The 51,943-nt window shown below is 41.3% G+C and overlaps 3 protein-coding genes across 4 annotated transcripts; 1 reads left to right on the top strand and 2 right to left on the bottom strand.

The window, feature by feature from the left end:
- Positions 1 to 496: 496 nt before the first annotated feature.
- On the bottom strand, positions 497 to 42,659 carry GLB1 (galactosidase beta 1). The gene is made up of 16 exons (XM_059847877.1): positions 42,524 to 42,659; positions 32,622 to 32,791; positions 26,874 to 27,024; positions 26,516 to 26,576; positions 25,616 to 25,710; positions 24,204 to 24,384; positions 22,573 to 22,631; positions 21,568 to 21,689; positions 21,446 to 21,486; positions 20,871 to 20,983; positions 17,939 to 18,013; positions 11,631 to 11,720; positions 10,406 to 10,519; positions 9,262 to 9,393; positions 5,727 to 5,966; positions 497 to 1,950 (listed from the first exon to the last, which is right to left on the bottom strand). The coding sequence occupies exons 1-16, from the start codon at positions 42,575 to 42,577 to the stop codon at positions 1,690 to 1,692; spliced, it is 1,959 nt and encodes a 652-aa protein (XP_059703860.1). The 5' UTR covers positions 42,578 to 42,659; the 3' UTR covers positions 497 to 1,689.
- TMPPE (transmembrane protein with metallophosphoesterase domain) lies at positions 35,227 to 42,662 on the bottom strand. 2 transcript variants are annotated; one of them, XM_059847885.1, is made up of 3 exons: positions 42,524 to 42,549; positions 40,276 to 40,414; positions 35,227 to 39,802 (listed from the first exon to the last, which is right to left on the bottom strand). In XM_059847885.1, exon 3 carries the CDS (start codon positions 39,711 to 39,713, stop codon positions 38,397 to 38,399), a length of 1,317 nt encoding a protein of 438 aa, XP_059703868.1. In that variant the 5' UTR covers positions 39,714 to 39,802; positions 40,276 to 40,414; positions 42,524 to 42,549; the 3' UTR covers positions 35,227 to 38,396. The 2 variants fall into 2 exon arrangements, with proteins under 2 accessions (XP_059703868.1, XP_059703872.1); XM_059847889.1 differs by lacking the exon at positions 40,276 to 40,414 and having other exon boundaries at positions 42,524 to 42,662.
- A 5,755-nt stretch (positions 42,663 to 48,417) lies between these two features.
- On the top strand, positions 48,418 to 51,652 carry CCR9 (C-C motif chemokine receptor 9). Its single transcript, XM_059847868.1, has 2 exons — positions 48,418 to 48,557; positions 49,039 to 51,652. Exons 1-2 carry the CDS (start codon positions 48,540 to 48,542, stop codon positions 50,197 to 50,199), a joined length of 1,179 nt encoding a protein of 392 aa, XP_059703851.1. The 5' UTR covers positions 48,418 to 48,539; the 3' UTR covers positions 50,200 to 51,652.
- The last annotated feature ends 291 nt before the right edge of the window (positions 51,653 to 51,943 follow it).

The raw sequence follows: 51,943 nt of genomic DNA, 5'->3' as shown, positions 1-51,943 counted from the left end.
GATGGTGCCAAGAAAGAAAAAAATCTGTGGTCAGAGCAGACCATTCCATGAATCAATCATGTCTGGGTATGGAACGCACAACCCTCAGACCCTGGAACTGACATGTGAGGTCCAAATTTAAGAGAACTGCTCCATCCTGGATGAGCCACATTCGTCTCCTTTGAAAGCCCATCAAACATGCCAAACACGTAGCAGACATGAAGTGGGTGGTGCTCTTTTACTCCCTCTTCTTCAGTGATAGCATTGGTCCTCACCAGAAGAAATAGCCAGGATCTCGCACTGGCCATCTCAGAAAAGGGTGGCACCTCCAGTATATGGTCAGCTCATCATAGCTGCTTCATTTTTCTTTGTACAGATCTTCATAACAGAGAAAATAAACAAGACATTAATAACAATAACTCCTCATCCACAGAGACTACAATCTCATTTCTCTCATAATATAAATGCTCATAATTCTCTCATCCTTTTTTTACTTCTCAAACACACAGAGCAAAAATTTAATCTTTAAAGAATCATTTTAATAATGCCAGACAAAATTCCAAGAAATCACAGATTATGAAAATACCTGATTTGATCACCTTCTGTTGTTTAAATATCACCATGGAATTTGCATGACTGACACCAAAATCACAAGAATCAAAAAGAAGATTCTGTCTGCAGAAAGTCAAATGTACTGTGCATCTTTGCAAATATCAGTCACTTACAAAGACCATCAGTTTACTGGAACAAAAGAATTGATGTGAATTAATGACTAAAAGAGAAATAAAATTCTTTAACTTAAAGCATTCCACTTCCAAGGTGTTGGCCTATGAAAAGCAGGTACACCAAGACCAATAGGGAAAAAAAAGAAATGAAACAAAGAAACAAACCAGAAAAAACCCAACTCAAACCAAAAAGAATAAAGAAAAAATTAATCATTTTAAAATCACATTCTGCAGGCAGGCTTAGTCAGAGGTTGTGGTTCCATCAAAGCAGCCTAAATTTCACATGTCTTTGTACTTATCAATTTACTTTAAGTCTTCAGAGACAGCAATAGGGAAGCAGTAAATTGGCTTTCCAAGAGGAGACAGATGCAGACTCCATGTTACTGCTGTTTGGACCAGATAGCATTTGAATGCTCTCTTCCACAGTTTTTCTCACTGGTCCTATAAGAAATCAACTGAAATTTTCTGAAAGTCACTTGCATTAAAAAATGAGATCCACTCAATGCTCACAGTAAGCTAAATGAAACTAAAATAAAGTGATTAGGGAAGCTGAAAGTGTCTTGTCTATTGGCAGCTCTGACTTACCGGTCCACTTAAGTGAAACCAGCAAGGTTGTGGGGGCTGCACACCTTTTGTAGGCTCCTCTCTCCAGTTGCAAAATGTGGTGAAAAATAAAAACATAGGAAGGTTACTGCAGTATAAGTGGAGTACAAGGACTACATTTTTACTAGGCTGATGAAAACATTATCTTCCAGTTGAGTTCAATTTCACAGTACAAGGCAAATTTCAAAGCTCCAGCTTTTATTTTTAAAAAGAAATTCAATATTTAACTGAGAGATTTTAAAAAATATACCTCCTTGAAGGATTTAAGAAGTTGCCTCACCTAAACAACTTCCCTTTTTCGAAGACCCTGTGTTACACAGTATGGTTTTAGGGCAAGAGAAGCAAAGGGCTGAGGGTGGAAGATAAAGAAATACTCGAATCATTATAGATGCCTCGTCCACATCTCTCTAACAAAGAGTGGGGGTTTTTCAGTTTCATGCAGTAGGGTTGCATTGATATTAGGTTCATCTACAAATTCTATTTCGCACGCCTGGGCGCTGCAAGGAGAGCGCTCCAGCTCCAACACCGTTATGTTGTTTGGCGCCGAGGCAACAAGCACATTCCTTGGAACATAAAGGGTCAGCTGAGGACCACGGGCTGGCCAGTAGCGACCAAGATTAAAGCCATTGATCCAAATTTGCCCCTGTTAAGAGAGAAAGAAAAAAAACCAACATTTTAATAATCTGTCAGAGGTGAAATGACAAAATAGACTTAAGCATAACATTCTTGATATAGTAACTGAACTCCCTTCACCTTTCACTTTGATCGAACACAAGGATAGAAAATCTGTACAAAAAAATGCTAATGACAGTCAAAAGAACTTAAATTCCCTGAGCAGTTAAAGCCATTGCTAATATTTAAAAAGAAAGTGGTAAAATACTGCAGTAATTCCAAATATGACAATAACTAGAAAAACAACTGCAAGCTCCTTGCACTGATTTTTGCCACAAGCTTAAGACCAAGACAAATCCAAAAACTGTATTTGCTTGAAGCTAATTGTTAAAAGGAGAATGAACTCATAGAAGAAAAAAGCAGATCATAAGGCTTTTATGGTTCTCTGTACAAGTATAAGACTACACCACCTTGGTAGTCCCTCCTCTGTGATTTCAAGGGCAAGATACAGCTTGTCTAGACACATGAAATTCAGATCTCTCTTTTACTTGTAATAGGTGGGTCGACAAAAGTACTTGTGAAATCACACTGCAATAAAGTACTGTTGTAGTCACACACAACCATTAAAAGCCTTGGGATCTCCTAGTATTATTTTAAGTACAATGAAACTGTAGCATACCAATTTTCAAAATTGCTTTTTATAGTTGAGGTGGTCAGAATCCCTAGTTCAAAACACTGTACTATCATCATAAATACCTTAAATTCATAAGGTTAAAATAAATGAGCAAGGAAAAAAAGTATAAAAGTCAAAACATTAATTTATCTATAGACACACTGAACTGACATAAATGCAGATTTTTCCAAAAGTCCATAAATTGGCAGGCTGCAGAATGTTTAGTAGAACTGTAAACTGACTCCTACTGAATTGAGCTGAGTCTTGGTTCTTAAGCAAGACAGAGGGAGGATATACTGCTGATTTGCATAAATAATTTGCTTTTACTCCTCCAAAGTCTCCTTTCACAGTTTATAAAGCAAGAGTTTAGTGTCAAGAAAAGGGATGGAAACAGATAACTGCACCCATGTTTCTCCCTCTTGCTTTGACCTTTGGTAATCAAAACACAGAGGAAAACCAGACTCATGGCATAATAAAATTGTCTGAATCAGTGGAAAGTAGGTCTTTTACTGCATTCAGTGATTTCTGAAGTTGTCTGGGATAGCTGAAATCAGAATATTTTAACACAATTTACAAAAGAAAAAATGTAATATAACAAGTATTGCCGTTCAAGCTGCTTTGGTGGTATTTTTCTGGTGTTTCTTTTTTCAGGTATTTATGAAAATAAATTTTATGAAACTCACAAGAGAAACTTTTTAAGGAGTCAGTAACATACAAATGCAGCTGAGTTATTTCACCTCTGTATCCACTTCCGTGGTATAAGATCCTATCTTGCAATGTTCTGCCAAGGTGTTAATAAACCTTGACCTCAAACGCTTTTTTAAAAAAATCAAGTCTATCTTTATTCAAACTCAGTACTTTCTGTAGCAGGTTTAGAAGAAAACATGGCATGAATGCAAGCTCCCCACACACAAGATGGATGAGTGAGTGTACCCACTAGACAGTGGCCCTCCTCTCACAGAGAATGACAGTAACCTGTGAGAAGTAGGTGTTTAGTGTGGGAATCAACTGCACTAGAGTTCTGATGCAGGAGATATGATCAGACAGTTCTCTGTTTCTGATCTGAATCAGTCACTGGCTGTAGCTCCTTTTTCCAGTAAAGCTAAGAACTTAAATTTCTCAACTACAAACTGTCTTTATTAACACTGCAGTTTCTAAAGACTCCACACTCAGGAATACGTATGCACCAAACAAGCAAATTATGACATTATATCTACTAATAAATATGGCCTAGACAAAATAAAAGAGGGAAGAACTTAATCTTCACAAGCAAGATTTCCTTTAGCAGGGACAGCAAATATAGCCCATAATTCCACAGAAAACAAGAACAGTTCTGACCCCAAATCCTCCTTTCTTTTGAAGAAAAAAAAGGTCCAATAAATCTAAATATTCACTCAGTGGTATGTATGATTTAAGGGTATCATGGTTCCTCATGTGAGAGTGGAGTAAGTTTTATTACTACTGAAGGGTTTAAAAAGCACTGAAGGCAAGCAAGCTACAACATAGGTCATGACTGTTAATACTGCACCTTTCCTTCCAGGCTGTCCCTCATGCTATATTCCTTGCTTTTGCAAAGACAGAGCCACCATTAGGACATTAAGTTTTCTTGATAAGTGCTGCTTCTGTGGTTTTTCAACTACTCAGGTGAATTTTAATCCCTTTTAAGAGTCCCACTCCACAACTGAGCAATTTACACAGTGCCATGCAAGGAACTAAGGCCCACATACAGTGACTGGAATTTATACCCATCTACCTAAAAGGCATTTGCTCATTTGTAAAGTAATCTGAAAGTCTCAGCTTCCAGGTATTTTACTTAAAACTCTCGTCCAATCCATATAAAGCTTGAAGGATAAATTCAACAGCCAAACTTAAGTTCATCTGAAATCTTTACCCAGGACTGTTTTAGAGGGTATACAAACTACATAAAACAGAGGTTTCTATAGATCAGAGGAAAAGATTTCCACCAGTACCTAAGAATTCTTGGACTAGCCTGCCATTTTAAATACGTCAGTTTGCCAACTGGCAGGTATGGCCACCTCGCTTCCTGAAGATTTATGACTGATAGGGTCACAGAATTTACTAAAAAGGTCTAAGATTCCAGTTGCCATGAAAAAAAAGCTATTTTTTCAATTTTATTCAGCAATTTTGTGACATGCACATATAAAGGAACAGGGACCAAGTCAGACTTCCTCACCTAAGCTCAGTGTCAGCAATACCAAGAGCATGCAATGAATCACAGCCTTCTGCATATTGTGAAGTGCTTTAACCACTACAATACTGGCAGTGGAGACAGACCAAAAGCAGCTCTTTCTCCTACTTTATTTTAATAGCAGTAAATTAATTGTTTCAGAAAAGAACAATTTTGCTACCTAACACTGCCACAGACATTTCCCTAAAGCCTGGACTTAAACACTTAGGCTTCCAAGAGAGTAGCACTTCAGTGCACACACTGCTCCCTGTGCCTGCCACCAGGAGCAGCTCAGCTGCTCCTCACCCATCCTGCATGCTGGTGGTTTCAGACATGGCGCTGTGAAAACACACTCCTTCCTGCTCTAGCTACACTCCAACCCTGTGAGAAATTCCTATTGGCAAAGATTTGCCCACAAGCTTCTCACAGCAGTGCTCCCTGATCAAGCCCATTCAGTCCAGGTACAGGTAACCTTCTCCATGCATTAGATCCATATCTGTGGCACACCACCAGCCACAGAGTCCAACACTCTTTATGCTTTGCAACAGGATCCATAGTTCCTAACACAGCACCTCAAATATGATCCAAAAACCCCTTCACAATCAAATGCAACACTTCTAAACAGCCTGACAGTTAATCTTTCTCACTGTTGAAAAACTTGCGTGGATTGGTTCAGTTGTTTTGGTTTTGGGGTTTTTTTTTTTGTGATGCTCCACTTTCTAGATCAACACCATGTATCTTTTGAATATGTTTCCCTTTTCTTAATGCTTTATCCCCAGATTTACTTAAAGCAAAGAATCTATTTCTTAGTAATTTAAATAAATTTGAGACACCCATCTCTATGACCAACTTCTACCCATCTAAGAGAGGGGGACTTTGATCGTCCATAGAAGTTTCAGTAGCTTTCTAAGTGGACTTTGAGGTTTTTACAGCAAAAAACTTGTACCTTTGTCCAACCAGGAAAATTGACATAGGTGTCTTGTGGCAAGTCTGGAATCCCTCCAGGAATTGAAAGAGTACCCGTGTAAAATGTAGGTACTTCGTAACTCAGTGTTTTGACAGCAGATGTCTTCTGGTGATGAAGGGGATAAATAATGTTGTAGTTCACTGCTCCATCTATGTCTAGAGGATAGATTTCCCATCCAACAAGTATATCTTGAGCAAGAGTTAAATTTGAAACTAGACCCTAGGAGGAAGAAGAAAGAACACAAAAATATAATTAGCTGATGTTAATGAAGTAATTTGGGTGTAACTATAAATCAGTCACAAATAAAAACTGAATCAAAGTAACAGCTGGCTGCCAATCTGTGTACGAAAAAACTAAGCATCTGGTCTTCACCAAGTTATAAGCTTTGCTTAAAAATAAAGGGCTTCATTTATTGTCTGTGAAAGATCTGTTCCTCTTCAGAGTTTCAGTCTTTCATTGATACACAAGGTTTTTTTTCAAATTCTTTTCCTGTAACTGGAAAAACTTCTGTTTTGCTTTTACATGGAGATGATTCCAAAACCTGAGGCTTAATAAAAAGGAGAAGCAACATTAAATGTCATTAAGCCTGAGATACCATCACTGAGTCACTAACCCAAGACATTAACTTGCGCAATAGCAGAGAAAGTGGTACTTACTTCCCACAAATCTTCTCCAGACATAATACAGTATCATAAAATCAGTGCACATGCCCAATTCAGTGAAATACTTTCAGCTTACAGCCAGCTTCAAGCCCATGGAATCCCACCTCATTTCTATGGGACCATGTACACAGTGGTTCACAGCACACCAGGGTGCTTGCACACTGAATGCCAAAGCAAGGTAAGGTCATAATTTAAGAAGAATGAAAAGAACATGAAGTTACCCCTGCACACACCCTAACTTTGTTACAGTAATGGTTCCTAAAGCAGTGTTTCAGTGCAGTGCAAGGGGCTGGTTTTAACTGCTTGAAAAGACCCTGCACAGAAGCTGGTTTTCACAGCTGGTGCAACACAAGTTATGTTGCAAACATCACACGTCAAACAGGAACAAGCAAACCACAGTTTCCATGCCTTTGGAGAGATGATACTAAGTTGTGTGTCTGCTGTGATATCTCCTAAGCATTGCACTGTCTCCAAAAGGCTCACCATCTGTAGGAGCACTAAGTGGTTTTCTCTTCCTTTACCTAATGTCCACTTTAAAGAACAGGAGCTTATTTTGCTTATGTCAAAATAAAATGTCTTCAAGTGTTAAAAGTGACAAAACTTTTCTATACAACCTAGACTCTACTCTGTCTAGCAACCAATTGAAATAATGCAACATAACTTTAGCCTGAACTTTCTAACCTGCCTCCCTAAGTTCATCCATAGGCACTATGAACAGAGTGATTTTTCAAATTATATTAAGTACCTACTAAACATTCTTACTTAGGTCTGCGTAAGAATACACATTCAGTGATGCTTATCTGGAGAAGATTTGTAGGAAGTAAATACCACTTTCTCTGCTTTTGTGCAAATTAATGTCTTGGTGTACCAAGATGTGGATATAAATTTTCTGAGTAAAACTGAGATATAGGTGGCAGTGTGCATGTGAAAAGACACATAATATAACAGAAACCACACTCTTCCTTCCTTTGTGTCTTTTAACAACATGACTTAGATCAACAGGATGTTTTAAAACCAAAATCCTTTCAAGATTCCTTCCCAAAAGCTAGATGCCTAGTTCCATTTCAAGCTCAAAAGAGAGATAAAACTCAAGCCAAACAAAACCTGAAAACCTATCCTCTTTGCTAAAAAATGCAAGGCTTCACAAGACAGGAACCTCTTCCCCTAACTGGATTTCCAAAAGCACATGGATTTTTAAAACTCAAGGTATAATTACACCCAGTTTTCAAATCAACACGAAGGAGAGCACGAGGGATGGAGTCTACAAAAAGAAGCAATGCACATAGTCCAAAGCAATCCAAGGAAGGCTGCCTTTCCTACACAGAAGGATCCTGCTTTTATAGGATTATTTTCACCATGGACGCCTCTTAAACCTGCTTTCACTCTTATATGGTTTAAAGGTATAAGTGTGAATTTCAACTCAACCACAGCAACTGAGCACCTCCTTAATCCAACCTCTAAACCTCCATTCTCTTACCTTAATTTAAAACTAAGCATATAGGTTTCCTTATCATCTGGCCGGTAAATAAATAAATAAATAAATAAACAAAAGCAGTATCTCTGCTGCCTCAACATGAAGGCAAAACACTGGGGTACCAGCTTCCTTCCCCTGCCACTCAGATAAAGGCAAAGTACCTTGAAGAGACAGTATGAGCACAGTCAGCACTACTACTACCTACTGCATCCTAATAATATCAAAAATCAAAAAAAAAGGCATGCTGTGAACTATACAGCACAAACATAATACAAAACTCACCTCTAAAGCAGTCCTGTCTTTTATTGACTGTTATGTAGCACTGGGAATCCCATTAAGTCTAAAACCAGAAGAGTTTATTTTTTACCCCTGTCCTTCCTAGAGCTACATTAGTGGTACCTCCATGGCATGGGGTTCACATGGCAAGGGTTTGTTAGCAAGGGGAGCTGCAGTGGGGACTTTTCTGAGGAGATGCCAAAAGCTGCCTCATGTAAGACAAAGACAGTTCCAGCTGACTCTGGAACAGACCCACTGCTGAGCCCATCAGTGATTCTGGGAGCATCTCTTTGATGACATATTTAAGAATAAATTGAGTTGCCCAAGTCGAGTTTGTTCTGACCATGACAGTAATTTCTGAGTGATCTCCTTGTCCTTATCTTGAACCACAAACCCTTCATTGTATTTTCTCCCTGTCTCCAGTTGATGGAGGAGGAGTGACAGAATGAGCACAGCCAAGGTCAGCCCACCACAGCCACTCATGCATGGAGGTGACAGTTCTGAAGTGTAGCACACACCCAGAAGCACAGGCAAGCTCTGTGATAATAGTAACACCTGGTCAGTTTGGGTGAACTGGCACTTTTGCATGCTGAAGTGCTCATGGACAGCCTTTCCCAGCCACACTCAGAGTACTGCAAGGGTACACTGCTGACAAATGAAATGGGACAAGAAGAAAGATACAACCGGGTATTTATGTACACATATATACATCCCCCCAGCCTCCAAAAGCAATCCCAGGATTCACAAGCCTCAAAGTGCAATCAAGTTCTGGACAAATTTCCAACCCATTTTTGAGTTTATAGAAACAATTTTAATATTGTTATTTATAAACTCATCTGAACTGGAAAATCTTGTGGGTGTCACTTTGGCTGACAATGTAAGTGAACAAACAAAGTTTAAAAGATGTCTAGCACCTTTTAATTTCACATTGATTTTGGTGTCTGGAAAACTCAAATGGAAACTACTGACTAGTTATATTTTAGGTAAAGTTACAGCTGTCTAATCCTGACCGTTTCGCTCTTCCTAATTCACTACTTTCTTTTTAACCTGTGGAAAAGACGAAAAGCCATCACAATCCAATAACTCAATAGATTTTACTTACCTTAAAGTCATTATTGTATCTACCAAAGTTGACTCGGCCCATATTCTCTACCAAGATGTCCAGATTTGCTCCAGCCTGCCCAGTTATATTTATCTTAAGTGATTTGTCCCTTTCAAGGACACCCTGAGGTACCTATATGAATTGCAACAACAAGAAGAAAACAATAACCACTGAAAGCCAAGAATGCCCTGTTACTTATTTTTTCAACTTACGTGAAAAGATTAGAAGTGACAAAGGATAAAAAGGAGTAAAGAAAATCCCTTTCCTCTCCACCTCCTGCATGTGAGCACACGCATACACAAAGGGCTTCTAAATAAACATTCACATTTCAGTACATCAACTGGATGTGATAGTGGGTTTTGATGCATCTGATTCACAAAAGCAAGTTCCCAAATTTAGTCCAGTAACTGAAAATATTTTTGGCAATGTCAGTGATTTAATCATTGGCTTCATCTTCCAATTATGTGTGCAACAATATTTAGTTTTATTTATTCCTATTCCCACAACACAAGGAGAGATGAGCTTGATCTGGACACAAAGGTGATGAGAGTCAATATGTGTCAAATATTAATTGACTGTAAAATACATGAATTTATATTAATTCTCATTAAGCAAGGCCAAAACCCTGCTTCTGGAAAGAAAGACTAAGTTTACATTCTGTACAATAAACTTTCTTTTTGTTTTTTTTTGAAACTGTAGTTAGAAGCCAGTTTTATAAGGTAAGACATAGGCTCAGGCTTCCTCCTTCTTCCACCCTCAAAGGAAGAAATAAGAGAAAACTTCTAAAAAAATCTTTGCAAATATTGCAGAAAGCCACCAAATATATCTACCAGTAACATATTCCATAAACCTGCAAGTAAATCCATTCTCTAGGTCGTTTATTCACCTCAGTCATGAATATGTATCAACATTCAAATATGTCAAAACTGGCAAGACAATAGATTGTCATGTTTTCTACAATACTAATTTGAACATCGGGTATGCATCAACTATATACTTCCTTATTTTTCTCTTGAAATTAAATATGATCAGGGTTGCTTTGGTGATCTGGAGAAAGGAGGAAAAAAAAAAACCCAGTCTGCATCCCTGACTTTCATGAAGGGCACTGATGGCAAAAATTAATACCAGTAAACAATGATTTTACCCCATTCACAGAGACATAGGCACGATCATGGACTCCATTTAAAGTTGAAGACAGTGGTGTTGGCTCCATGCAGTTCTTTGGAAGTGTAGTTCTATACAATACATATCCAAAATACTAGGAAAAGAAAAGGAAAAACCACCAACAGATTAATGAACCAAGTAATTCTCTTGTTTCAATTCAGGTGAATTTAAAATATCTCACATTTCTGCCTACATGCCTGCACTGAAATGCTAACTTTCATTCACTTCAGACAGCAACTATCACACACACCATTTCAGATTAGAGTTTACTTTGACCTTTAGGTAATGGGTGACCTTTAGGTAAACTGGTGAAAATCCCTTTATAACTGAGTTTACATAAAAAACTTGGAAGTTCACTTCTCACCCAGTGCCTATAAATTGATACACTCATCAAGTCAACATGATCTAGTTAGCCTTAAATACTACATGGTTTACATCAGGAACATTTTGGAATAATTTTCACTAAGTTCCCCATCAGGAATGGAAAGAATATAAGTCATAGCCATTCCTGAGACCTTAGCAGGCTGAAGAGTTGGATGGAGAAGTAAATAGCAAGCTTCAGAAAAAGGCAAGTGCAGGGCCCTACACCTGGGGAATAATAACCCCATGCACCAGCACAGGCTGGGGGCTGATCTGCTGGGAAGCAGCTCTGAAAAGAAGGACTTGGGGGTCCTAGTGGACAACAATCTGTTCCTGAGCCAGCAGTGCCCTGGGGGCCAAAGAGGTTGATGGTATCCTGAGGACATTAGAAAAAGCATGGACAACAGGTCAAGGGAGATGATCCCACCCCTCTCCTCAGCCCTTTTGAGGCCACATCTGGAGTGTTGTGTTCAGTTCTGGGCTCCTCAGGAAGAGAGGACACAGAACTACCGAAGCAGACCCAGCAGAGAGCTATGAAGATGACTAAAAAAAAAAAGCCATTTAAGATCTGAAAATTAATACTTCAAGAGGAGAGAAATCAAGGTGAAAGCCTAGACAGCACAGACACCTACATCCACAGGAAGAAGAAAACCTCAGGTGCAAAAACAGGAGCAGTGTAGAATATGAAAAGGTCTCCAATGCAAAAATCCAGGATACCTTTATAATACTATTACTTGTGTGATAGACAAAGTGTAAGACATGACATAAGAAGAGTAATACCACAGAGGGTTGTTCAAATAAACTCCACAAAATTACTGCAAAGGTACTACTGAAGGAATCCTCACCTGCTTTAGCTCAACAAAGGTCAATGGGTAAGTGCTTCTCACTGGTCCAGAATGTGACAGTCCATCAAGAACCTCCAACACAGTGCCTGCCTGCAGCACAGAAAAGGCAGACATATGAAGGTCAGTAAGTTTCAGTCCAAATATAAGGCCTGCACATCCAGCCATCAAGTCAGCTAGCTCCATGTGTCCAGAAGGTGAACAAATCTTTACACCATCCTTGCAGACATTTAAAATACAATATAGCGGAGACGACTGATGAACTCTGAAAGAAACATGCCAGATGGAGAGCAGTGTTTTAATAAAAACAGGTACTCTAATTTTGCTACGCATTCATAAAAGTAAAAGTAACCCTTTATTATTTAACTAGAACTACCCCAGGAGTTTCTCATAGAAGTTGTATAAACAACCACAACTGCTCCAGATGATTAATACAAAGCAATATATTACCTGCATTTTGCTGATTTATACTTAGAATCAAGCTAGGGGAAATGACACTGTTTCCCATTGACTTACTCCAGAATCATTCTGAGCTAAATAGAGATAGAGTTTAATTCCATCAAGAGCCATCCAAGATGAATTTACCCTATGTAGTCTTAAATTATTTTAGAAACTCTAAGGCTGTAATTAAGTTGTCATATGGAAGTAGCTGGATTGGTTTTAATGAGACTGGGGGCAAGGTTTAGGCTAGTCACACACATAAATACCTCACTGAATAAGGACTTAGTTATGTACAATTTAATTGCTTTTAATTGCCATTATGGAGTACTCTACCCATCTACGATTCTCTCTCAAACACCATCATCAGTTTTAGGTTAGTTAAAATGCACACAATATGCCTAATGTCTTACAAGCTCAAAAAATCAATTGCATATGATTTTTCATGAAAGATGTCAGTCTGTTGCCCCAGAATTATTGTCACTGTTCAGCAGTAACTGAACACTGTGTCACTGTTCAGTGGTAACACATTAGACATTCAAATATCTCTCATATACCAGATTTACATTCAGATGGTTAATAAAAAAGAAGAAAAAAAAGGTGTTCCAAAGCCAGTAAAACTATACTGTAAGAGTACTCACAGCAGTAAAAATTTCTGAAGGTACTTCAATAACAGAAGTACTGAATTTCTGCAGAACTTACATGAAAGTTGTTCTGAAATACTGTACAGTATTTTGCAGTGATGCAACTGAAGCCAGCAAGAATTGTCTATGTACACATAATGTAGTCTGCAGTTTTGGCTGGGATACAGCTAATTTTCTTCACAGTAGTTAGCATGGGGCTGTGTTTTGGATACTTGCTAAGACTGCCGATAACACAGAGATATTTTGGTCATTGCTGAGCAGGGCTTACACAGATTCAAGAACTTTTTTGCTTCTCTCACCAGAGAGCAGGCTGGGGATGCTCAAGAAGCTGGGAGGGAACACAGCCAGGACAGCTGACCCCCACTGATCAAAGGTATATTATTCTGTACCATTGGGGTCATGCTCAGCAACAAAAGCTGGAGGAAAAAGGAGGAAGGAGAGATGTTTGGCGTGACAGTGTTTATCTTGCCAAGTAACCAACAGACATGAATTGTTTGAAAGGTGTGTGATGTGGCACTCTGGAACATGGTTTAGTGAAGAACACACTAGTGGCTGGGCTAATGCTTGGACTCAGTAACCTTAGAGGTTTTTTTCAACATTAATGATTCTGTGATGGAGCCCTGCTTTCCTGGGGAAGGCTGAGCGTGTCCCTCTGCAAAGGTAGTAGCAAATGAGCTCCTTATTTTGCTTTACTTATGTGTGCAGTTTTTGCTTACCTATTGAACTGTCTTTATCTCAACCCACAAGTTTTCACACCTCTACCTTTCTGACACTCTCCCCCACCCTACTGGGAGAGAATGAGTGGCTGCATGGTGCTCAGCTGCCTACCAGGATTAAACCACAACAACCATGTAGACACAGATCTAAGCAGACTTCTGAAATGAACCTGTCATTACTCTAGCTAGGAACAAGCAAGTCGTAAGTAAATAAAAGCTAACACCAACACTGTCTGGTGGTTGGGTCACCCTTACTAGCCCACAGCTAAGCATGTTCACTTGGGCAAGAAGACTGCTGGTCAAACACGGCTCGCAAAATTTTGATGAAAGTAGCTTGCTCTTATGTTTTCATTTTAAAAACTTGTATCTAAAATAGCAATCATCTTTCACACAGTAAAATTTCCCAAACATTCCAGACTGCACACATGGTCCACTACTTATCTTGTGTCCCTCCAAGGGAGCCAGTAATGTTACAGCAATATGCAGGACTTGCCAGGCCACAGGGGAGATTTAGTTACCATGTCTTCAACAAGAGCTGTGAAGCAAAAGGTCCACAAACACTGACAAAGGTAATTTATAGAATTGAACAATTCCATGGGCATTAATAGTCTTAGCCCTAGGTGAACAGCAAAACCAGAAATGAATAGAAGCAGCATTAAGACATGGTCATCACTTGAATTAATTGCTAAGTGGCAATGAATGCTGTTTTGTGCCTTGCTGACCTGAGTATTAGCTGCTTGTACACGTGCCTGTTGGACTTTTTATTTTAAGTCCTTGCTATCAAAGGGGCTTCTATTCTGAATATGGGTCAACCATGATTCACTTAGGGATCGATAAAAGGTTGTTTCTTTAAAACTTCAGTAGTTTAGTTTTGTTCAGCTTTTCAGTCTTCAGCAGCACATACAAAAAACCCCTTCAAGACAAAATTTGGTCTTGCTGCACATTCCTGTTGACTGCTACTCAGTGGGCAATCAGCACCACAAGAGAAATTTACTAGTAAACTTTAAAATTACAAATATTGTCAGGAATTTTAAAAAAAAACCTGTAAAACAACAGATGACTGCTAAAAAAAAAAGCAATATTTTTTTAATCCTCCAAAGTAAAGTCTTCAAAACCCAAGTATAAAGTCAGGTGTTCCAGATTGCAAGGCAAGATGTATTCTATTACCATCTGTATGGCAGTTGTCTGGTGTCAAGTGGGCAATTCCCCTTATCTCTCCCCCTGAGTGATCATAATCACCCCTCCCTCTGGGGAGACATCTGCTGATAACAAGCTATTGAATGTCACCACATGACTGATAAGAACTATAACATCCCAATGTGAGATGTTCCACCCAGAGGGAGGAGCCAAGCATTGCTGCCCAGATATAATCTGGACATTCTGACACACCAGCACGGCTTCCCACTGGATTCCCCAGAGGAACAGCAGCTGCTTCTACTTCCACGGATCTGCAGAGGAAGAATACACCCTTTCTCTACAGGACCCCCCTGCTCCAACAGAACCACACCTGACACTTCAGGAGGACTGCAGCCACCTTTTCCAACTGGACTGCTACCAACACCCTGACCAACAGGGTGTCAGGTTGAGTTCTGACTCTGGCAGTATTGTTCTAGTCTATTCCATTGTTTTATTTTATCCTTTTATTTTTTTTTCCTTCTCTATAAAGAACTGTTATTTCCTACTCCCATATTTTTTGCCTGACAGGCCCTTAATTTAAAATTGATAGCAATTCAGAGGGGTGGGGAGGGTTTGCTTTCTCTGTTTCAGGGGAGGCTCCTGCCTTCTTTAGCAGGCACCTGTCTTTCCAAACCAAGACATCAAGCATGAAAGAAAAAAGGAAGGAAATAGCTCCAACAGGAATATCAACTACAGGCAGCATCCTGTTTGCTTAACCCCTTTTTAGCCCCAACACACAGCAGCACTGCCTGCTACTTGCTATTGCTTGAGCTCTCCACATCCTAAGAACTGAATACTTTTCCAGAACTTGTAACTCTGCAGGCAGCTGTGCTAGGGCAAGCACTTCCTTGTGACCAAGCACTTCTCAGGCCCCCCAAGTGGTAACCAGAAACTACCACCTGCTCACAAACCTGCACAGCCTACACATTGCAGGAACTAAGATTCATTTACTCCCCTCTGGAAAGAGTGCTTCCCAAATTCCGGGGCTTAAATCCTTAAAACCTATCATCTTGTTCACACTTCTGGAGCCCATCTACTGTGGTTCTGCCTTTGCTTGCCCTCATTCCTCATCTTCAGCACTTCTCTTCTGCATCTGTGCAACAAGAGTTTTTCCATATCACCTCATTTCCTGCCGTTGCTCTTACATAGCAATGTCAGTGTTTCCAGAATGTTTTAATAAACTGTATTTTTCCCACCCAGGAGGATTCTTTAAAATAAATCAGTAGCTCAAAATGAACAATTGTCTCATCAGGGGAGTTGGTACTTAAGGACTGAACAGCCATAGAATATCTTGAGGAACAAAAAGATAGAGAACATCTGCTCTGGTTACATGTACCTCTGTAAAGTACACCATATGACCCCTGAAAATACTCCAGAGTCTCCTTTCTCTCATCCTTTCTGCAAAACGGGTGTTGGTTCACTGGAGTAGATTCAATGCTCTCCATGGCAGACTAACTGCTGGACCTCAGCTGCAGAGTGAAGATCCACACAGTACCTGTGTTAGCACTGACTGTCACTGCCAATGACATAGCTAGGAAGTTTACTGTTACCAAAGCTAAGTGCTATTATTTAGAATATTCCTTCTCTGATATTCACCAAAATACATTAAAGGGCTTCTTCACACAGCAAGGTGCATTGAAACTGGTTCCAGCTGGAGCTAGAAAGGAGTTGAGAAGGCAGCTTTGGCTGGGACAGTACAAACCCCTGTGATTGGAGACTTGACCTGTGTTGCAGGGTAACCCAAGAGAGGAAACTGCTGCTGTAGCTAAGCAGTGGGTCACAGAGCAAAAGGCCACCTTCTTCACAGAAAACAGTTCCAGAGGCTCTCAGTGCAGATGGCAGTATATGTACAAGCATGACAGGAACCTTACTTCTGGCAGTTTAGACATGCCATCTGCATTCCTAAAACTGATGTCTGGAGAGTGAAATGCTTCCTCTCAAAAAATCATAAGGTGTAGAAGGGGCAGGTCAGGTGAAAGATGCAATATTTGAGCAAGTTTGGTCATCGACTCTTGTGAGAGTCCAGCAGCACTCATTTCTTGAAGGCATGAAAGAGAAAGTTCTTCATTCAACTGAAACTGGACAGCCTTATGTGAGAGCCATGACCCATGACAAGATGGGAGAGTCAATATCTGATAACTGGGCTGCCAGGAGCTGGCAACCAAAGACAGCACCCATGGTGGTGGGTGTAGCGATAAGAGCCTATAATTAGTCACTGCTGCCAGTTCAGTGAAACCTCATATGGGAAGAAGACACTCAAAGGTTGTTGAAAGTGATACAGATCTCTTTCAACTTCACAGATGAACCACTTTTATGCAAAAAGTTCTTCTGCCCACCACTTGAGCGGAATGACTTGAAAATGCCTGCAAAGCCTTATCACTACTAGATTTTGCAATGCTTCAGCTGCAGAGATGAGATACATGACTAACTGGAAAAATAACTGCCAAATTGAAATTACAGAGTATGAAATCAAAGCATTAGGATTTACAGTATCCAGCATATCAACTGCAGTAATCCTCCATCTCAAAACTTGTCTGTGCTCAGCAGAAAGAATATAGCCAAGTTCATACCTGCAGTCTCCCCTGCTGCCCATTAAACCACCCACTTCACTCACTGCAGGAACCTAGTTCTCAAACATAACTCACAGAAAATTGTCCTTGGTCCCAAAATGGTGGTGCTATGGTCAAACCTCAGATAACTGTGAGCTGACCAGCCATACCACTACTGTCACACAGGCTGGGTTCTGAGTGCTTAGTTCTGTGTGCTTTTCCCTCAGCAGGAAACCAATTTAATTTCTCTCATCAGCTACAGATCTTGTCAGAAACTTTATCAATAAGACTTTCAAATTTATCAAAAATGTTCCACATTCAAAATTTAAATGTCTGGAAGTATTAAAAATATGTATATCCTACTTTTCCTTGCACTTTAGAGGCATCACCAGCTACAAAAACACTTTTTGTTGTAAGTCTCATGGTAACATTCCCCCAGCTACACTACTGATGAGTTATCTTAAACAACTCTGATGAGTTATCTTAAACAACTATGAATCTGTAGTGTTAATAATATATTCATTTCAGTTCAGCAAAGCTTCAGGCACATACTGCATATTGTAAACACTATCTTTGTACAGCCAGGTGAGATGCATTTGATTATTTTCTAATATGGGCATGATTCCTAAACTCTGCTCCCTCCTTCCTCAAAGTTTGCTTTCAAGGTTTTCCTCTTTATTTTGTAGGATATCTAGAGCCTGTTGTGACACCCTCATAAATATTTTTAATAAAAAGCAAACGGAGAGCACTGTGAAAAGACACACAGTGTATTACAGATGTTAATTTACCTTCTGCAAGCGAACCTTCCCGTATGCAAATTTGGGTGTGGTTGGAGGGATAAGACCTTCTGGTAACTCCTTATACTAGAAAGAGAAGGAGAAAAAAACACACATTCACACACACAAGTTAAATACAAACACATTTTAAAGGCATTCTCACTTTACATTTCACAACTTACAGAATTATAACTTTGGCTAAAAGTAAATAACCACCCTAAAGGTTACTAAAGCACCTAGTCTTCAGATGTAGTTTGGTTTTTTTTTTTTTTTTCCAAAAGAAAAAAATTGACTTGATCACATTTGGTGAGCAATTTTTAATAACCATTCAACATTAGGTAAAGGTAAAAAGCATAATGAACAAAGTGAACTACCAAAATTCCCAATGCCCTTGGAGCCCTCCTGTGGCTACAGCCTGAGTTAGTCTCTTCCACCGCTTTTTCTGCAATCCTCTCCCAGGTCATGGGAGCTTGAGTGAACCTTTACATATCTGTAAGACAGTATTTCCATCTCACCCTTTGTAAGCAACACTTCCTTATAGGAATTACTATCCTCTTGTGCATTTCCTTTCAGTGTTACAATATTCCACCTGCTACTCCATTACTGCCTGGGCTGGGGTCTTTGAGAAACAGGCCTGGAGACCACAGATCCATGAACCCCTGAGGTCCCATCTTTAGTTTCCCTTTGTTCCTGCTCTAGACAACTGTTCAGTCAGTCACAGGGAAACATGACAAAGAAATGCTCTGACCACCCATCTACTTCTGGTTGCTTCTTGTCCTATACTTTTCAGAATAATCACCAGAAATCAGCAGAGAGAAGGGATGAAGGGCCTCCACTCACTCACTCCTTTCCCGGACACCTTTGAGATGTGGCAGACCAGACAGTGGCCTTCTGCCCAGTACCTTGGCCTTCTTCTTTCTGTGCCTAGAACCTTCTTTTCTTCTTGCCATCATCCCCTTCTCCCCTTCCTGCTATTATTTAATAGCCACTCTTCCCATCTGTTCTTTCATTAACAAGACATAGCCTGTCTGCATATTAGAGAAAAAACTTCTGCAGATGAGATACCCATGTGAACAAGCAATCCAAGCCTACATTTTAATAAACATGTACGAAAGACCAACCTTGTGAAGAGTGTCTCCATCTGCAAATTTAGTAACTTTGGAGTGCTTACCTTGTCAGTTACTTTTTTAAATAAATTTGATTAGGGGCTGAAAGGGTTTTTGATTTAGCTGGAGGCTTTGTGTTTTTTTTTAACAGACCACAGCAATAAATTCCCAATCCTACCCTGTCAAGTGTCAGTTATGGATGCATGAAAGTCTGATTTACATTTCCAGTAAGAAGTTAACTTTTTCTCCTTTGTATTGGAACACGATCAAGATTCCCAGATTTAAAGAAAAGTTGTATTCACCCAAGTGGAGAAATCAAAAGCAGGAAATTTCAGACCCAATAGTAAAAACCAAAAGAATGCTACCAGCAATTGAAAGAAACTGTAGACTGAAATTCTTCAGTCTTTACATTCTTCTTTACATTTTTTAACTAATGGAAACTATAAAGGAAGACTTTAATGTCATCCTTGTAGCACAGCTAACATGTTGAACACAGTCATTTGTTACAAGTAACTTTATTTTCTTTCATCAGCTTCACCTTAAACTGCAGCGGAGTAGAGAACTTGTTACAGGTTTAGAATCCACAATAGTGACAGGAAAACATCACTGAAAATCTATGGACATGCAAATTAATAAACAAATCAACCACAGCAAAAAATGACCCGATACACCTGAGGTTATAGTGAACATTTCACATCTTATCAAGGCTCTCTCACTGCACTAGATTACTACTTACATCTCAGAGAGGGGTCTTGCACCTTGAAGAAAACAACTCAAAATCAGGAAGTTTGTGGATTTCTCTGGTGAGAAAAGCTGTATCAAGACAGGAAACTCCCCTTGGAAAGGCCATCAAAATTATCCCATCAGTTTATCCCATCAGGCTTAGGGATAATGGTGAAATTGAAGAAAAAAAAATCCACAGCAGGCCTTCCACAGTTAAAGAGATAAAGGCATTCTCAACCCTAGAAAAAGTGTAGTACACTTTTGGGAGACCTACTCAGAATAAAAATGTCTTCTAGTGCATAGGAATGTTGCTGGGATGCAACAGGATAGTGACTACAAGCCCGAACCTTGGGATTCACACGGAACCTGTTTTTAAGCCTCATCTGAACAGCCTCCAATGCAAGGCTATTCAAAACCCAGACAGAGGTTCCATGTTCTACTTCAATCTCCAGTTTGTAGAGACACTGCATTTTTAGAGCAAGACAAAGCTGGTCCCACCCACTAGGTGCAGTTTGTGAAAACACAAAACCAAGATGTGCTCTTTTGAGTAAGCCTGGTTGTTCTCAGTGGCCCAAAACCTCAACATGAAGTTTGGGACAGACAGCCAAAGCACTATACTGCAGCACAGATTGGGCTGACATCAGGTCATCAGCCTAAGCTGACTGAATGGCTGACTGATGCTGCAAGGAAAAATCTCTGTACACTCCTCCTCCACCTCTACTCCCAGCCAAACCCTTCCCACATCCCTCTGCTCCCCTTGTGGCACCATTGGCTCTCATCCTACTGAGGGAGCTGATTCACCTTACTGACCTTGAGAGAAAACAAATACAGCAAAAAAGGAGAGCTGATCCACGTCAGAGTCAGACCTACACCAGTATCCTCTCATCCAAAAGGAAGGAGGAAGCCATTGGGACAGAAAGAATAGCTAGAGAGGTGCAAGATCTTTTGCTTTTTGTAATGAGAAGCAGTTAAGTTGGCCTAATTGTCAGATTCCATTTCACTTCCCCCAACTGCAGAAAACAGTATATTGAGGAGCGACTTACACCAACACAAGAACAAGAGAGTTTGGAGTATGTTTCAAAGAACCATTCTAAAAATGTCCTGGGGACACTCACCATACCAATGACTTTTCTCAAGGCAAAATACTTTTCTGTCAGATCTCCTGCCTCGCTCAGGGGAGCATCATAGTCATAACTAGTGGGCTGAGGCATATAAGGCATATTAGCACCTAGGGGAGGAGGAAAAAAGAAAAAGCAATAAAAGTAATGGAAGAGATGTTTTTTTCCCCAAAGGTATCAACTGTCAGAATTCTTTCCAATTACAGACAGATTCTGCTACATTTTTAGATTCAGTGTAGGCCTTGATGTTTGGGATTTGGCATAAAAAACTGTTCCTGAAGGAGGACAATGTCCTTGTGAACTTACACCACTCTGTGAAATATTCTGAGGAGAAATACATTTATCTGTGTTCCAACTGTTTCACAGCACCAAGTGAAGCAGAAGGAGCCTTGGAAAAGACAAATACCATGCAGGTTTGGTACAACATGTTGGCAATAAACAAAGAACAGCTATTGCAGTCTTGTCTTTTGCCATGGGCAAGTAGGCACAGCTTATTCTTTTACAAAATATATCACTACCTAATTCATAAACAGCTACCCTCCACCATTAGCATAATTTAAATAATTTCTTACCATTCCAATAGGCAAAGTTAGTCCCACCTATAAACATGTACCTAAAAAGAAAAAAAATCAGGTTTTGCTGAACTAGGAAAAGAAATCCCCCCAAAATTAAGCTCTACTGAACACACACTTACAGGTTAACGTTAGCACCACGTGTCAGGATTTCATTAAGTGTTTTAGCTATAGTTTGTGCAGGCACAACAGAATGACGGTGCCCCCAGTGATCCAACCATCCAGTATAAAACTCAGAATTAACCTAAAAGGAGGAAGGGCAAAAGAGGAAGGGAAAACATGAAGAGGGAACAAGAACAGAATGCAATGTGAATTAAGGTTCCTAACTGTAAGAGGGAAGGAAAAAAAGGCACCTTGACTAATGTGAGCCATTTTTAAACTACAATAAATACAGGAAAGTACATACTAGATCAGTCCTTTTCAGCAGAGTACAGGTCAAAGGAATTAAAGGATCATTTCAATAATTTTATAGGGACATTTTGAAAACAATTGCTTAAGCATCAAAGAGTACAGATTTCCTGGGAACCTGGCAACAAGGACGTGTTTCAGATGCTTGGCATTCAAATAAATGATGGAATCAACATATTCTCTGCAGAATAGCATAGACAAACTGGATGTAATGAAAAATATTTCAAATTGCTTTCTAAACAACTCCTTAGCACAGAGATAATTTTGTACCCTCAGTGGGCCTTCTCCCTTTCTCAAAATGGCTTCCAGTGTTCTCACATCCCACTATAGCTTGTATAAAACCTCTAGGGTAGCTGAAAACAGGAAACAACTTCTAATCTGCCCTTTTAATTCTGCTTTTAACTTCTACCTACACACATATCTCACTAACTTGTCTAACCATCCTCAGTGTTTCCGCTGCTTTGTAAACATTTGTCTTAGCAAGGAAAACTACTGAAGCAAAATCATTACTCTTTGAGACTAAAATAGCATTTGCAGAGCAGCAGTTAATGTGGATTTGACAAACACACAGAGAAGTTCCTCTATTCCCTTTTCCAACTTGGAAATTATGTCTTCGTCAACACGTCCCTAAAATTGTTCAATGCACTGCTGTCAACCCCTCTCTCATTAACAACTTCAACATTAGACATGATACAAAAAGTTTAAGTAAAAACACATACCAAAGGGCCCTTGGGTTCACTGCTCCTTTGAGCTAAGAATGCTGCTGTGACATTGCCACCTATAAACAGAAAGAAATAAAACTGAGTTGCTATGTCCATGATCTTCTGGGTCTGTCATTTTATTGAAACTAGTGTCTTATCTGCCTTCAGGTCTAGCAAAAATCATGACAAGAAAGCTGCTCCAGCAAACACAGGAATCAATACTTTTGATTCGGATGTTTAACTTGCAAAACTTATTTTAAATAAATACATGCAAATATGCATGCCTGTGTATCTGTCTCTGCTTTTGAGACACATCTTTTGAAAATCCAGCTTTTCTCAGAAATGACATCCTGGCACAAAGAAGTCTGAGATGTGTCAGAATTGTTATTGATCATTGGAAAGTCTAAGTCTGGGGTTACGTTACCAAGGCTACGGGGAAGAGTAGAAACCAGGCAATCTCTAAAGAGATGTTTCACTCTTGATCACTCCTAGTGGCTCAAGGCACAGTGGTTGGAAACAACTTCTCTGGTGAGTGGCTCACCATTGTATAAAGGATATCGGTGTAATTTTGCCTGATTGGTGGGAGGAATGACGAGGAGGACTCCATGATATCAGAAGGCTATTTAATTACTTTATTATACTCGTATTCTATACTACATTACACTATATTACACTACATCTAAACTGAAACTGCACAAGCACTCAACTCAACTGAACAAATCTCATGACTGCCTGCTGACCAACAGTCTGGGCACGTGCTTGGTCCTGACAGGCCAAAGAAACAAAACACCATCACTTTGGGTAAAAAATCTCCATATTGCATTCTACTTTGGCACAACACAGGAGCAGCAAATTAGATAAGAATTGTTTTGATCATTCTCTTCTCTGCTTCTCTTGCTGCTTCTCTCAGGTTCAGAGAATGTGAATCCCACAAAAGGATACACACAAAGACATTCACAATTTCATTGCAAGAAAACAGATCCTTGCTAAGCACATGTGTTTGGCTGTAGAGAGAATAAGGTACAGAAGAGGCTGAGCAATAAAAAAACTGAAAAGATGTCTTGGAGTTTGTTTCTTGTGCCTTAAGCCTATTTTGTCAAGTCCATGCAGTATACAAACATTTTAATCCTGAACTCTCCTAACAAAAGGGTACTCTCTGATCACACTACTAATGCTTAGCCATTCTTCAGACCTATAATACAGCAAATTGTAGCAGTGTGCACATTTCTAATGATGATCTTCAACAATATTTTTTTCTAATAACCTCCAGCATAAAAAGAAATGTATTTGGATGGCTGGATTCCAGGACAGACAGAGGACATTAAAAAACCCCAACACCAAAAAGGAATATTAAAAAAATACAAGGAATCAATGCCAACTATTATTCCTAATTGTTAGGACCCATGTGCTATGAGCAGCGTAAATTGGCTCTTCATGATTTCAAGATGCAAGGAAGTGATTACGACTTTCTAACTGGGTGGTCGTGGGTGATTCTTGTATGTTCATTCTTTAAGAGTATGCCAAATACACATAAATGCCTGTTACTTCATTTAAACAAAGTAGGCAAGTTTGGCAAGCAGTCAAGTCAGTTTGTCCTGCCACAAACACACAGAGTTCAGAATTTTTGGACTCAAACAGCAGTCTCCAACCTGGAGCAAAGTCCACCGTTGCATAGAGACCCTGGAGAGCCCCACATTTCAAGTGAAACTGGCTTGCACCATCAGTTGTGAAGAGCACCACCTCATCCCCAAGATGCAGGCGAAAGAGCTTCAGAAGGAAGCGCAGGTAGTTGTAGTCGCAAGCGAAGTAGCTTCCGTACTCGTTCTCTACCTGCAGAGGGAAAGCAATTCAGTAAAGCCATAGCCAATTCAGTCTGCATCAGATAACAAAACAGAAAGCACAAATCCAACCCTCTTCTTCCTTTGATAGCAATATTGAAAATATAATTTTAACTCCAGATCTGAGGAGTATGAGAAGACAAGACTCATTCCTCTCAACTGTACTTTACAGTGGACCATCACTGTGCAGAACTAAGCCATTTGCCTGCAAAATTCCATCCCCCCGCAAAGTATCTGTTTACCTACAGTGATTATATTAAAGTCTCTATTAAAATATGAGATCTATAACCCACCTCCCAAGCAGACCAATAAAACCATAGAACAGGTTGTGAAATGATCAAAACTACGACAAAACTGGACATTCAGAACAGAGACATCTACAAAGGGCTCACGTGAACCACAAAGCCCTGAAACGGACTCCAAAGGATTTAAGGGAGAACAACTGTGCTACTACTGGGAGGTACTCATCTTGCCCCTCTTCCAAAGAGATGAACTTTTCAGCTCCAGATACAATAGGTTCCAATCCTGAAGGTTATTTCTGAAAATTCTGTTCTAAGTATCCTACTTCTGCCAAAGAATAATTTTGCTCAGTGCTTCTGCTCAACAGACAAAGCACACTGTTCAACAAAATTACCGTGGGCATATTACAAGAAGCATTTCTTATCCCATCCTGTGCCAGTCAGGGAGTTTAAAGAAATTGAAATAAAGCTTCGTTATGATCAAATACTACAAATATTGGACAATCACTCCCACACATCTATCTAGGAGTTTAGGACAGAAGCTACTCACCATGAACATACAAAATTGAGTTCTGAAACATCTACAACTTAAGTTAGGTGCTAATTTAGGATTACTTCATACTGCTTTTGCTTCTCTCTAAGGGTATTCTTATTCCCCTTTTTCCTGTCAGATTGTTTCAGGCAACTGTATGCATTTTGGCTTTATGCGAGAATTGCCACAAACCTCAGATCTAAAAAGCTACACAAGTTCCCTCTACTGCTTTATACAGCTGTGGGAAACAACTTTGACAGAGCAGATGAGGGCTCTCTGAGTCCTAGAAACAGTGGATTCAGTTCTTTAGGATAAGGTATTTCATCAGAATCTTGCAGCTACCTGAAACTTAAGAAGTACCTGTGACACCACCACCCAAGACCCATGGTGTGTATGCAAGAGCAGCACAAGCACTCATGCTGCTTGGGTTCATCTGATTTTCAGAAAGTTACCTGCACCATGATGATTGGACCTCCATTTTGATAGAGATAAGGCCTCATCTTTGGCAAAAGGACACCCATCCATCTCTCTACTGCTTCCAGGTAATCTGTGATACACAAAGTTTACATGTTTCACAACTTTTCTGCCTCTTTCTAATTTTGTTTTAAATTACATATGGGTCATCTTTATGTAGTGTTCTAATTATGTAAATTATGAACAGCATTTAATGAACAGATTGCTATTATACTTGAACAAATGTGCTCTTCTACTTGTCCATAAATGCTTCCAGTACAGTTTACTAAGAAATAAAATTTAAATACTGATGAACTTGGAAAATTATCAAAAAGACTTCATTATGTCTCACAGGTTGTCCTAATGCATTTCAACAGGAAGACAAATTCAACTCTTGATCTATGGACTATTTTTTAAATAGATAATTTAACCACAGTCAGCAGAACTGAAGTTGGATATGATATTTATATATTCATCCCCTAGATCCACTCCAATAAACACATTAATCTCCTGTCTCATCTTATTCTCCCATGTCTGGCTCTCAAACAGGAGCACATGAGAATGCTGTAACTCATTCTGGATTGCACACTGACCAGCCAAGAAGGATCCCCATTATGAGTGGCTGTGGCAAATCCAAAAACCTCAAAGCTGAAGCTGTCTTTTCCTCAATAGTGACAATGATTCCCCTCTTGGCAACAACTTGACAATACCTCAGAAACTTTCTCCCCTACTTTGATTGTTCTACACACTTTTTGAATGCACACTTCTAACTAAAAGTATTGAAGATTTTACTCACAAGAAAACTTGAGCTGATATATGAATTATCTAGTAATGGCCTCAAATAAAAAGTTGCCTTGCTGCTACAGTGTATTTTTAATGGCCTTTTCTGATGCCTCTACCTGAATCAGAAGACCTGAGAACAATAGATTTCTTTTCCAACAGCCATGCAGGAAGACCTCCCTGGGAAAAAAAAAGGGAAACAGTGACATTTTAGGAATCCTAAGAAGAATTTAGCCTCTCATTAGGGCATATACAGAGACTTGTAGAAAATCAGTTTTCTACAAGTAGTAATTCCTAACAAAAAAAAAAAAACTAGAGTAAGTTTGTATTGTAAGAAGTCACTTAGGATGCATGGATTTTAACACATTACACCAAGACTCTTGTCTAAGGATACATCAACAACTGTCTTACTTCTACTTTAAGAAATACTTGCACTAGATTTACCCTAGAAGTGAGCTGTTACAAAAGGTTGTATACCATGTCCCATTCTGCACAGATGTAAGGTCCAGCTCTCAGAATAACAAGCAATCCAGTGTCATTGGCAAGCTGCAGGAAATACTCTAGATCTTTGCCACCAAAAAAGTCATACGTGCCCATCCGGGGTTCATGGTAGTTCCATGGGACATACCTATTAAGAGAGAAAATCACCTTCCATTAGGAAACTGAGACTAAACCAGAATTCAGGAAAACAGCAATTTGCACTACATGCCCCAGAGATCAGTAATACTGCTGATCCTTCGGATCAGTAGAAGACAGGAGTAACACTCTGGCTTTTCTTCTGCCAGGTATTTCATACAGCAGAAGGCATTAAAATTAACACTGAAATTAGGGTTATGTCTGCAGGAGTCCCTATCAGAGCAAGAACAGGTTCTGGTAGTGCCGTTGTGAAACCATGATGTCTGTTCCAAAATTAAATAAACAGTTTTGAAGGTGGCAAGGCAGCTGGCAGCTGTATAGTGGTGGGAGGTTGATGAGGAGATGAATGTGGTAAACCACTCATGAAGGAGGAGGCCAAGAACAAGCACAAAACAGCACGTGACCCTTCATGAATGGATCACCCCGTTTGCACAGGGAACACCAACCAGGCTATCAGGTCTATGCTGCTGCCACTGCAAAGCACTTGAAAAACACCTAAGCCTCAAATCATGTTGCATCTAGGTCCCAAAAGTTTTCATTGACCAGGAACAATGAAAGTTCTGGAAAACCACCACTGGAAGAACAATTAAGTTAAGAAATGTTAAGGTGCCCAAGAACTTGGACAAAGTAAAGCTTAATTTCAACTAAGTAATAAAGATGCCAAACAAGCAGATCACCATTTGAAAGAACACCTCTCTCCTACCTCTAGGACTCAGGAGACCACAACTTCAGCACAGAACATCTCACAGAAATAAAAAAAAAAACCCATTTGGTTGCAAGACAACAAAAAAACAGTAATCAACCAAATGCCATGAGCAGTGTTGCAGCTGACAATCCCTGCTTGACAACAGTGTTTTGTTTGCCATGGTACTGACAGTCTAACAAAGACAGACTAAAATTAGGGATGAGTACAACACGAGCAAGGATTCAAGGCAATGTGAAAACTCATTCCTCTAAAATTTCTAAAATTCCCAAAACTGTGTCTAGTCAAGCAAAGATGCTCTAAGGCAACACTTTCCTTACTGCCTGGGTTTGTTAGTATGCCCCACATCTAATTTTGCAAAAACCATCCAAGAGGGAAAGAAAGTCCCTAAACCAATGCTTTCAATAAGGAAGAAAAACAGGAACCCTCTCACGAGTACACTACTAAAATGGCCATACACAGACAGACGTGTACATGAACATCAAATACAAAAGTTATAATCTTTCAACCTTTGTGAATATTATAGCATCTCAAATGCCAAAATTTTAAGCCTCTGTTTGAAAAGATAAAGCTTAAAATTTGAGTGCCAGGATGGAGTCAAAGCAATGCACTCAGGCATCAACATGCAGATTTTTCCCTCTATGTGGTATATTTTATTTCTGTGTCAAGCTGCTCTAATTGTTTCTGAAGCACAATTAACTCACTTGTAAAAAAAAAACTACATGTGCATTTAACGAATATATGAACCATGTGAAAATACATTCATTGAATTATGAACTTGTTCAGAAAGAAGTCTTAAGGTTTAAATGCACTTAATACTGTCTAGGGTGAGGATGAAAGGGTTTCTCCAGCTCGCTTATGCTCAAGATGGAAGAAGACAGAAAAATCCTTCCAGAAACAGTTTGCATTTATGTCACATGCTTGACCACAAGACTGGAAAAAAATGAGATTCTAGCAGAGAAAAAGGGAAGAAGCACAAGAAAAAAACCTCTTTGAAACCATTGTTTTATATAATGAATCATGATAAAAATTTATTTTAAACACTGGTCTAAAAATGGTTACTAAGACACTTTAATCCAGCACTATATTTTCTACAGTGAGTGATGATCTCAAATGAAATAATCGAAATTGTTATCTTTAATGAATATATTTGTTACATACCATTGTCAAAATTTACAGTCAGTTGTTGACCCTGTACTGCTTTAGCTACAGAATAATGAAATTATAAAGGAAACTCTCATCCTTTTTCAAACTTGAAATATGGTATTTATTCTGTATTTGAGTTTACTTTCCATTTACACACAATTTCTAAGCTTCATGCTATAACCTTCCTTTCTTTAGAAGTTACAGCTTTCCTCTCCTATTTCAGATAGTACCAAAAGGCAAAAAAAAATCACACTTTAACTTCTTTAATGTACAAGATAATTCTCTCTGCAATACCAGGGTGGGATTTTTTTTAATAGTGTAAAATTTAATAAATTGTACTACTTTCAACAATGAGCATGCTAGTTAAATTACTCATCTATGAGTCTTTATAAACAGTAATTTGTGTTTAAATTTTAAATATTCCATATTCTAAATAGCAGCTCCTTCATAGAAGGACTTTGTACAGGTTTACACCCTTCTGTTAATTAGTCAACAGAGTAAAACAAAGAAAATGCTCAACATTCTTTAATTTTCTATGAGCCTGTAAAGGTAACTGTGGATTCTTCCAGGAAGTGTCTCCACTGATCAGTAAATCCTATATACATCTACTGCCCCATCTAGTGGCAATTGTTTATCTGCTCTGCACAAAACAAAACCCCAAAGCTCCTCTGCTTTCCAGATGCCTTCTTCAGCCAGCACTCATTTCCAGCTGGCAGACACAGTTCAGAAACTGAAAACAAGGACAGTTGCCTGTGTGACCAGACACCTCTGCTCAAGTAGGGAGTGAGCTCCTCAGCATCCTCCTCCACCACCTTCTGGTGGTGGAGGAGGATGCTGAGGAGCTCACAACATTAAATTTCAACCTGTTCTTTAGAAGGGGTAAGCCTTGATCTCTTAGGCTTTAATATAAGATCAAGCTTACTGTCATCTGTTGTCTCATGTTCTGGTATAGCTTAAGATGTTACCAGGTGCAGACAATTATATTCAGGTACTGACTTCACCTATTCCAGAGGCCAGGAGGAGCTGCTGCCTCAGTCATGAGCTGAATGATGCATCAAGGCACAGATAGCCTTTTGAAAAAAAGGCTGCAGAGAACAGGAAGGAGAACATGTCTGGTTGGCTTTATCCACAAGGTATTTACAATCACAATCCCATAATATAAGGATCCTGTTCACCTTGAAGTGGTAAACCTTACTGGGAATGCCTTGATAAGACAAGGAAGTTTCCCATATTTCAAATTATAGCAGGACCATTCCCTGTCTTATGGAAAAAACTCCGAAGCAGCAAAATCACATTCTTCAAATGAGGCCTCAAGACTGGGAGTCCAACCACCACGTTCTGCCATGGAGTCCAGCAGTGCTGCTGCCCATTCATTCCAGAATGACTTCACAAAATTTGTATCTCTGTCCTTTGCTAGCAGTATTACTGATCCAGGAAAGAGTATGCAGATGAAGAGAAAACAAAAACACAATCACATAGACCAATTTCCCTTTTTTTACCAAAATCACACAAAATCACACAAGATTTCTTTGAGGTAATATGAATACTCATGCCTTTATCTCAAATAATCAAGAGCAGTAAGACTTGATTATTGACAAACCTCAAAGAAAAACAAAAGGGGTTTTTTGTAGGTGAGGTGCTTTTTTAGCATCAGGAGAGAGAGTGATTGGTGTCAAATGGAAAGACATGGATTTGACTCTTGTAGAAAATGCAAGGCACAGGAGCACTTTCTGCTTCTAAAGTACACTTTCAGATTTATCTTTCACCATAGCAGAAAAAATCCAGACGTGAGCAATAATGAGAGAAAGTCAAAGAATCTCAGTCCGCTCTTAAAAAAACAAGAGGAAACCAATAATGCTGGTATGATGTGATGCAGCAGCAACACCTAAAGCCACAGTTGGCATAACCACTTGCCAGCTGCACAGCACCATTTGTGCCAAAACAGACATAGCTCAGCTCTCCCAAGACCAACAGAGATAGCTGGCACCAGCAAAGTAACAAATCTTCACTCCTTCCTGCACAGCAGAAAGATACTAATGCAAAACAGCAAAGCAGAGTAAGAGGTCTCAACATGGGAAAAAAGCAAAAAAGAAAGAAGGAAAAAACCCACCTTGTTTGTGGGAGATCACAAATGAAGAGGGAGAAAGCAACAAGAAAAAACCCAAACTGGCCCTGCAGCAATTTTGCCATTGAACAACAGTGACAAAGGGAATGGAAAAAAAGAATATACCTATCTCAAAATGCCAGTGATGCATCAGAGACATGAAAAGGCAATTTAAAAAAATAAAAAGAAAAAAAAATGGACTATTTGAAAAAGCTGGAAATTAACAAAGGGCATTGGAAACGCATGGGTGTTGGGAGGAGGAAATAATCAGAGACATAAGGGAAGTATGAGACACTATGGATCATGGGAGTCACTGATCATAGGGTCAGTCACAGGCTGACCTTCAAGCCAGACACCAAAAGGCATAATTTCCAGGTCCACTTTAAATTACTTTTATTTCAGCAAAAAGTAATTACTTGGGCAAATCCAGCAACCTAGTCCTGAGCAAGTGTGTTACTTAATCCCATTGCTCTTATTAATGTGAGCAAAGACAGAACCTGATTCCTTAATAGAAAACAATAAAAACAACCACAAAACCACTCACCAGAGTGACTGCATCATCCCAACACAGGCAAGAGTCTTAAGATATGCAAAAAAATAGAGAACCCTAAATTTGAAAAAAATCAACTATTTTTTCTCCCCCTGCTGTCTGTTCTTCACCTACTAACTCTGATGAGTCTCATCCCCAAGTGTACAAAGCAATGATACAACTTGCAGGTCTAACAACAATACAGATTTCAAGGGTGAGAAAGGAGTGGTGGTACAACACTCCTACTGAGCCTACAGGCTCTGCACTGCCAGAAGCTGAACTTTTTAGAGCACAAAAGCAGGTGATTTCAAGGAGAAGCTCTAAGCCTTGCAATGACTTAAGAAAAGAAAACAAACCTGTTTGGGAATTACAATTGCCAAAAAGACTGTGCCTTTCACAGTACCACTTCCCTTGTCAATGAAGCCATGGCAAAAATAAGGGAAAGCTGAATTTTTTTTTTTTAATTTGTGCCTCAACTGTTGAATTAAGTACACGACCAGGTAGAAAAGACAAGAAAAAAGGACTAAGGGTTTTTCACACACACACACACACACACACACACACGAAAATGAAAGATGTTTAAGCCTTTTTTTTTCAAGAAGTACACCTAGCTTCCCGTCCATTTATCTAAATTTAAATACTTCTGGTGAAATAGCTTGAAATAACTTTTAAACGTTACTGCAGTCTTCACCAACATTTTTAAGGCTCTGGGTGATACCAACCCAGGCTGTACTAACAGGTCATTGTTTCCTCACACCTAGTCTGCCTTTTGACCAGAGTGTGTCCCTAGCAGAGGCAGAGCATGTACAATTGTTGGACAGTTGCCAAAGTTCATAGTCCAACAATTTATTTCAGGTCACATTTGCACCCTGGGTTGTAAAGCCAGAGGTGTTGCCTATCATCAAAGAAACAGACTGCTGGTTACAACCTGCCCAGCTCCCCCATTTATGTAGTCAAAAGTCATCCTGTACCACCCTTCATTTCTCCAGAACTTCCTCACCTATTACTGGAAAAATAATAAACAAGTAACAATGGCAGCATTCCTCTTAATGACTTCTCATACAGCTCCCAGGACCACAAATCACTCAGAAATTATCAGCTACTCACGTTTGAATGGCATCAAGCCCTGCCATCTTCATCTTCAGCAGGCGGTCCTTCCAGTAATACGAGGGCACCCGCGAGTAGTGAATGCTGCCGGAGATGTAACGGAAAGGTTTCCCATCCTTGACAAAGCTGTTGGATTCATAATCAATCCCAAAACTCCTCTCAGGTACATTCTGTACACAAAACCAAACCAAAACAAAAAAAGACATGGTATAATTTTTTTCTGCCTTTAAAGAGAACAGGCTATACAATGCCTGTGGGTTGTCTACAATAGAGGATACAATGGTCCTAAAATAAGAGATGGTGAATGAATTTACTCCAGCTATCTAGAGCCCACCTGAGTCTTAGCACAACAAAAGAGCTTTGGGAGCCAGTGCAATGTGTCACTGGATATAAGAACAAGGAAACTAGCAGATACAGTTCAAAGAAAACACACTCCCTCCTGAAAAATGGAGGACAAAATTGCTAAGCCAATATGTCTATCCCTAGACTATCATTAAACAGAGGAACTGAGACAATACTTTACAATCATTTCAAGACTACAAATTCCACGGAGGAAGACAACAGCATGTCCCATCTGCAACAAAGGCATTATTTTGCAGAAAACCTAAAAAATTTAGTGGAAAATGTCCTAGATACTCACAGCAATTCAAAGCATTCTGCCAACAGTGAACAAGTGAAATTGTGTGGTGGATGTGTAGCAACAGGTATGAGAGGATACAGCAAGGAGCTGGCAAGGAAACATGAAAAGCAAGGGGCTGCCAAGTGCTGCACAGCACAGGCTTTTTATGCCCTGTTTCCACAAACACGGACCCACTCTTAAGATTACTTAACTTTATTAAGACAGATAAATCTTCATTCAACAAAGGTATGGGCATGTCAGGCCTTTCCAAAATCAGGACCACACAGAATTTGGAAATACAAACCAACTGCTCTGGAATAAATGTAACTCAAGGGTTGGGATTCTCCATAGGAAATTATGATGCTATAGTAACTCCAGGCTGTTAGACCTCAAGCAAACTATTGCTGCGAAGGATGTACAGGTATGTACAGCAGCTTACTTCCTGTTCAATTTAAACCTATGTGACTTTTTCCTGATCTCTCATTTATAACCTGCACCTTGATGGCTGGGCATGCTGCACTAGGATGGAATTGTTTCATGTGTACCCATGAAGCTACACAGAAAAAAAAACCAAAAGAACCCAACCATTATGGATAGAAGCACCTTACATATTAAAAGGCCATTATCCCTGGAAATAAAGAGAGGCAAAATAAATTGCTGTGGTGTCCCTCTGTAAGAGGATTTTAGCCCCCTCATTCAGACTAACCATATCAAGAGGTCTATGGAAAAGACACTTGCTCCATTCATGGCAGAGAACTGTTGAGGTGATGAATGTTGAAAAAACTTTACACACCCTCAGGGACAGACATTTCTGGCAGAGAGCCATGGCTATCTTAAAACAATTAAAGGGAGGTATTAATTATGAAAGAGGTTATCACTGAGCCAGTTACTATTTAGAAGTCAGGTTTTTGAAGTTGTGACCATAGGTGTAAGTCACCTTCCCAACACATACACTTCCTGACACAGTGATGAGGACAGGGAATAAGCTACCAGAATACTTTGAATTCACCTCATTCATCATCCATTGTAAACAGACTTCCTTCATGATCAATTCCTCAACATAACTTCATTATCAGTAGATGATCCAGGGCTTGCAACAAAACCAAGAGAGTTGTCCTCATGAATTTATGTCTGGCTCTGCCAATACCGTATACTCACCCCTGTGAATATGCAGGGAATTCACTCCCACTTTGTCTCTCTTGAAGATGGGGTAGTGGCTCTGCTTGTTTGGTAAGCAACAAACAGCAGTGTTTGGGTTGCCACTTCCTTCATATGAAATCATATCAGTGCCCAGCTGAAAATTCAGACCCTTACAGGCAATGATATCATGTTGCACCTTACATCTTCAGAACATACTCACATGGAAAGGAGAACTAAAGAACTGGTCCTTGCCTAAATCAAGTAAGAGTTTATTTTTGCAACCTTAATGCTATTTCAACATTCTACAATGTGCATGTCTCTTGACACAAAATTTTTTCCCATCTTCAACACACAGAACTCTTTATCAGTGGCAAAAATCTCTCATTCTCCAAATTTACAAAACAGGAGGTTTTTTTTCTTATTTAGAAAGCAAACACATGCGGGTACAAATCCTCCATCTCTGAAGATTTTTAGCCTCTCTTAGACCAATCACAGAACACCTCTTTCTCCACCTCAAAGCTTAAGTATCAAAATTGAGAACCACAAATCACTCATTTCTTCTGTTCCTTCCAAAATATTCTCTCAGTAACCTTTCTCTGCATCACATCCTCACCCCTGCTGTCTGCACCTTTTTCTCCTAGTAGGCTTTAGGCAAATGTAATAGTGGTCTTTCCCACTTTCCACCACAACTCACTTAGCAGTAGGGGTGTAAGAATTTGCAAAACTAGTCAGGTTTGTTGGTGGTAGCTTTTTGTTAGCAAATAGAATGAGTGTGTTAAAACTATTTAGCACAAACTGCCACAATGCATACTGGTACAAAATAAAAGGTCACTAGAGGCCCCATAGTTGATTATAAGAATAAAGTTTTATTAAATCCCAACATTTAAAGCATGTGTTATACCACAATTTACATATTTTCCAATCCATTCTATAGTAATTATATAATAAATATAATTCTCACAAAGTGACGACACTATTATATTCTGCTATTAATTCTGACATTAACTCCTCCTCAGCCCCCAATGAACTGGCCTTTTATAGGATGAAATATATAATCATTTAGTTAAGTTCTCTAGATTAAATATACTACACATACACACATAAAATTTACCAAAAAAATTTAAAACTAAAAAATAAGCAGCACAGCAATTTTTCTTCATCTGAAATACTGAATGCAGGTCTGCATTGTGTACATTCAAATCAAACTGGAAAAAGTATAGAAAGAACCTTGAAGGACAGTTAGAGATTGCTGATTAGAGAGATTATAAGAAACAGTTCATTCCTTTTATCAAACAGAAAGTTGATCTAGGATACTTTCCATTCATAATTGAAAACCAAAATAAGAAAAGGCTTTGAAGTCTTTTGGCAGAGAAAGAAAGCATTTTAAGTAAGAAGTAATCACCAGCAAACAACCTTTCAGAGACAGAGATACAAAAAAAAGGGGCAAGAACTAAATTACATCAGGAGAACTCAACCAATGTATGAAATGACAATATGACCACTCCTAAAACAATGCATATCTGCTTCTGAAAGGATACATAATTATCTTCTAAGAGAGGCACCAAAGTAATAAAGAAATTTTGGGATGGGAGGACCCCTTCATCTATGTTTTTGCACACACTTGATCAGAATGAAGAGAGAAATAAAAAGGGCAGGGAGAAAAAAAGTAAAAAACACTAGCATCTCACTGAGAAACTGACATGATCTAAAATCAGTCCCACAAATGCCTCCTGTTGAGGAAACTGGTTAACAATTAGCCTTCTTAACATGGTAAGAACACTCATTGCAACAAGTGTAAAAATCCTCCTGGACTACTGGCCAGGTGAGAATACTCTGCACCACTAAACCTAGAACACAGCTCTTAACTGAAGGCAAGTTGAAAAGTAACCTGAGGGTTACAGGCAATCAAAATTCCTTCCTCATTCCTTCCCCATCTGACATTATGCCACCAACTGCAAGATGGATCCCACATGGACAGCGGGCAGTGTTGAATACACATGGAAACTTTAGGATACTTAAGCAGATATTATCACACAGTCATAAAAAAAAGTTTACAGAATTATAAGGGGTGGGAAACAGAAAATATCCCATCTGGCAAGGAGAGAGCATGGCTGGCAAGGTATTCAGTCTTTCAGAAGAGGACTGACTTCTCCAACAATTCCACTAACCTTTATGACACATTTAGAGTATTCCTCATTATTCCTGAGTAAAAATGTAAGACGTTTGTACAGAAGAGCAGGATACAAAACCAGCATAGGAATTAGAAGCTCTGCCTGGGAGATGTTCAGAGTAGATGAAGTCAAACCGCAAAATCTAACTTACAAAAATCCTCAACTTTACAAAGACTACAATACTTTTCAAACACACTCCTACCTATCTCCTTCAATATGAGAACAGAAGCTGAAGAACGAAACCAAGGGTCTATGGTTGTCTGGTTCAGGATCACACAGGAAGGCAGGAAAAGACTGAACACCACAGCTCTGGTCTCCCATCATTGGTCTCCTGGATAAGAACCGCTATCTTTTACCTCATGCTGTGGGTCTGCCTCAGGGGAACACGGGCACTGGCGGCCAGAAAGGCAGAGCAAGAAAAGCCCTGCAGCTACAGCTGCAGACTACAGAGGCAGGACTCCCAGGCTCTAGTGGTTTGTGATATTTCATGCAGCAGAAATGAGATGGAAAAGGAGGAGAGAGAAGAAGTAAAGTGTTTCATTGGCCAGGGCAAAAGTCACACATTATTTTACATCCTGGATTTCTTACATGAACGCAAAGATATAGAAACAAGAATATTTGTGTCAATTATTCTCTAATACCCCAAAAATGCCATAATTATGTTAATTCATTATAAGCCCTTCTATAAAAGATGAGAAGAAATCCTCTATCCATTATCCCGTAGCAGTTTCTCTCCTATGTGCCCATCAGACAACCAGGACACTGACATCCAAATGCTCTTAGGGAAAGTCACCTGCTGCAGAGTTTAGTCTCATCAAAAGAGGACATAGTTTCCTTAAATATTAAAGCCTTTAACAAATTTCAAGCATTAACTCATTTGCATTGTATTGAAATAGCATCTATTTACTCTTGCAAGAGAAAAATGATGGAGCATAAATTAGGCAGAAAGAAAAAAAATACAGAATGAAGACAAAAGACACTGAGTATTTCAGCTTTGGAATTAGTGCTTTAAATAAGGAGGTACTATATGCTCAGACAGCAACAAAAGTTAATTTTGGAATTTTCCTCATTTGCTTCTATTAGAGCCGTTTTCAGTAAAAATTTACTGGATGCCCAACTATTCTGGGGAAAATGCCTGGGAAAGACAGCTACTTTCACCTTTTGGTGTCAGTCTCTCCAACATTTTAACTGGACAAAACTGAATTTCAGAACTGATGCTTCACAACTGACAGTACTAGTAACTGGAAGCCCTGGTGCATGCTGCAGACAGACAGCAGGATAAAAATATCCAGTCTCAATTAAGAAAAAAAAACCAACCCTAAACTATTAAACTCTTCCTTTCCCATAACAACTCTAGCATAAGCCTCCTAGAGTTTACATCCCCAGTGCACATTCTTGCAGCCCTTTCTGCAAAGCACACATCTGTGACTTCACTGCATAAGCTGAGAACTTCACCTGCCTGAGATTTGATAAGGCAGTTGCCTGATGGACGTCAAACAGTGGAACATGAAGTAGCTGCAAGACACAGGTATTACTAAACATGCACAAAACACACATTATCTCTGTGACATCAGTGTTATCTTTAAATGCAGAACCTCAACAATAATGAAGTCAAAGACATAATTACTTCAGTAATTTAACATGTCCCAAATTTGTTTCATAGGCCCAAGATACAGTTAGTGTTTTTTGCTCAAACTTAACAGAACCTGCTGAAGTTCAGCCCAGTATATCTTCTCTGGCTTCCCTGAAAAAGGATTTGCTTTCATAGTAGAAGAGCCAATATACTGGCCAAAAAAAAAAAAAAAAAAAAAAAAAAAATTAGAAGTCTGTCAAATGGAAAACTCCTCAAGGAGAACGTAGAATAATCTCTGTTATTTCAGCTCTGCTGCCCAGCCTCATGGGTATTCCATAGTACATCGTCCCTGGGCTGACATAGACAAAGGTATTCTGCCCAACTTGGTACAAGCCAACAAAGAATGGATTCAGAAGATAAGCTCCAGCATTTAGAGGGAAGATCTGCCCTCCATGAGTATGGCCAGAGAGAATTAAATTTATGTCTGGTCTCTCCTGAAGGGCCCACTTTGCAGCAATTGGCTGATGAGCTAAGAGCACTATTGCATGCTCACTGCCACAACCTCTGAGAGCTTTTTTCAAATCCATGCCATGTCCCGAATAGCGCAACACATCTGCTTCAATATCATCCACGCCAGCCAGGCAGAACCAGTCAGAAGTGCTCTTTGGTGAAACAATCTTCACATTCTCGTTATGCAATGGCTGAATGTTAAATGATTTTAACAGCTCAAACCAGTTGCTAACATCTGAGGTGTAGTACTCATGGTTTCCCGTGACAAAGTAAGTGCCCAAAGGAGAATCAAGTTCTCCAAGAGGCTCAACAGCAGGTCGTATTATCTTTGCCTCAGCATCAGACAGGTCCCCAACAATCACGGTGATGTCTGGTTTTAAAGCCTTAACCATTCTCACTATCATGGCAAGCTTGGTCTTCCCAACTGTAGGCCCCAGATGGATATCTGAAAGCAACACCACTTTCAGGTTATTCATTGCTGAGGGCAGCTTGTGAACTGGAATCTCCACTGAATTCACAGTAGGGGGCTGGGAAGCATTTAACAGCCCAACAACAGTCAGCACAACAGTCAGCAAGACTGCCAGAACTGGTTTCAATGCTGTTCTGTTCTTGTTGCCAGTGCCTGCCTTAGCGCCTCTCCCAGCCAAGAACTTGTAAGCCTGCTCTACAGAGCCTAGAGTGAAGAGGAAAAAGATGAGAATAATATAGGCCCCCAAGCAAGTGTAGGCAGCTAAAGAAAAGAAATAGGGCTCTTCTGCAACAAGAAATAGCAATGTAAAGAAGCTTGAATGAGCCAAAGCTAGAAACATGAACACAGCTATTTTCCACAGCATGAAACAGAAGGAGCTGGCAGCTGAAGACCTGGTGAACGTGGTGACTGTGCTTCTCCAAACATGAAGAGATCCCATCAACATGAGCGTATTAGCAAATAGTGCCATTTGCAGCCTTAGAAGCCAACGCCGCGTCCTGAAATCGAGTTTTTCCGCCAGGTAACTCCGTGATAGCATCATGGAGAAGAAAACCACTCCTGCAGCCACCGCAGCCTTGGCTTCAATGGGCAGTTGCTTGAAGGAGATCATCTTTGCTTCCTGACTGCTCCCTTCTGTTCTGCAGAAGTCTCCAGAAGTCAATAATGTGGTTATGAAGGGATGCCTTGGGTCAACAAAGCCTGCAACCAGGAACCAGTATGAGCCGCTTTAAAATATTATACACATTCCCTTTTTCCCAGACTGCAACAAAGGACTGTTACTCTACATAATACACAAGATGCTGGGTCATGCAGAATCACTGTCATAATGACACAGAGGAGATGTCCTGAAGTGGAGTAAACCAGACAACAGAAAAGACTGGATGCTGGAAGTCCCCTTCCAAGCGCCCTGTCTGCCTCCCTCAATCATTTCTCCCCCATACCCCCTTTTCTTTTAAACACTTTTTTCTCATCAAGACTTCCTAATAGTAGATGGCAATACATCACAACAGGGATGCAATGGGTCCTGGGAAAAACCATTATGGCATTTGTAAATCCCGTACACGTTCTGGGACTATGTTGCTTCTGATATTAACTTAATACATGATTTCTGTTCTTCTTGCCAAGCAGTTGGCTCCATCTGAAAAGCAGGCATCACCCTACATCATTCTTACCAAATGCAAGAGGTTCTACAAACACATACTACAGCAGCAGTGAAATCCCCACTGGAAAAGATGCAACTGTGGTCCCAGAAGCTGCAGATGATCAGCAGATATCCTTGCCTGCCGTTGTGAATCAGACTTCTCCAAAGCCCTGGAAATCAGTAGGATCAGTGAAACTCACACTGTGTTTTGCTGCTCACTTCCAACTCACTTCCACTACATATAGAGTTTTCCAAGACTCAACACCTGCTCTAGTATATCCTGGTCTAACAGGATGCAAACAAGTTAAAAAGTGATTAAAACACCACACCCTGCTCCTATAGAGGAGAGCACAGAATCTAATGCATGACTGCTCACGGACTGGACACAAGCAAGTATCAGTTATGTTTGAATGGTAGCAGAATTCTCAGGTTTGCTCTGTATTTTGCTCAATCACGGTGTTTCTATTAATGCTCAGATTGCACATTTCTGTTTAGAAGAAACCTATTGTCTTATTTTAATCATAGATGAAAAAAGTTTGGGTAGTCTTTCATAACATACAACAGAGACCATGTCTGACATAATAGCCCCATAATAGCACAATTATTTTCAAAACACTTCCTGCCTCTCAATCCACACTTAGAGAAAGCAAGCAATCATTACAGCCAAAAATATCTCAGAACTAGGGCACAAAAGCAGCATTGTAGGGCTCAGCAGTGAGCCTAAGCCCAGAAGTCTGTGAACCCCAGTTTGCCAAGTTGCTTATCTGCTCCATATGTCTTCTCCAGCTAATTTAAAAGAACACATCTGTGATGACAGGACCCTGATCTACTTTGAGGACTAGACCAAGTTTTAAAAAAACCTGTCCTTCACTGCTTGTGTCAGGGAACTGTGGGCTGATAAGGGAAATTGTGCCTACCAGCCTCAGCTCCTCAAACCCTCTCAGTTGTTACTAAACTACTCTTAAGAAATAGTGCTATTATGCGCATATGTATCTACAGAAAACACACAGAGCTAGGAAGATAAGAGGACAAGAAATGCCCTACTGGTTCAAGTCCATAGGTCCTCTAGGCACCATGCAATATTCTGTCTGGACAACAGCAGTAAGAAACGCTGTCTAAAGAAATGACAGGGGAACCTGGCTACAGTCTGTGGTCTGCTCCCTAATACTCCTTCAGCTGACACAGCTGCTACACTAGGGATGTTAGAGGACAAATCCTTGCACAGTCATTTCTTGTTGAAAATGGATGTTGGAAAGTCTTGGATGTTGCTTATGAGCCTGACATATTTAAATTCGGCAAATCCATTTTTTTTAATCTGTTGAGTACTATCTGGTTCTGCAACCCCCCATGGCAGCAAATTCTCAAAACAATGTATTTTTACAGTATTTTATCTATGTGAAATGAACCTATTAGATCCCCCAAAAGTGCTAATACTACCAAGTTTGACGAGTATTTGTTCTTGCCTGACACCTTCAAAATTTTGGAAGGCTCAGCAACAACCTCACCCCTAAGAAAGCACACTGTGACCCAATCTTCCCTTCCATAAGGTCTCACGTCTTGTAGCTCTATTTTTCATACATCTTTAACCACCCGTGCCCCATCCAACTACAACATCTACCATGGTAATCGTATCAGTCTGCCTTCAACTCGAGCCATAAACCACGGGAACTGTGGAGCATGAGGATTCGTCCTTAGGCTGTGCTACTGTGTCCCCCAGGACAAGGCGGCCACAACAGCATCTCTGGAGAACAGGAAAAACCTCTTTCCCTCCTCTCACACACCAGAGGATGAGCACGTTTTCCCATGGGATCTACCAGCAGTGTCGGTACCGGTTCCCCCACGGCCCCGGGCTGTTCAGCGAGGCCTCCGCGACTCCCGGGCGCGCAGGGAGCCCCGGCGCCGGCAGCACCGCTCCGGCCGGGCGGCCACGCCGGCTGCCACCCTCGCTGGGCGGCACCGCCAGCCCTTCCACACCTCCAGCGGCCCGGGAGCGGCCGGCCTGCTCGGGAGAAGCGCACGGACCCCTCCCTGCCCCGGCTCCGGGTTCTCCCCCTCGGCGCAGCCACAAGCCCGGCACCCGCCCCCTGTGCGCCGCCCATGAGCCCGAAATCGCTCATGCTTTAAAAAAGGACCGAGGCGAAGCGCCTTCCTCCGGCGGCGGCAGGAGGCCCCTGCCAGCCCTCCCCCGGCCACGCCGGCCCCCGCGCCCCTCAGAGCCGGCCCCTCTGTCTCCCGGTGTCCCTGGCGGAGGCGGAGGGGGAGGCGAGGCGGGCACTCACCGCCGCCCGGAGGAGCGCGGCCAGGGCGGCCAGCGGGAGCAGGAGCCGCAGCATGGCGGGCGGCAGCCAGGAAACGGCGGCGTCAGCTGACGGCTCCGCCGGGAAACGGCCGGCGCAGGACGGGCATCCCTCCTCCTCCTCCCTCCGCACCGGCACCGCGGCAGCGGCGCTCCACCCCTCCGAGCCCGGCCTCCTCCTGCCCTCCCCGCCCGGGACACCCCCCGGCAGCCGCGCCTGAGGCCCTGCGGCTGGGCGCGCTGCTTCCCGTGTTCCAGCACTGCCGTGCAGTGTCAGGAGCTCACAGGAGACTTTGGGTACAACCTCCGATGCTCAATACATCCAAGGATTTCTCCCACACGGAAGTTTCCAAGATGGAAAGGTCTTGCTGACCTTTACCTCCCCTGGGCAGCCCATCATCCTCACGGGAAGCACTGGGCCTGGGTGCTCTCCTTCCTTCCCATGTTAAAGCACTGTCATCCTCTTTCGGGAGCCCTGCGCTGAAGTCAAGAGCTGAGTACAACTCCAAAGATTGCTCTCACGCACTAAGTGCCAGGACAGAAAGCTGATTCTGGCCTTTACCTCCAGTAGTCAGACCATCATCTGCAGCACCACACACACTCCGGCTGGTCCGAGGCCAAGGGCTTGCCCCAGCTCCCCAGAGGAATGACTGAACAGACAGCCTCTGCCACCTTGGCTGGGCAGAAAGAGGCATTTTCCCAGGGGACCTCACTAACTATCTCCCAGAGTGGCCTGAATTTTGCTCACTTCATATCCGGAGTGTAAGTTTTGCAGGCAGTTTTCCTCCTGTCAGCAGAGATTTTAAACTTGGTTGCTTCATGGTGCAAGAAGCAATCATGGCCAAGCAAGCTGCAAATCATCACTCAAGAAAGTCACAAATCATCACTTTACCCACAAGTCCCTCTCTGTTAATAAGCAACAAATCGAGGAGGGCACCTTTCCCAGTCAGTTCTCGTAGTACCTGTATGGAGAGGTATAGGTGTTTCAGGAAGCTTATGGACCTGTTATCTGCTATGTTGATTTACAGGTACTTCTTAGTTGCTTAAAGACTAATTTGTTGGTGTTGTCATCCTGGCTGGGTGGCCTATAGTAGACTCCCACAATCACATCTGCTTTCTTTGTTTGTCCTTTAATCCTTACCTGGAGGCTCACTTATGCCAGTGACTGTACATCTCTGGGGCTGAGCCAAGGCTTCTGGGCTCCTCTTGCTCGTTCCTCATGCTGTGTATAGAAACACTTCAAATGCACTTCTTTGTACCCAGTTCCTCATGTAGCCAATTAAGGATCTCACTGGCACACGGCCTCTCAAATCTCTGGTTAGTTTGCTCATCCCTGGTGAGCCTTGTTGTATCTTTTTGCCCTGCACACTACTGCAGGGAGTTAACTCAGGAGTTAAAAAAACACAATATGAGCCAGCCTGCAGTGTGAATAACAAAGCCATTGGTTCTCCTAAAATAGTAGTTGGACTTGAGATCTGTAAAGTTTTTCTATTCCTTGGGAACAGATGCAGCCAAAAGAATGTTTACTCTGAAACGGGTACTCCAAACTAGGCAGGCAGGCAAAGGCAGCTCCTAATTAAAGTAAGAAGATACAGCACAGGAATATGAAGACCTAACAGAAATGAGAATGTTTAATACCATCCTTTGGGGTCTGGTTTGTCTGTCCCTGCTTGCCAAGTGCTCTATAAAAGGAGCTGCTGGTGACATGGCTCTTTACAGGAATTGCTAAAACAGGAATTGGGTTCACAGAAATATGTATAAATATATATTTTTTATCCAGTAGAAACTGGATAACTGTGCATCTTCAGTACATAGACTTTAAACCTGTTCTATTTTTGAGGAGGAAAAGTGTTGCTGCACTTAGGGCAATGTAAATAATACTTTTTTTCCTTTAAGCTCTGTGTTTGCAATCCCTCTTTACAGCCAAAACTGATATTTCAGCTATTTTTAGGAGTTTACCTGTGCAGGCCTCAGCTGATGCATTTTTGTGATGGATGTTCTAATTGCCAGGGCCACTTAGAGAGTTTGCAAGCTAGTTTTGTACTTTAACTCCCCACCTTTCTGAAGAGAAGGAGAAGTTTAATGACTGAACCAATGCTGGAACAAGAAGACCCTTTTGTTTCCTCTTTATGGAAATCCACAGGGACCCCAGTGTGTAATCTACATAAACAAGTAACCTGGCTGGAATTGCAGTCAGAGGCACTGATCTCACTGACTGCAAATATCCTCCTCATAGAGGACAGTGAATTGCAGCCACAGCCTCTCCCCTAAGTGGACCATCTGAGGAGTTATTAAACCTCTCAAGCAGCCTGCCTGGAATGAAGCAGCTTAATGTCCTCTTTTTACCCAAGGAAAGGAAAATAGGCATGTTAAAAGATAGATTTATGCAAACATGGTGCAGTTTTCACTGCAAAAAAAGGAAACTTCTTGGTGAGGCTTAGAAGAGGATATAACCCCAAATTTTGTTTTGTTTCTGCAAAATCTTTCCAACTAAGTAAAAGCTAATGTCAAGCTAAGTACTTCTCTGCCTACAGTACCTGCAATAAATGAAGAGCTTTAAAAATCAGCCCCAAATTATGCTCAAGCACCCCAAAGTTAAAAAGAATACATGGCTTTAGTTGCTTTAGTTTTCTCACTTTAAACAAAACAAAAAACAGTTTTTCACTTGCAAGTTCTCTTTGTGAACATGAAAGCAATATATTTGTAAGAAAAACAGAGATGCTTCGTTTTGCATCAATATGAGCTGAAGGGAAATCACAAGTTATCTCACAATGCATTCTGATATTGCAAGAACTAACTGCCTTGTCTCTGGTTTTGCTTGAAAGGATTTAACTATGGATGGCATTGAGTGAGGATACAAATCAGGAACCAGTTTGGCAGAAGTTTGGTTAGAGGACTAACATTCACACTGCTCTGCTTCTGTTCGCATTCTTGGGGGCAAAAAAGCTGCTGTTGTCAGCAACACTCACTTAACAAACGTCATGTGGCAGAAAAGTGATGAACAGGATGAGCAACTGCCTCTGTTCTGGTCTGGAGGTTTATCTGCCCTGGGGGTTTTAGTACAGGGGGACTGGCTCTGTAAAGTGGTGGGTTAAATTATACTTATTACTTTGCTTCCAGGGAGAATTAAACTAAGTCTGATTAAAGTCACTTAAATCTGAATGTGAGGATTCAGATTAATGAAGGAGAGACCAAAGGATGTGATGATCCTTTGCATCAGAGGCTTTGCTCATGGGCATGCCTTTACCCTACTGCAGCTAATGTAGCTCTCCCAATGCTGAATCAGCTTGCATAATATCAAGGGCCAAACTAGCTTGAATTAAGGATAATTACTGTGGATCCACCGTCAGGCAGCCATTTGCAAGCTCAGAGTAACTAGTCCCTAATCCCAGAGACTATGCCTGTGCTTTCACATGTGCTTTCCTTAGCAGGTGCCCTGGAGTTTGGCTGACATCTACTCCCACTCTTCTGTTTTTCTACAGGATGGCCCAGGAGGTAGAGGAGGCCAAGTCCTGTACAGTGGTATCATCATACAGACCTATGTCTGTTTCATGAGGAGTGTCAAGATGACAACCAATTATTGTAGAAACACAGACTCTCCCCTTAGGGGAGATTTTGCAGTGGAGTGTGGAGCATCCTGGGCTCCCTCCCCTCGGAAGGAGATGCTTTGCTGCTGACATGAGCATGGTGCCAAGAAACAGCAGAGCCCAACCCAAAACCTAGCCAGAGTCAGTGTTTTCTCCATAACTGGAACTGAGCCTGTACTGCAATCTGGAAATTTCCTTGAAGACTGAGTCAAATGAGCATTGGTCACAGCTGAACACCATCATTAAAGCAAAACCCCATGGTGCTCAGACTTCCTGCAGAGAGGGGAACTTAAATCAGCATAATTTGCATGCCGTCTTGCCAGAAAGAAGACATAAGATGTGCAAGTTCATACTTTTATTAACCACTTCTCACTGCCTTTTCAAAGTCTTCCCTGCCACACTCTTCTGGATGGTTGTCACATAAAGAAGTGCCACCAGTAGGGACTTTATGGCACTGCCTGCCATCCTGCCCTGGGTCTCCCCCCTTTCTGCAGCAGGAATAGCCTGGCCTTTCCTCTTGAAGGTGGCATACTTTTGGTTTGCTCCTTTTGCTGTTGTTTGCAAAGCACCTGGTGTTGCAGGTCATGAGACAGACTCTGTGATCTTGACTCCTGCCTGCTGGCAGCCTTGGCAGCAGTGGGAAGCTGTGATCTTGGGTCAACCTGGAGAGGGTAGGACTAGACCCAACTCCTCCTTCCTGTCCCAGCCTCCCAGAAAGACACTGTAAGCTGCCCAGAGGAATCCAGTTCTTGTTCAAGGGTATTTTTTTCTCCCCAGTGAAAGTGGTTTGCAGCAGGACACAGCCTAGAAGTAACATCTGATTTACCCTATGCTAGATGATGTACTTGAGCAGAAATTCATGGTATGAGACATTGTCCTTTTGGTATCAAAAGAGCTTACCAGGAAAAAAAACCAAAATAAAAATAAAAGAAAGTGAAGATTACCACATGAGTTGCAGCCACCTCAAACATGAAAACTGCAGAGTAAACAGTCTGTGACAGGTCTAATCAGACTGAGGCCCCAGGAGCACACACTCAGCTCAGCCTACAAGAAGGTTAATTATAGGTGTAAAGAGCAAACATCACATGCAGAGTGTGACTCCTGGGTGCCACATCCAGGCTGGCCCCTCTGCAGCAACTCTCCCAGTGAGTTCCCTTACTCCTCCGCTATTCATGTCTCTCTTTCCCATGAGCAGCCTCCATGGAAAAGGAACTAAATTACAAATCCCCTATTTTTTTTTCTCCACCAAACTGGCCCAGTTACAATGATCTTTTTGTTTGCAGTTTAAGGTAGGTCTGACAGCTAGAGGAAAATAACATAAAAAAGCTCCTTGGGGATACACAGCTCTGCACCCTTCACCAGATGCTTCAATGACATGTTAGAAGTGAGTTCTGGGGAGAAATCAAGAGCTTACTGACTGCTGCCAGCCACAGCCACAGGTGCTTTTTGTCAGCCCACAATGAGCAGTCAGAGGGAAGTCAGAGCATGAACATGGGCCATTTCCCCAGGGAGGAGGTTTGGCTCCATCTGCTTCTGCTATGGCTTCTGCAAGGCAACTTCTGGGTTACATGAGCTGCTTTGGAACATGTCTGGAGGAAAGGTCTGTGCTAGTTGAAGGTCCCCAGTAGCACTGACTCACCTTTTGTTGTCACAAGGCATTATTCTGGACAAGCTGGTGCAGAACATGTGGAATACTTAGGTGCATTTGTCTTGCATTGAACCCACCAGGCTCAGCTACCTTTTGTGATGGTGAACTGACTAGAAAAGCAATCTACAGCAGAAAAAACCCAATTTTTTTTTATTTACTGGGGCTTAATGATCAGTTTTGCAGGCCAACAGCAATGAGCGCTGTGTCTAAACTCACAGATAAGAAAGAGAAGTTGCAGGTAGAGATTAATCACTTGCTGTGGAGGATGCAAATATTTGACTGCAAAGTACTACTAAAGCCAGGTACTTTTCCTTCTTAGTTGCTAGATAATTTAAGAGGAAAATTTCAATTTTTCTCACAAATCTTTTGCAAGATACAGTACTTTTATATTACTTTTTACATGTGCACACTGGGGAGCCTACAGCTTGATAAAAATGAGATAGCAGTAACTGTAGTGCATCCAAGGACTTAACAGCACAGTGCCATAGAGAAGCTGAAGACCTAATGTAGGCTAAATGTATATTTGTAAAATGGAAATAAATAAATAATTCAAATCAGCGACATCAATTTCTGTGTGGTTTGTTCATCTTCCGGCCAGAGTTGTTTCAAAGAGTTGAGGTTTTCATTAAAGGTAGAAGAAGAAGAAGTATAAGGAAGAGGGTCACAGTCTTGCTTCAGAGTTGTTTCAAATCAGTTGTTTCCCCCCATCTTTCTTCTCCAGGCTACGGAGCTTCCTTCTGGACTGAGGAGCGATCTGGCTGAAGATGGCAGCTGCAAGTGTTGTGAGTATACAACTATGTTGCTGTTCATCTCCTTTTCCTTCCCCCCCCGTCTTTGTCTCCATCAGTTTTCTGCCTCTTTCAAGCAACTGGTACCATCCCAACATAGCAGAAACACAAAGGCTTCTCCACCTCTTTCCAAGCTGGGCATTTTGCCTTTTGTTATGTATTTGAAACCAAGCAACCCATGGTTTGAATTGTCTGACGGACATAATGCTTTCACCACCTGCCATTTTAATAACTGAAGTTGTCTGGATGTCCTGAACTGCTCTTTTGTGAGTTTTTCACTAAATGGGTCATTTTTATAAATCTCTTGCTGTGCTGCACACTCCAAGCAGTCTGAAATTACCTGTTTCACTGGCATCCTTTGCACTTTTTTATTTAAATGGAATAAATTAAGCATTTTAATTGCATCTGGTGGAGAGGGGTAAATGCACATTTTACTGAGCCTCTCAACACAAATTTACTAGATGTCCTATTGCAGGTCACACATCCTGGCAAGAGTGGCCTGGATTACTACAGGAATGACAGCGTGGTGCTGTCCCTGTGTGAGAACCCAGTGAACAGCACAGACTTCATGTGTGACAAGAGGCAGGTCAGGCAGTTTGCTCAAGCCTTCCTGCCAGTGTTTTTATGGCTCATCTTCACTGTGGGCACTGTGGGCAACACCTTGGTCGTGCTTGTCTATTGCAAATACCACTTCAGGAGGAGCATGATGGATCTGTACCTGTTGCACCTGGCCATCGCTGACCTCCTACTCCTTTTCACCTTCCCCTTCTGGGCCAAGGCTGCTTCCGATGGATGGATCTTTAAGGACTTCATGTGCAAAGTTGTCAACAGCATGTATAAGATCAACTTCTATGGCTGCAGCTTGCTTCTAACCTGCATCAGCTTTGACAGGTACATCACTGTAGTCCAAGCCATGAAAGCTAAAACTAGTAAGCGAAGGCGGCTCCTGCGCAGCAGGCTCATGTGCCTGGCTGTCTGGCTGACATCTGTGAGCCTGTGCATCCCAGAACTCATTTATAGCCAGAGCACACAGGTGGGTGACGTAACAGTTTGCAAAATTATGTACCCACCAAATGTCAGTGTGATCTTCAGTGTTACGGTTCTGGCCTTGAAAGTCATCATAGGATTCTTCCTCCCGCTCATTGTCATGGTGATTTGTTATGCCCTTATCATCAACACCCTCCTACAGGCCAAAAGATTTCAAAAGCAGAAGTCACTGAAGATCATCACCATGATCCTCACCGCTTTCCTCCTCTCTCAGTTCCCATACAATATTGTTTTGTTGGTCAAAGCCATCAACACCTACATGGAGGTGGTGCACAGTTGTCAGGCTGCCAACCAGCTGGACATCGGGCTGCAGGTCACCCAGATCATCGCCTTCCTCCACAGCTGCCTCAACCCCTTCCTCTATGTCTTTGCTGGCGAACGGTTCAGGGTGGCGCTGGGTAGGATGATGCAAAGCTGTGGCTGCTGCTGGAGCAGGGGCCAGGAGCACTCCTCTGCCTGTGACAGCCAGGAGCACAGCTCAAACTGGTCCTTTGCCATGCTGGGGGGGCGGCAGGTCAGGAACTCCCTGATCCTCAACACGCACTGGACCTCCTCTGTTATGTCCCCTCCTTGCAAAGTCATCCTGTGAGTTAGTCCTCACCTTCTCCTCTCTGGAGAAGCACCAAGCTCTTTGGAAACCATCTCTGTACCTCAAAGGTTATCCCAGAGGGGCAGAAAGGGTTGGGGGCCTGCCCTTGACATGTGGGACCCAACTGAGGCTTGGTGGCCAAGAGAACAGGAAACCTTTGGCAGATGGGAGCAAAATGGAACCATATAAACGTTTATATGCTATAAACAGAACTGTCACAAAAACTATCTTTGTGACAGCTGGCCCATCTGCAGCTCAGACCACAATCTGAAATAACAAGCCTCTCAGCAGGTGATAAAACAAGCAGGTGAAATAACAAGCCTTGCAGCTGTGTTGCAGCTACGGCTGCAACACAGCCAGATGAAGCATTCTGTCCATAGGAAGCAGCAGGAGGGGGCTCAGCCTTCATTTGCTGTCACACCAGGTTCCCCTATGAATGTGGCCTGACTTGGGAGCACTGCCAGATTCCTACACCAGATCCTGTCCCATGTAAAGGAGAACGGCCTTTAGCTCTGACACTGGTTTGTAGCAGTGAGCAAATGCTTCTCTCTGTGGCTGGGCAAATGCAACTCTGTTTGGCTGCATAGGTGTTTTTTCTTGCAAAGAAAAGCCAGTTGTTCATGTACATGAATGTGGTCTTTCTCCTGTATTTTAGCTGTGTGATGTCAGGTATGATGGCTCCTGTTTTGATACTGGAAACAAATCACCCCTCACAATAAAAAATAAGGGCTTTGGAGACATTGAGTTGTCTGTCCTGGGGATATTTGCTGTATGGTGCAAAGGTGTCATAAACCAGAGCACGAAAACCAAACCCATGGTTCAGCTGACCACCAGTAATGCACCAATATCTTTGGAAAATATATTTAACCTAGGACCAGCAAAACAGGGAGTAATTAAGTGTCAAACCTAATGAAATTTGGAATGAGACATCAGGTTGTGGAGGCTGCCATTCCCAGAAGTGGTGTGCTGTAATGCACCCCAAAACCTGAGCCTGCAGGGCATCATTTGTCTGTTCCCCCTCGCTCATCCCCTCAGAGGGACATGGCCTCGCCTGTCCTTCCTGACCGCAGCCTGCACCTTCAATTGCAGGATGTAGTGCTCAGGAGGCTTTGTTTTAAATAATCTCATCTAGCCTGGTTTGCCTTTTGGTGCTTAGCTCTTCCAGGGAAAGGGTTTTCATTGTGCATTTATCATTAAAGCATGTTGGTAAAAAAGAGCTTTCTGCACAGTTTGATGCTGCTTTTCTAGCTAATAGGGTATATCTAGGCAGATGGGGTTCAAGTTTCATATACATTTATTAGGATTTTTTAATTTACCTTTTCCTTAGAAAGAAAAACGGTCAAAGATGTGTATAATTTTCACTGTATGTATAAGAAGGGTAGGGGGGGTTTAGTAATTTGTGCTCAGCAAACAGAAGTCAAAATTAAATAAAGGCACTGCCACATACACCAAGGGGATGAGCTGGTTGTTTCTTGCCCACATATCCTTCCCATTTTGGAACCATACACATAACCTGTTTGCAATCACAGCATTTACCCCTCTCAAAAGAGTCCAAAGGAAACCTTTGCTAAGAGGGTCTATTTCAAATATCTAACCCTTGTTGTGTGGAAGCTGCAGCTGAGAACCCTGCAGGCACCAGAGCAGGGTTAGGCTCCTGAGGCGAGGGCTGGGGTGCAGGCTGGGGAAGCAGGGCAGGTTTCTGTGGTAGGGGAGGAGGGAGCACACTGGGGGCAGATGCTTCCCC

Source organism: Haemorhous mexicanus, chromosome 1, assembly GCF_027477595.1.
Source record: "Haemorhous mexicanus isolate bHaeMex1 chromosome 1, bHaeMex1.pri, whole genome shotgun sequence".
Lineage (NCBI taxonomy): Eukaryota > Metazoa > Chordata > Aves > Passeriformes > Fringillidae > Haemorhous > Haemorhous mexicanus.
This window is presented reverse-complemented; position numbering and strand designations above follow the sequence as displayed.

Coding starts and splice junctions, on each gene's coding strand:
- GLB1 (XM_059847877.1), bottom strand. CDS start 42,577: ATGCTGCGGCTCCTGCTCCCGCTGGCCGCCCTGGCCGCGCTCCTCCGG. Junction 24,385..25,615: donor GTCCAATCATCATGGTGCAG/GTAACTTTCTGA, acceptor TTCCCTCTGCAG/GTAGAGAACGAGTACGGAAG. Junction 18,014..20,870: donor TGAGAAAAGTCATTGGTATG/GTGAGTGTCCCC, acceptor TTCTCTTTCTAG/TATAAGGAGTTACCAGAAGG.
- TMPPE (XM_059847889.1), bottom strand. CDS start 39,713: ATGATCTCCTTCAAGCAACTGCCCATTGAAGCCAAGGCTGCGGTGGCT.